Below are 70,790 nucleotides of genomic sequence, written 5' to 3' on the forward strand. Positions count from 1 at the left end.
TGACCAACCTTGTTTGTAATATAACATATCTTGTTTCATCGAGTTTAATCTAATAGGATACGGTCAAGTTCAAAAGGAGAGGAGTAAAATTGGTCTTTTTTACGTTCCAGAAGTCAAAATGACGGGGGAGTTTATTATGGATGCGTCATGTCAGTTATTGCAGCACAACCGCGGATCCCAGGGGTCTAGTCTGATTCATTTTCAAGGGTCATTAAATACCGTCTTATATCTAGCGGTTATTTACACTGCGGACATTCATCAAGATGTCTCTGGAATCGTCTCTCCGTTTGTTCCAAATGCTCGTAAACCAGGTGGTAATTCACTCACATAGAGCGCCTACGACAGATCAGCCTGATATAGAGTATCACTTGCTTCACACAGATGTGTGCCTATGCACAGTTACGTGAGAAAGGGGAAAGTATTCTTTAAAAACTTTACTTTCATGGCAAAACATATAATCTTACAACAACGCTCATTACCACAGCATTGTTTTCAATAGGAATGTTCTTATTGCTAATGTGGTTGCCTGGTATTTAGTTTATAAAAATGACTTATTTCGAATGATAAAGAAAAAAACTTTCTTTATCTACCTTTAAATGCTTCCTTAATAAGGCGTATTACTGTAAAAGAAAATTACTGTTTTGGCACCCCCCTGTGGACATTACTAGTATTCTCGGTAAAAAAAGAAAAAAAAAACTGTTTCATAACCGCTCTCATTAGGGCAGCCTTCTGAAGCTTATTACTATATCATCTTCATAGCTGTCTGTTAATCATGAGCCATCTATACATTGGTATCACATTTGCATTTTTATAATAAATGAGAGCATGGTGGGACCAGACTTATGTTTTTACATCATGTTAGTTTATATTCACTAACATATTTGCTAAAGTTGTTTAAAGTTTAATTGTGATATATGGTTAAGCATTATTTCCTCCTCAATATCGAATCATGTACCATCAGTGAACACCTGTGAATTCGAGTGTGTGTTTGTTTACAGTGCAGTCAACATATTGCATTTTTTCCTATATAGGGTCATTACAGAAATTTTACGTTTTTAGAATCGACACATTTGTGATATTTTAAGGCATAATAAAGGTTTAATACAGCAGAACTGTGACAAGATTGTCAACCTCATCCTTTTGATGCACTGTAGCAAATGCAGTGTCTACTATATTATTTCATAGTTCCATTATTGATGTCCCATAGTTTACCATTCCATAAATCTCCATGACTAAATCTGGCATCAGATTATTCTGTTAGATTTTTATGGCAGTATGCACCCCGTGACCCTCTTGAGTACTGACAGCTTAGCTCACTCCCTTCTCCACAATGGCCTCCTATAACTGTTTCACTTTCTCTGGGTCTTGGTGTAAAGTCTTGCACATAATCATGTGCATGTCTTGGTGGCTATTGCCTTGTCCTGATACAGTTTTTTCGTTGTGTTCCAGTCTGCGTTATTTTCGTATTAGCAGTAAACTGTACACGTCTTTGTTTTCCTCGTTTATTTTCTGCCTTAGTTGCTGAGAGCCTTTCGTTTGCCTTGTTTTCGCTCAGTGTTCCCTGTTCGGTTAGCCTAGTGATTTTTCTTGATATATGGTGTCCTGTTAAGTTTTTGTTCTGCTAATAAACGTCCCCCTGCGACCTTGTGCTCACCCTGCCTGATTAGCAGTTACAGAAGGCTTTGCCAATACAACACGGACACTGCGGGGAATCCACATCTACAGATACAGGGGTGGTCAGTTGGGAACAAGTCTCTTGATCAACCCATGGCAGCAATTTGAACAACAGCAACAGCACTTTGCCGGCACCATGGACCCCAGAATCGACCACATTATGTTCAGCCAAGCCACCAGCATTCCCAAGAGAGTCGAGTTCAACACTTCCTATATTTCCCTTGATTCCAAGATTGCAAAGCCTGGTATGTATGAAGACGACCTCTCCACCTGCAAAAGGTTCCTGTTACGATGCTCATTGTACATTGCACAGAAGTCAAATTGCTTTTGTAGTCTCGGTAGTCACAGGAAGGTGAGGGGTGACAAGGATCATTCTCAATGCATCATTCTCAACACTCTTCTGGGCCATGTTTGAGCACCCTAAGGGAAGGGAGTCAGGAGAGAAATGATTGAAATCCACCCAAGGTTAGAAAGCAAGGCAGCAGATGCATTGCAGTGAGTGAGTGGATGGAATGAGTCCTCTCATCTCTGTGTTCTGCTGTGGACTAGGAGAGGAGATTCAGTGTTAACATGCTGCCCCCCTCCCTATGTTCACCTGCTCATCTCCCCTGCCATACATCCGGATAACCACCTTAAACAACACACACCTCCCATCCAAGTCTGTGGCTGTACGTCCTGTTTGCATCCTGGAGCCCATGGAATAGCCCACATCCATCTGTCACATCCAAACACTGTCATTTACCATAATTGGAAAGACACAAGCCACTCATCTTCCACAGTAACAGAGAGATCGTAGCCATGAAGTTCTATTACCCCCTGCTTCTAGCGCAAGCTGCAGTGGAACAACAGCATGAAGAACCCATTTACACGAAGTCCAACCTGCAGAGTGCCTATAGCCAGAGATGGACATGGGAAGGAGAGAGACTGCCGTCTCTATAACTACATGACAATGAGGACCAGGTTACGCCATATGGTTTGATTATGGTTATGGCCATATTGTTTGATTAATGTCCCATTGGTGATCCAGTCTTTTCTCAATGCTGTGCTACGTGACACATGTTGTGGTCTATATAGACGTTATTCCAATTTATTTTGCACTTTTGAGCGTATAGCTTATGTGAGAACTGTAACAAAGCATGTTGTATGCCAAGCCAGAAAAATGGCAGTTCAACCTAACCGCTGCTTCCTTCCGAGGTTACACGGTCTGCTCAGGCAGAGTGAGGATGGAAAAACTTAAGGTGTGAGCCGTGCTGGAGTGGCCTCAGCCCAGAACCATCACGTAGCTCCAGCAGATTCTGGGGAGTCTTCTCATCTTCTGTATGAGATTCACGAGAAACTTCAACACTGCAGCTGCACCACCCGTTCCATCAACCCACAATTACACAAACCTGTACAGACTGTATTGTGATATGCAATTATATAAACTTATCTATGGGAAAATATGACAGAAACTGTAATATTTCTACAGTGATGTAGAAATCATGTAGTTAACCTACATGATTAACTACCAATGATCAAAGTCAAAAAGTAAAACCACAGCATCACAAAACAAAACATGATAATTACATATGCATACGACACTCCACAGAAGTAACAAAATCATGAATTATCACATTACATAACCTAATACTATCCTTAAATGTAGCTGAATATGAGTTCTTTGTGTCCCAGAAACATTGAATAGCCCATTACCTATTGCACAACACTGTAGGCAATGATGTTGGAACACTGTAATGAGACCTTTCATATTTCATTAGTAATTTATTTGGATTTTAAGACACGTGACCATGAATATCTGCAACATCTACCAGTGCAGCTCTGTGCAACCCTCAGACATCCAGTAGAAACAAGATGTAACTGCATTTTAACAGCAGATTGCTTATTGTTTTTAGAGAAATGTCTACTCATATTTCTCAGCTAGCAAAGCACATTGTGGCACTAATCTGCTTTATGCTGCGTGTCATCTGTGTGTCCTAGACTTTAATTTTGCTTTTATTGTTCACAGTGTATGCGCAGACTGCAGAGAGCTGTGACAGGAAGTCCTGCCTTTTAATTGAGTTTCTGCTACACATTCTTGCTTGACTGTTGGTTGCCTGGAAATGTTAAAGTGTCTTGGGAAATCTTAGTTATTGTTGTTTCCTCCTTAACAATATACAAAACAGCATTTTGCTAATGCATTACTATATCTAGTCTGACTAATGAGCATTTTCAATCATTATGAAACGCTGCACATGGTTATGGAAACTCTAAAATAGAGCAATGGAACTACATGATAAGTCTGCTTGTATGTTGTTGACCATCTGTTCACACATTCAGAAAACATGCTTTTGGAGCAGCAATGGGTAACCACACACACACACACACACACACACACACACACACACACACACACACACACACACACACACACACACACACACACACACACACACACACCTCCTTTGAGAACCTATAGCTATTTATTTGTAGTAATACATACTGTATTTAATAAGTCTATGAGTTATTCGATAAGTGTGTGTGCATGTTTGGGGAGAGCATTATATGAGAGACAGATATGTGAAGTGATATGTTTATGTATAAATTATTAAGAGAAGTCTGAGACTGGGGAGGTAAGTTCATATCTTTGATCTTTTTCGTATGTTCATATGTTTGATTTTTTTTTTCTTTATTTTTGAGCATACCGTTGATTTCCACTTAGTCCTCTTAACGAGATGTACAAGAATTCACCACACTTGAATAAAAAGAAGCGTCATAGCCTGGTAGAGTGTCCGACAGAGTGCCAGTCACTGCTTGTGGATGAATGCAGCATCAGGAATTTTGGAAAACTCTTTGAAATAACAACAAAGACAAGTAAACAGAAGATGACAGATGAATAACAGTAAGCTGAAAAGAAAGAACTGTGATGGAACACGTTAACCACATTTCTGCTAGACACATAGCTAGCTCACTAATTATCCCAGTTTGATCCATTTTTTTTAAAAGGAGCCACAAAGCTAAGATGGTTATGGTTACAGTTACACTCTATGGTGTATTTCTCATTTTACTGTGATGTTGCATTGTACGCTTATCTTGTTTCTGCTATGGCTACTCATTAGTGTTATTTTATTTGGACATTGCTGAAAATACTTTGTGAGGTTCCCAAGCAGTCATAACTTATGTGTGCATATTTTTAGTTGTGCTCTCACAGCTAAATGTTCTCCTAATGTTCTTCCTAATTTGTCACATTCACGCTGATCTCAATATTCAGGGGGAGTACCTAACTCCAGTCCTGGTGATCAGTAATATGTTCCTGCAGAATTTAGTTCTAATGTTCAGGAACAACTGGATCAGTTGTATCAGTTGTGTTAGATTAAGAATCAAACAGTTCAAAACTGGTTCATCTCAAGCTGTGAGTGGGCGTCCTCCTGTAGTTTGATTTTTTTCCAGGTGAAATGAACACCTCGGGTCCTAAGACATACAAACTGATTTTGCTTACTGCGTGAATGCAGTTATGAATCAACGTGAGTTTGCTGCCATCTAGTGGGCAACATCAGAATTTCAACCAGTGCTATTTTGGCAAGCGTCTTCGTGAGGTGGAAAACCCAAATACGCAGTCTGTTCCCCCAAATGTTTACACGCGCTCAGGATGTCCATTACGTGACGAGTTTTCTTTCACTTAAAATAAAATAGATCCTAGCTTAAAGGAATGTACGCTTTTGTTCAGGAATCTACACAAGAATGTTGGTACTTAACATTTTAAAAACACATAAGAGTATTGAACGCCAACCAGCAAAACATCTACGACATGGTCCTAAGTAGGCTGGTACAACGTGACCACACACACCCACACAGGCTACGTGCTGAAAGAGGCACGTGTTTCAGGTTTGAGCTAGAACGGTAGTTAATTGTTCTTGAGAACGTACAAGAATAGGAGGGGATTGAAATAAGTTTAAATGGGCTGCAAAAAAACCCGACAAATAAACAATAAACATTATTGTTTCATTTTAACACAGCACCATACGGACTGACTTGCTGGTTACGCGCATGCGCTATGGCCAGATTCTTCCCTCCGCTCATACCTGATGTCATGTGCCCATCCGGGCACTTTCACAACTAGCCTATCAACGTCGAGACGGCACGAGCGCGACCATAACTTTCCATATGTTGTTAAAATATGTGTATCGGGCGTCCTAAAGTTGTCTGTTCATACTGTACGTTATGTCGCATTTCAATGCACTTTGACGGTTTGGTAGTTCTGGTGGGTGCGCGGACGTTTTAAAGTCAGAATTTATAAAAGCTCAAATAATCACACTACAGGAACGTGACTTGGGATGAATGACGTCAAAGCAGGGACGGGCCAATCAGGACGTCTCTGCTCCATGTGCGTGGTGCCCTGGGTGGAGCCACCACGTCAGGGTGCGGGTGAATTATACTGACCAAAGTGTGCGGGAGTGTCGCCCTAAGAAAGCCGTCTACAACTGGATTTAACGCAAGCTACAGAAAGACACAGAGCAGTCTGTCAAACCCGGTGTTTATTTGATGCGGAACGTGAGTGCCATCTGCTACAGTCTCCGGGAACGTTTAAGCTTTTTTTGCGATTATTAATATTTACATAATCGTGACCGTTCTGGATCCGTGGCACCCACTTCACCCGGCGAGAATTTGAAAAGCTAAATAAACAGCATAACTTCCTGTGATCTGGATTAAGTCTCGGGAGAGACTGTTACGTATTTATTTGCACGTATTGACAATTTTATACTTTTTGTCATTGAAGGGTAAAAAAAAACAAGTTATACAACAGGGAAGTTGAGTTGAGCGCTGGGTCCTAAAGCCCGCTCTGTATCCGAGCGAATACGCGCGTCCTCGAGGCCAAATGGTTCAACTGTGGCAGCGGTTCGTTAAATTCTTTGACATAATGGAAAACGCTTTGTTAGAGCAAGGATAAAAAAATTTCCCAAAAGGAATTTTTACTGTTTTACATATTTAATTACACTTCAGATTATTGGACTGATCAAACATTCCCGTAAAAAGACAGTATTCACTTTGGTTCATTGAACATTTTGAGAGTCTATTCTTCAGCGCTCAGGAGCAGTACATTTCTAAGGGACTAGTCCAGTGAAGTAATGGTCGTAAACACGATCCACTGGTTCAGGAAGGGCTTGCGGCTCCACGACAATCCTTCCCTCAAAGAGTCGCTCCAGGGGGCGGACAGCGTCAGGTGCGTGTACATCCTCGACCCCTGGTTTGCAGGATCGTCCAACGTCGGAATCAACAGGTGGAGGTAAGAAAAGTGCAGTAATGTGTTTTTATTTGACACAAATATATAATTTTTGTCTAAGTGAAAATAATCACTCCAGGGGCAAGTTACGCACAACCTACTATACTGAAATTTGTCAGAAGTCAGAAGAATCACATAAGTACTTTTAAAATACTTTTATCAAACTAGTGGCCATTATAACTCCACTTACTAATAATACTATATACAGAGAATGTATAGAACTTAAAATGCATCATATTGTATTAACATGAGATTTAATAGAGACAATTTAATCCAAAGATATTGTTTCTGATATCAGGAGCGCAGTATTGACATGTTGTCGCCTCTTATCTATGAATTTGCTGCATGCTAAAACTGTGAGCTGTTGAACTTTGTTGAAACTTTCCTTTCATTTAGCAAAGTTTACTCATCTCTTTATGTTGTTAATCTAAACTAGATCAAAGATTTTTGGAAACGTTTCTGGGTGTGCCACTACGCTGGATTATGTCATCGAGACAGTTGTTGATGCAATACTATGCTTTCATTTTATTTTATTATTTTTTTATTTCACCCACTATACAAGTTGACATGTCCTTACAAGCTCCATTCAGCATTTCCACAAAGGTTTTAACCATGGACGTAGTTTTGATTTCATAAGTGGGGGGGACACAACCTGGGGTGGCGAACTGTTGAGCGGGGGGGGGGGGGGGGGGGGGGGGGGGGGGGGGGGGGGGGGGGGGGGGGGGGGTTGAATGAAAATTGTTGAGCGCTGTGAACAAAAGTTGTTGAGCGGGGGGGGGGGGGGGGGGGGGGGGGGGGGGGCTCGGAGCTGCATGATCCTAGTGCTAGATTTGTCGCTATTTGGATATTGTTTTTTTAACCGTTAAAAAGTGGGGGGGGACATGACTTCGTCGCTACTTAAATATTTGGTTTTAACTGTAAAAACTGGGGGGGACCAAAACCGGCTTTTGAAAAAGTGGGGGGGACATGTCCCCCCCGTCCCCCCCCCCCCCCAAAACTACGTCCGTGGTTTTAACATAGAAAGCAAACTTAACATAGCAGAAATACATCCCTGCTGATTTAGGCTGTTGTAAACTCATAAGAGCGAATTTGCAGAAACGCTACTTTCATCTCCGTGTCGCTCTGTTACGCATTCCGATTCCTTTGTCAGTTACATCATGTGTTAGACGGTCGTGACGTGTTTGTTGTTGTTGTTGTTGTTGTTGTTTTTAACCCGTTCTGGCATGACGCGCGCTTGTTTGCATACACACTGGGTGTGGCGCAGCTGGTTGAATAGTGACATTGCAGGCTACAGCCTAATCATGTAACAGTGCAGAAATCATTCACCACTGTACTGTGACTTGAGAATCCGTTTCCTTTATACCCAAGACAGTGTCATTGGAGCACAGTTTTTGAAATTCATCATCTTTAAAAAATCCAAACAGTAATATTGTAATATTTGGTGAAATACGTAGTGTGTGTGTATCTAATGTGCATTTAAGCACAATTCTGAATTAAATATTTACTCTCCCAGTAAACTGATTAAAATGAATTATAATTAGTTAGTACAAAATAAAAATGAATATGATATTTATAAGTAAATTCTAAGTATTGTAAGCCTTTGAATAAGGAAAAACACCAAGCCAAGGAGAGACAGTAGGTCTTCATCATCTTCGCAGACCTTCCTGTCAGTAGGGAGCATGTTAATTGGGCAGACAACTGGGAGACGTCCTCCTGTGCAGCCGTCCCCATGATGAGACAGAGTGAACAGGCAGCGTGTCTAGACAAACCCCAAACCAAGGCCAGATCAGTGGCTGGTTAGCATGGTGGCTTACCTTGTTTGGGTCTATGTGAACTCTGCTATGGCCTAATGCTAAATTCATCTTGTGCAATGCGTATGTGGTAATGGGCAACTAGTTTGATTAGAGTAGTGAAATGTAGTAGTATGTCAGTGGCATGTTGAGAAAAGAGCCGTGTAATGTGTGTCAGTGTAGTATTCGACCAGAATGGCAGTGTCTATCCAAAGCCAGACAATTTAAGACAGTCATTATATGAAGATTAGGAATGCATAGCAATATAATGGAATCATCATGATTAGCATGTAATTGCATTTAATAACTTATCATTTCAATAATTGCTTTTATTTATAGTTGCGTAAATCATGAAAATGTATCCATAAAGCATATGTACATGTAAATGTACAGACAGCATTTGTGATGAGCCATTGGTTTATATTATTGAGTGTTTGTGAACTGATTTGAAGAAAAAAAGACTAGTTAGTCATATTAGTATTCCCTCCTGCCACAGTATTTGACAAGTTCTGGTCATATGTGAATACAGATGTTAGTCTTCAAAGAAGAGAAAGTAAATACTTTGGTATGTTTTTCTAAGGGGGGCAGCATTTAATGAGTTTTTTTTTTATTTCTCTAGTTTAGTCTCACCCACTATGCTCTGTGCCCACTTATAACCAGAGTGATGCAGTCTACCACTGCTTGTTACCTGGCAACAGCAAGAGACACCTGTGACGTTCTAATAAATGTCTGTGGGTACCGTCTCTGTGCAAAGCACTCAAATTGTACAAAATATTCTCAAGTGTCATAATGCTTTTCTCTCTCTCTCTCTCTCTCTTTCTCTCTCTCTCTCTCTCTCTCTCTCTCTCTCTCTCTCTCTCTCTCTCTCTCTCTCTCTCTCTCATGTTCAGAATCACTGGTTTACTGCCATGTCTTGAGGTTTTGTTGTCATAATTATAACGACTGTCCTTCATTATTATGTAATAACTTGCTTCTATCATGAGTTCAAAAAGGATGCAAGTAAAATTGTTACGTTATAGTCGAGGTGTCCACAGGAAGCATACTGAAGCATACCTCAATTAGTTTCAAGCAAAAGTAAAGAAATATTCATATTGTTAATATTATTCATATTGTATCTGTTCTTAGTTGTTTTTAGTTGGCTTATGGATTTACAGCTTCAAGGAAAGTTGTCACATTTCGAGAGCCATAGAAATGAATAACTAAAAACAAGGTTGAGTGTGCTGAAAACTTACAGCCATGGTTCAATGGGCAAAACTGCATGCCTTATATCATTTGATAGTCTGTTTTGATGATAAACACTGCCGGAGGCTGATTAGGTTTTCTAAAGCCTCATAATTGCTTTAGGATAAGTTGCCCAATGGTTGTATGGGGGTTGTTTATAATTTGGGAGGATGGGGGTGGGGTTGTTTAGATTTAGCCAAGAGGTTCATCTCAGGCTGCTGCAGGGCGTGAGATCAGGTTGTCACCTTGCATGATGGTGGAGCTTATGTAATGGAGTGTGGCGTTGAGGAAACCTGTTTCGTGAGCACAGACTCCTTGCCTGCGCTGATCAGGTGGCCATTTTCATTCTGTCTCGCTGCATTTTCGTAAGTATGTTATAAGTGCAGTTTGTAGAATTATTGAGAATTGTTTTCAATGCTGATGCAGTGTAATATGAACAGATTATGTCAAATGAGATATCTTGTGGCAGTGAAATAATTCATATGAGCGCTTAAGCACTGTTAAAAGCTCTTATTGAAGTTAGTCAGTTATCATTGTACAATCCTTAATGTTAAGAAGAAAACATTTAAATCCTAATCTTTGTAGGGCAAATAAATGAAACTTAATGCAGAAGTAGGATTAGGTTATTTCAAACAGCAGATCTTCGATATTCAGTCAGATTTGTTTTGGTGCATCTTGATGGAATTTTGGATGGAACTGAAGGTTTTTCAGTCCTTATGTGTGGCAGCTCACCTCTCTATCACAACCACATCCCCTACTGCAGACTCCAACGTGCTCTAAAGAGATTAGCATACCTATTTTGAAAGAATAAAGTTAAAGGCTTTGGGTTCCCCAATCAGTGGGTGATGGTGGTTTAGGATCTATTTAAGAAGCACCTTTTAATGAGTATAGGACATTAAGAATATTGAGGCATGCATTAAACCTCATAGAACTCAGGGCAGTAATTAGACAGCCTCATCTGTTATCATTTAATAATAATAATAATAATTTAATTCCCCCAAGCAACTAATCTAGGATCTGTTTCTCACTCATAATAAAGCTTTAAACATGAAACATCAAAGCTGGTTTTAAAATCAGTTTAATGCACTGATTGTACATTTCCACTAAACCCTTGGGAAGAGGATCTTGTTCCTGAGAGCAGAGAATTCAGTTTAGAGTGTAAAATGACCTTTTATGTAAGGGATGTCATAATGGTACTGCTGTCTGCAGTAAACACGGGATGTTCTCTTAGCAAAACCTACCTCCAGTTAAACCACCAATACACTTAATGGCAATCATGTACTTTCACTAATAATGTTTTGGTGATTGATGTCTGGCTACACCCATAATCTATTAAATCACTAGGATGACTCACTTTTTTGGGGACCTTGTGTACTTATAACGTCACACTTTCTAGTATACTAGGTTACTTTTACAGAGATTTTGAGCATGGCCTTTTTTAAAAAGCACCATTGAATTGATGCACACTGGCATCCTGTCCCTCAATATGGATTAAGGTTACAGAGCGTTTGTCCAATCCGCAGGTTCCTGCTGCAGTGTCTGGAGGACCTGGACGCCAGCCTCCGCAAACTCAACTCCCGCCTCTTTGTAATACGGGGCCAACCGACCGACGTCTTCCCCAGGCTCTTCAAGGTCCTGCAGCATACAAGCACACCTGTGTTTAACGTGTCGCGCTAATGGAGCAAAATTATGATACATTATATATATATATATATATATATATATATATATATATATATATATATATATATATATATATATATATATATATATATATATATATATATATATAAAATAAATATTTTAAATTACACATATCTGGTATTTGGTATAATACAATTGGACTGAAGTTATTTTAAAAAATGTATCTCCATTCTATACACATGTGTATGTCGGCTGCTTTGCCTCTGTTGATGGTGTCCTGTTGAACTGCAGGAGTGGAGCATCACTCGTCTGTCTTATGAGTACGACTCTGAGCCCTTTGGGAAGGAGCGAGATGCAGCCATTAAGAAGCTGGCGAACGAGGCAGGTGTGGAGGTGACCGTGCGCATCTCCCACACGCTCTATGATCTGGACAAGTGCGTACCCCTCCGTCTGCCGTTCCGTGGCTCTCGGCCGTCAGCCGCACACACCGTTGCAGTGCCTGGAGACTACAGAGTGGTGGTTTTCAGACTTTGGCCTCTTTTAACTCTTTAACTTCTTTTCTGTTTGGCTGTGTGGCAGGATCATAGAGCTCAATGGAGGACAGTCTCCACTCACTTACAAGCGTTTCCAGACCCTCATCAGCAGGATGGATGCGGTGGGGATGCCAGCCGAGACCATCACAGCAGAAGTGATGGGCTCCTGCACCACCCCACTGTCTGATGACCACGACGAGAAGTTCGGGGTCCCCTCCCTGGAGGAGCTTGGTGGGTCTCTTGCATCATGAGATCACTTTCCGTTCAAGTCAGTGGGATCAGGTCCAGGTTGTTAACGTACTTGCCACATTTTCATAAAGAACTGAACAGTGACCTTATCTTTCTCCATTTTGGCTCTGTACAACTAAGAAGGTTTAAGTTCTGGCTGTGGATTTAAATGTACATTCATAATGAAATCATGTAGTTATTACGGCTCTTTTTGACAGTCTGTTATTAAGAAAGTATAAACAGACGCAAAGGGGGAAATGTGGTGAATAAAAAGGTACTGTTCACAATCCAAGACAAACCTCCTTATCTGTGAAACATGCTGTCACTTGCCTCTGTTGACATTCTGGCTGCTAGTGGCTGAATAAATCCTGGAGCACGACAGTGACCTGAAGCAGCTGGGGAATTTTTAGGGCCAGGAAGTGAAATATTCTGGACAAGTCAGACCCTTGCTGGGCCTGCTGTTTCTTTTTTGAGGCCAGAGAAGAAATCGTTCCCCAGATAAGCAGGAACTGAAAAGACAGCAGTTCCGGGCCTGACTGAGCAACACCAATGAATAGCCTGAGCATCTGCTGGGGTGGTAATGAAGTTACCATCTGCAAAACAATTTGCAGTAGCAATCAGCTGCTAGCAATCATGTCGGTAGCAGCTAATGAAGAATTCTTAATCAAGAGCTTGTTTTCCTACTTTTTTCTTTTAGGGCACTTTGAGTTGGAGGTACTTTGAATTTACTTAGAATATGTATTTAAGTAAAATGTTAATGTGATATTCTAATGTTTTCTTCAACAGATTTACAGTTATGGTCTTGTATGGCTTTATATATATTTCGTATTAGTCACTATCACTCCACTCTGTTTGCAGTTCTTGATTTTTGTAATCTATACAGTAATTGCAAATAACAATCACAAGAAAAACAGAATTGCAATGCAAAAACACTTTGAAATGAAGAGTTTGCTTCACTTTCATTTTAGTCCATTCTTAGTTTTAGTTTCAATTTTAATTTCTTGAGCATTTCGACATTGTGTTCAGTTATTCTAGCCAGGCGTCAGTTGTGTTCGTTCTTAGCTTTAAAAGGCTTGGTTCTGTATGTCAATTATTTTCTTGAAAACCATTGTTATGTCATCCATGTCATCATTGCAGGTTTTGACACTGAGGGACTGACTTCAGCGGTCTGGCCCGGGGGAGAGACGGAGGCCCTCACACGCCTCGAGAGGCATCTGGAGAGAAAGGTCCGAATTCAGACTGAACCTCACTTTTTTCTTTTTGTTTTGCACACTGCATGCACATTGATCTGTCCAACACTGGATTGTTTTGTCAGTTATAAATTGACAATGAAGATGTTTGCCAGCTGAGTGTTTGGGGGTAAACAGGCCAGATGGTCCAAATTTCTGCTCCCTCTTAGAACCCAAAATGCCCAAATCAAGTAATCAAGGACATTGAATACCTGGTATCAAGCATACTGGGAGCTGGCTTAAATAATAATAATAAAAAATCTGTACCACCTGGTGGGCTCCCAAGGACTGGGTGGAGAAACATGGTCCTAGACTGTCCCTAACCCAAATCCTCATGTTCCAGGCATGGGTGGCCAACTTTGAGCGTCCCAGAATGAACGCCAATTCCCTGCTGGCCAGTCCCACGGGGCTCAGCCCCTACCTGAGGTTCGGCTGCCTCTCGTCACGCCTCTTCTACTTCAAACTCACCGACCTGTACAGGAAGGTATGGACCTCCGCCTACACGCCACACGCTTCACAGTGATGCACACCTAGCACATCCTCCCAGTGATGTCCAATGGCCACGCCAGTCAGAGATCAGGGCTGTGAAGTGGGAGTGTGAAGCAGAGGGACGGGTTGTTACGGGGGCAGGAGTGACTTTTTAGGAAAACGTATTAACCTGCAGTGAGTGGTGAACACACCTGCTTGTGTAGTTACTAGTTAGTCTAGAGCTTTAGTTGGCCTGACATGTGCAACTTGCATGTGAAAAGTAGCAACATTTTACAACATGAAATCTCAAGCCTCCATTGACGTCACAGCTTCTGCTAAATACAATCAAAAGGAGCTGCCTGACAAACAGGTTGGTCTCGTGAACTTCTCCTCTTAGTAGCAGCTAGAAACACCTTGAATCCTTTCCAACCTACAAGAACCAGCTAAGCGATCTGATAAGATTAGGTAATGACTGAATGATTGTCATTCTTTCAGTGAGGAGTCACCTGTCTCACGCTCTGTTTCCATACCATCTATTTCTTCTTCTCAGGTGAAGAGGAACAGCTCACCCCCTCTCTCGCTCTATGGCCAATTACTGTGGCGTGAGTTCTTCTACACAGCTGCCACCAACAACCCACGCTTTGACAAGATGGAGGGCAACCCCATCTGCGTGCAGATCCCCTGGGACCGCAACGCCGAGGCGCTGGCCAAGTGGGCAGAGGGCAGGACGGGCTTCCCCTGGATCGACGCCATCATGACCCAGCTGAGGCAGGAGGGCTGGATTCACCACCTGGCCCGTCACGCAGTGGCCTGCTTCCTCACCCGCGGAGATCTGTGGATCAGCTGGGAGGAGGGCATGAAGGTACCGCCACCTAAAAGACGAACTGATCGTAAACAAGGATTTAATTTAAATGACCATCATTAGCTTTATTACACAGAAGAGTCGCACCTTAAAAGCAATGGACTTGCTCAGACGTTTTTCGCTTTCATTTAGTCAGAATGAGGTGTGGCTGCATGCCTCGGCCAGACCAAACCTCAGATCACGGACTGTTGACTTACACGCATTGTTCTGCTCAAAGGTGTTTGAGGAGCTGCTCCTGGACGCTGACTGGAGCGTGAACGCCGGCAGCTGGATGTGGCTGTCTTGCAGCTCCTTCTTCCAGCAGTTCTTCCACTGCTACTGCCCCGTGGGCTTTGGCCGCCGCACCGACCCCAACGGGGACTACATACGGTGGGTTCTACTGCCCTCGCGCTGAAATGGAAACACCACCGGTGTTTAGCAATATATTTGTTTCTGCATTTATTTGTGATGACCTCAATTCTCCTGCCAGTTCTGCAGATAACATTTCATTTATTCCTTCAAAATGACGTTAGATTAATGCAGAATTCTGATGTGTCCGCTGTGTGATTCGTTCCTTCGTGCAGGCGGTACTTGCCTGTGCTGAGGGGTTTTCCTGCAAAGTACATCTATGACCCATGGAACGCGCCCGAGAGCGTGCAGAAGCTGGCCAAGTGTGTGCTTGGTGTGCACTACCCCAAACCCATGGTGCACCATGCAGAGGCTAGTCGACTCAACATCGAGCGCATGAAACAGATCTACCAGCAGCTGTCCTGCTACCGCGGCCTGGGTGAGTCACTCCTGCCTGGGATTCGAACACACTGTCCGGACAAAAACTATTTGATATTGTCTGTTTCAATGTCCTTATCTGTTTTGCCTGTGAGTGAACCCTTATGTGTGGATCATCTTCAGATGTTTTCTAAAATGATTTATCTAACATTATAGAATGTATTGCATATTTGATATGGTGTAGAGGATTTAGAAAGGGAGTAATATAATGCAAGATATAATTCAGGGTGTGCAGAAGCATTGTAGTAGGCAAAAAAAAAAAGATCAAAGCAGTGTTGTGTAGGTGGTACTGTGTCCTCACTGAGGCTGGACTCTTTCAGGTCTGCTGGCCACTGTGCCATCTAATGGTAATGGGACCGGGGAGAACCCCACCAGCCTCATGGCTCTCTCGGAGGGCCCCCAGGAGACCACTGCAATCTCAGGTATGTCTGCCAGCCCAGGGATCGATGGAACAGGAACGAGTTCACTCAGAAAACCTGGCTTCCAGTAGCAGTAATCATGCCTTGTTGACCTGACCCTAGGGTACCAGATGCCCATGATCCCACAGGGGGAGTGGCACAGTGGAATGATGATGTATCCACAAGCAGACACACATTCCATCAACGGCACACAACAGCAAGGTACACACACACACACACAAACACACAAAAAACACTTTTAATGAGTGGAGAACTGAATCCTTCTTTTTATAAAGGAGCTCTCTAAATCCACTTTGAATCCTGCTCTTTTTTAAGCATGTGCTTATGGAAGCTCCCTGACCACAGGCGGTTTGGGCAGTGGTGGAGGACTGGTGTGCTACAGACAGGACGCTCAGCAGATATCCGGCCCTGTTCTCCAACAAGGTAAAGGCCTCCACCCAGCAACTGCACCCGAATTTAATAGGCATTTGACAGTAACGGTAATAGTACTGTGTAGAACTCTACTGTATGTAAAGCAGATGAAGATAAGCCATTGTGCAGAAGTCAAACACGAGGTGTTCACGTGTCTTCCCCAGGACGAGGACTCTACTCCAGCGCCGCCCAGACCACTGGGAAGCGCCACAGTGAAGAATCTGGGCCCAGCACAGGATCTAAAGTCCAGAGACAGTGCAGTCCTTAAACAGGTCCATCTTCTTTTACATATGTCTCTGTAGTTTTAGACTTATGGAAACCAGTATGCACGTAATCACGATAATCTGTTGGTCTTTGCCTGCAGTTTCACATGATTATCCAGTAAAGCACAGTTATATCAGTATGTGTCTGTATTTGTGTGTTTCAACACTCTGAACAGGCTGCAGGCTGAAGGCACTCACCTGGAGCTTCTGATAGTCCGTTCATCGGTTATATATACCGTAATCTTGTGGAGGGTGGTGGGGGTTTGCTTACTATTAGAAGAAGCGCATGATCTTCTCAGTAATTGTATTCATTTTTATTGGACTGTAAACGATCTCCTGGACAAGCTGATGGCAGCAATCTCACCAACTATGGAAAAATCCCAATTGTTGTTCATCACAACAATGTTCTCTTAGTGTTGAATGAATGTTAAGACTCCCCTGGAGACAGAAATCTTTCTGTATATAAAATTTTGTTTAAATACTCGCATACAAGTTGTACATATCTGATATTGTATGTGCTTTCTCTATTTCATGTCATCATAGACCCGCTGATATATTTTTGATATAAATAATCATTGTGGATCGACTGTAATCTGTCCTTTTTTGAAAATGTAAACATTAAAGAGCATTTGTAGACTGGTCACACAGTACACGGTGAGAGTTGGTCTGCTTCCTTGTGTGTCGCATGCGCTCTTCTCCAGATCTCTGGATCTCTGCTGCTCCCATAATTCTCAGTTGTCCGTCCCTCTTGTCTGTCCCTGGGACTCTGCTCCCTTTGGAGATCTCCTTACAGTGCTCGTCACCATCAACTACTCCTCATCTAGCTGTCATCACTGTATGCTAAAGACATGTTATGCTAAAGCAGGGTGTTGTACACCACTGTGTGCCTCTTGTCTACACATATTGTGCTTGTTTTAATAAATAAAGTCCAGTAAATGTATCTTGTCCCTGTTTTGAATGCAAGAAAAGTTTCTCATGTAAACCTTGGGTTTATTCCTGTGTATGTCTCAGAATGTCAGCAAACCAGTTATGTATTTACCTGACAGAATAAGTACTTGTTTCCACTTTGTAAACTGAAGTTATTAATTATTTTTATAAGAAGTCCTATTACTAGTATGCTATTACCAGACTACATCCCAGTCATGTTATTGGAGGATGTGTTTTGTCTCAGCCTGCCACCAGAGGGAGTCAGAGATCCACTGCTGGCCACGAGCTCCCCTTGTGTCTCAGGTTGCCTTGAACTGGATGTGAAATATGGACAGGGACTGCACTAATAAAGTCCCTCACAAGAGTGCTCGTGCTAATAACACAGCTGACATTACACTAGTCTTAGACAATACACTAGTCACTAGAGTATATATTCAGTGCTGGATGGTTTCATTATCTTTCATGTAAGAGCCCAGTTTCAGAGATCAATTCAGATATATCTGGGTCAAAGTGCTGATGAACAGCAAATATTTATGTGAGGGTGAAGTCAGTTTACATGTGGTCTTAAAAATTAAAACAATGCAACAAATGGTACGATTTGAATAGATGCATATGAATTAATATAACCTTGATACATTTGTTGACAACTACGATTTTTCTGCACTGAATGCATATGTGCACATGCACAGTCTTACACACATATCATGTCAAACTGGCCATGTATAAGGGAACTTCATTAGAATAGGACAACATTCTGAATTCTGCGCATATATGTAGTATTTTCTGAAGGTTTACAAATTATTTTGTTATATCCATGAATTATTCAGAGACAGGAAAGCTGTCCAATGATTCAGCAGTCTGTGAATGACAGTTGAGGTGTAAATGGTGAGGACTTCCTTACTTTGGAAACAATACAGTAGCTGTCTGAACCTTCACTAGAACGTGCAATAAAATGAGAATGGAACCAGTCTCATTCAGAGACTTTCTAATGGGGTTTCAGAAAATTTGTACAGAATACTAAAATGTATATTAGAATGTCATTTGTAGCCTGTTTATATAACATATATTATATAACCACAAACATTAGACAAAAAGAAACATTAAACAAACACTTAACAGACTCTTAGTAAACATTTTTACATTTACATTTATGGCATTTGGCAGACACCCTTATCCAGAGCGACTTACATTTTATCTCATTTTTATACAAGTGAGCAATTGAGGGTTAAGGGCCTTGCTCAGGGGCACCTCAGTCATAGCCTCAGGTCTGGGAATCGAACCCACGACCCTCTGGTCACAAGACCAGCTCCCTAACCACCAGGCCATGACTGCCCGTTTACGGGCCATGACTGCCCGTAAACATGTCACTGATATAACAGGAGTCAAGCATCTGAAAACATTCAGTATATCGAAACTTTTATCTAACAAAGTAAATAAGATTTGTTTATAATTTGATTAATTCCTTTCATTGTTTTTTTTTACTTTTATTTGGAGTGTCCAAGTTCACATCATAGATGTTACATGTAACAGGTATAACACACACCATATTAGTATACACAACAAACTGTTAGACATGCTGTTAACAACATTTTGAAACTTAGTTTTAACTGGTTTCTGGTTATGGCTATGGTGAGGTTTAGGATTAGGGTTATGTTTTAAGTTGAGATTTAGGTTAGTTGGATTGAGGTCTGATATCTTGTGTCTGACCGTTGAAAAGTTCTACTTATGAGTAAGCCTGTCTGCGACTGTATCCAAACTCCTCCAATTCATTCATGACCTTTCTGTTGATTCTATTTTAGTTAAAACAATTTTTTGATCTAAGTTTATTTATCATCTATTAATGACGACTGAAAGTGTTACACACACAGTTTACTGCACTGTCCTGTGTAATGTGAGGTATTTTTGGTGATGTTAAGGATTATGTATTGTGATGTGGGGGTATAGGAACTGGGGCCTGGTTAAGGTTGACTCATATCTGTGGTTAGGAGCCCTGTGCTCCTATTGATAGATGCAGCTGTCCCTTGTGATTGTCTCCAATCAGAGGCGTGATTTACATAGAAGTACCACCTGTCACTCACAAATTACAAGCTGACATGAGCCTGAGGGAGTTACTTTTGTGAACTACTGTTTGTGTCTTAATATATTAAGACACAAACACAATAATTGAATATATATTCAAAGCTGTAGTGAAGTACACAAGGTTTCCAGAAAAACAGGAGGTCAGAGGTCATTCGTCAGCTTTAGGCAAAGTTAAGAGGGCAGGCTAGGTTAATGTAGATTCCACAGCTTCTTCAACTTTATCTCAGGGAGTGTGTAACTGTTCTCAACCTTTTCACGGCTCATTAAGATTGCTATTGTACATAAAATCAACATTTTCTTTCTGTGCAGTGCTACATAGTGAGAAATTTCTGGTCTGTATTACATGGACAGGAACTAAAATTTGCATATGCTGGTAATACATTTTTCCCATAAATATATAATTATATATTTGATTTTAAACAATATCATAACATTTATTGTTTTATGTCCATTGTTTCACATCAAGGTTGATATTGTGTTTTGGAAAAATCCTGCTGGTGGACTCATCGGAAACGCGTCATGGGAATTTTTAGTACCCAACCAGAACTTGGTCAGCAACCATGTGACACACCTGCCTGCCTTTGTCACCAACTGTCTGTATCACTGTCTGCCATAATAGTATCAAGAATCATCTGCATAGCATCTCAATGGTTAGATATTTATGGTCCTTTGGATTCGTGCAAAGGAAAGTTCAGTCAGTCCTTAAAGGGAATACAGTTATTAGTGCAATTACTAGTCTTATGATCTCTTATGGAGTGTTGCCTCAGAAGGCAGGAATGTTTTAGCTGTACTCTTGTGGTATTATATAATTAATTCTGCTTAATCACTCACACTGCAATGTTTGGTATTACAGGATAATTAAATAAAAGACACAACTGCATAATGTAAATGACGCACTGAGTTAATTCTAACATTTAACACATGTATCTACACATAGGTAGCATGCACAAAATGCCATCAGAAGGGATGGTAATATTGCCAGTAAGAAGCTCAGTATCCTAAAATATGTTCTTGCCTAATTTTAACAGACTTACTGGAGAACCTCTTATTCCCGTGTTGTGCATCTGTTTTGTGCCAGACCAAATTATTCTTGGAATCCCTATAAAAGACTTAAGGGGAGGAGATGTCAGAGGTCAGGGTTTTGATCTGGGACCTAGAGGCACTGAAAAAGATCAAGAGGAAAAAATAGCACCCTGTGCATCTGTCCAAAAACCTCCCTCCACAGTCCAAGGACCGAGAAGTTTCATTCAACAGAGGTCACATGGGCCTACCAGGCCCTATAAAAACACATTCCTTCAGCTCACTCCCTTTAGATGCCTACTCTCCCGCTGGAGTGGAAGTGGTCAAGAGTTCCTCAACCCCCCATTCATTCTCTCAAAGGCAGGGCACAGCACCGGCACAATGTCTGACACTGAGGAGATTGTGGAGTATGAGGAAGAAGAAGAAGAAGAAGAAGGGGTTGAGGAAGAGGAGGATGCAGAGGAGGTCCTTGAAGTGGACGAAGATGAGGAGCAAACGCAAGAGGTGGGTGAGCGAGACCAGGAGGACTTCAAGCCCAAGACCAGGATGTACCTGCCCAACATAGCTCCACCCAAGCTGCCTGATGGCGAGAAGGTGGATTTTGACGACCTCCATCGCAAGCGTGTGGAGAAGGATTACAACGAGCTGCAGAGCCTCATTGAGTCACACTTCAGCACCAGGCAGAAGGAGGAAGAGGAGCTGGTGGCGCTGAAACAACGCATCGAGCGGCGGCGGGCCGACCGGGCCGAGCAGCAACGCGAGCGGACCGAGCGGGAGAGGGAGCGGCAGGCCCGGCTGGCTGAGGAGAAAGCTCGGCGTGAGGAGGAAGCGGCCAAACTGCGCGCTGAGGAGGAAGCCAAGAAGAAGAAGCTCCTGAACAACAAGACTTACGGCGGCTACCTCCAGAAGGTTGACCAGAAGAAGGGCAAGAAGCTGACGGAGCGAGAGAAGAAGACAAAGACCCTCATGGAGCGGCGCAAGCCTCTCAACATCGACCACCTCAACCAGGAGAAGCTGGAGGAGAAGGCCCGTGACCTCTGGCAGTGGCTACGGCAGCTCCAGGGTGAGAAGTTCGACCTGGCCGAGAAGCTCAAGATGCAGAAGTACGAGGTCAATGTGTTGCGCAACCGTGTTAACGATCACCAGAGGTACTCCAAGACAACCAAGACCTCCAGGAAGTCCCGGAAGTAAATGCTCAAGTGGGAGGATAGCACATGTTGAATGTGATGGAATCTGAAGAAGCTGGTCTTCAGTTTTTACTCAGTTAGTTAGAGAACAGCGGCACTGTCCACTTCAGTGCTCGTTACAGCTGATAGTTTGCCTCAATTTCCACAGTCTTCCTGTTTTCACTTGTATCATATGTAAAATGGATTTTATTGGCTGTTATGTTTTGCTCTGTGTGTTTAGATTGTTTTCATTGTTAATGAAGCAGCAGCTGCTAATTGACCTATGGTGGCTGCAAAGTTTTCCACTAAACATTTCATTCACATCTATATGGAGGATTGTGAGGCAGACCTGGGGATCTGTTATATATCATTACTATTTATGCACAAGTTACAAATATGCACAAGTTAGGACCACTTTTTAAATATGTCTTTGCCAACAAATAAATACTAATAAAAGAGTGTATAGATGCATACGTTTGATTGTGTGTCTTGTGTGTTTGAGTATATGACAGGGTCATTTCAAAAGTTCAAAATAATAGGATGGAGTAAGATGGAGTAGCTGTGTAGATTGTTTGTTATCTACTTTGCTACTGTCTCCTCTTATGTACAGGTATTTCTTTTTATAGACTTTTTTAAATTACACTAGCATGCCTTCTGCTGGGGTCATTTACATTCTCTCCCTTAATTTTCATGTCTACATTTAGTTGGTGGAGATGATCGCTCACATGCCATATGTACAGTTACTGACTGATATGTCTGTCAGGCCATATGGGATCTTAGGAGACAATATTTCTGTGTAGCACATGTGGTAAATATTTGGCATACTCAGGAGAGCAAGCGTTTCCCAGTGGAATGCACATATAGGAACTGTGCAGAACAATGCAATACAAATGCTTGCAAACACATAACTTTCATGAATAGTAAGTTACAGGGGGAAACTTGACTATTATTGTGGTAAAATACTGCAGTTATTCTTAATGCTATTAAAACAAGTGTAAAACATACTAGTTCCTAAAGTGTGGGAGATTTACCCATGTAACGAGAGAAGCCAGGAGTGTGTTTAAGGCTCCAGATTGGCTGAGAAACGTTTTCACAAGTTCGCGAGACAAACAACATAGAACTTTTTAACTGCAGCATACATTTATTTTGTCAATATGAAAGAAAGCAATGTTATCATTCTTTCCACTAAAGTAATAGACATGGTGCGACACTGAATAAAATGACATTTTAAAAACTCATTTTATTGGGTATTACTTCAAACTAGCATGACAGTGAACATAAAAAGGTTACTTAATATTTTTCTTGGCATCACTTTACAATACGTCTGCCCTTATAAAGAATTTTAAAATGAAATTATGCATGGTTATAAATGAGGGAATAAATACCTTTAAATCATTAATAAGTAATAGTAATGAAAATAGTGACTGATGAATGAAATGAAAATGTCTGATGATGTCTGATGAATCCTTATTTTCAAATGTCTTATGAGTACAATGCTAGTTGCAGAAGAAAACGTGAACTAACTAACCAATAGGAACTGAGCTTTAAAACAGTAGGCTAGATAAATGTGGACTATTTGACAAACAAAAAGATATTTTATTACATGTTATAAATACTTATTAATGATTTATATGATCTCATTAACAACCTTAATTCACTTAAACCATTTATAACTAAGGGTAGTCCTATTGTGAAGTGGTACCTATTTGCCTGAATAAAAACGTTTCTGCTATTAGGTAAAATTATCGCAAGTACAGACGAGCCCCTAGTGTTAAGCAACTGTGTTTTGGGGAATGAATGAAAAACTTTAGAAAGAGTAAAGAATGATGAGAACTGACCATGTTGAAATCTGCTCTGTGGGCATTGCAATAGAACGCCCAATATCCCCCTCACTAAATATCTACAAGTTGTGTAACCAACAGCTGCCAAACATTGTTAGAATAAGCTAGTCAGGAGCATGTTTTGATAACAAACAAGAAATGCTACCGTAATAAATGTTAATCAGTGACAGTCATGTAAACAATTGATATTTGAGGACCTAAAGTTTCACCTATCCATTTTGACCTATCAGATTTTATGGCTATTAAGAGTAACCTCATTTCCTCCAGGCATTCCTGGGGTTTCGTTTCCTTGACCTGGCTTGGGCATCTAAAGGTCTCTGTTGTTGCTGCTGAGAAGTTTGGGATAGGACGTTCCGATGGAGTGGCCATGTCTGCACACAACAACCTCCAGCATATACTCGTCCACCTTCACCACCGTTTTGGTTACGCGCTCGTTACTCTTGAGGAAGATGATGGTGAAGAGCGCCACCTCAAACTCGGGGCTGACACCAATGAAGGAGCTGCCCAGTGGCTTCACAAGGCCCTTCCAGCTGAACTGCAGGCTCAGGACGTGGTCATTGTCATCCGGCTGACAGGGAGCATTACAGTTATATGTAAGGAAACAATAGGTGCCATTTTCTTCTGGTACAGTTCTAATCTCGCACGCACGCACGCACGCACACACACACACACACACACACACACACACACACACACACACACACACACACACACACACACACACACACACACACACACACACACACACACACACACACACACACACACACACACACACACACACACCTGGTCTTTATCTGTGGCCTTGTAGCCCCTGTAATCCACGACTTTCAGCTTCTCTTGCAGGTAAAATTGAACCCAGTTGTGAAGGCCCATGATTTCTTTATCATGCTTGGTCTCTCCAACAAACACGTGCTCAAAACCACACGAGTCTTGCCTAGATATGGAGATAAAATACTAAAGAGATGATTCTGAGACAAAGCAAACTTAATCTATCACACCAGGTAGGTGATGGAAAGTGTGAACATATTAATAACCAGTTTTAGAATCTAACTTCCAAGTCTTTTCATGTCTATTATTCATAAGAGTTCATAAAAAGACAAAACTGTGAAATAAATCCCCAATTAGGAATCACAACGGTGGTGGTAAATGTAAAGACATTTACTTGAGTACTTAAATAGCACACTTTAAGAATTATTCAGATTAGAGTGAAAGTTACTCTCTGAATTTTTTTTATGTGTCAATATGTCATTGTTTTTCTTGATCATTTTAAGAACATAAGTTGTTTGAATGAAATGCCAGTTTATACTGCATTGCTGAATTGTTTCAAAAAGTCCTGAATGTGGCTTTAAAGCGCCATCTAGAGGACATTTCACACCTCACTCACCATGGCAAACACTGTGTGTCCAGTGGTCTTGTAAACTCACCCTCCACTCCTGTCTCTGTTATAGAGCTGGAACCAGATGTCATAGAGCTGCTTTTTAAACTTGGCTGCGTCAGAGGGAGCTTGACCTTTACTCACTAAATACGTGTGAGCATGCTGCAAGATAAACCACTGGGATCAACTACTTGAACAATAATTATACAAACAAATAGAAAACTCAAATCAGCAAGGAATGCATGCACATAAGACACACTAAGGTTGGGAGAGTACCTTCATGACCTCTGTCTTTAGAATGGCCTCGAGGAAGAGGTCATTCTCCTGAAGCTCTTCGCTCGTCACTTTCTCAGCCACACCCGTGGACATCTCATAGTTGTCCAACAGGTTTATAAAGTCTGAAAAGTGACAATGCCAGAAATACAAAAATGCATATCCTTCAGCAAATCCACAGGGGATTGTACAGTGCTGCATGTAAATGTAGTTTTGAAAGTGATAACAAATGTAGTTTTTGAAGTAAACAGTGTGAGCCTTCATGGCTGGAGAGACGTTGGAGAGAGAGGCCTACGTCTGTAAGTGGCCATGCTTTTCAGCTTGTCCTCGTTGACATAAGAGAAAAGTGGGGTGTTTGCTTTGTCTTGGGCAGAATTACTGCCCGGCGCAACAAAACCAGCCTTCCCCTGTGATAACACAGAACAGGACAGTTTGAACAAACACTTCAGTTGACAACATACTTTAAAACTTATGTAAATATTGTGGGATCTCTGCTAATATTGTTTTACTGGCAATTCATATCAGCTCCTATTACTTTGAATGAAATGTACAGATCTGTGAGGTATGTAGCCATACCCTTGAGAGCAGATGAATGACAGTTTTCATCCAAAAGATTTTTTTGGATGTTTTGTGGCTACATGACCTCTGCAATACGCATGGCTTTACCTGTAGATTAATTCTGTAGTCTTTTCCAGGCTTCAAGCGGTTCACATCCAGCTTCCACAACTGATTCAGGACTGCGGACAGTTCCTGGTCAACAGCAGGACTGCAGTAATATGAACAGGGAACCAGACAACCATTTGAATCCATACATTATCAAAAATGGAAACAAACAAACAAAGACAAGAACATGGAACCTGTTCTTGTTTAGGAGCCCTTTTGCCTTATGTAGCGCCTTTATTAGCAGCTCATTCTAAAAATATGTTCATGTACTGTACAATAATGTTTTATACACTGACTTTGGGGGGTTTATTTATTCTGTGTAAAGCAATATTGAAACATTAATACATTTATACTATATTCTAATTAGTTCTATGCATATGAACATTGTTTTATATAGGTAATTTAACTATTTTTTATAATTAACATATTATTGATGTTATTACTATTATTACTCATTGTTGATTATGATATTCAAAATGATGTGGTTATGATCAGTCATCTGATGTAACAGCTTGTAATACTGTATATATCTCCTTATGCTATGCCTACATTTTTCTAGTCGATAAAGCTTACAGCAGGGGTGTCAAACATACCGGCCCGCCAGGGGGTTCAGTCCAGCCCGTGGAATAAACCTGGATTATTAGAGACTAAACTCCATTTTATTTAAAATATGCAGTTCCTATATGGTCCGCTAGGAGCGTGTTTTAGTCAGTTATATGAAATGAAATGAAATGTGCCATATTTTGTCAATTGTGATTTTTACACCCCAATCGAAATTTGTCCTCCGCTTTTAACCCATCTGTGCAGTCAGAACACACAGACACACTAGTGATTACTAGGGGGCTGTGGATCACACGTGCCCAGAGCGGTGGGCAGCCCTAGCCCGGCGCCCGGGGAGCAGTTGGGGTTAGGTGCCTTGCTCAAGGGCACCTCAGTCATGACCTGTCTGGGAATCGAACCCACGACCCTCCGGTCACAAGACCAGTTCCCTAACCGCCAGGTCTTTGTCAAAAGAGAAAAGTGGGCAAGAAAAATGGAAAGTTCATTTGTTAAGAATTGCTTCCCAGATGTGGAAAATGTAACTGTGATGAGTTTTTATGCATAATGCACTTGAATAAATGTTTAACTGAGTAAAAGTGTTGTTGAAATTGCACATACTTTTCTACATAAAGTAAAACGTGTTCATAATATATTGTCCTTTTACTAAATTCATTTCATATAACGATTTTTATAATTTACTTATTTACACCAATACAAATAAAAAAACTTGACATTGTTAGTTCCATGTAATTTTGGAAATGGTCTGGCCCCCTTGAGATCCGATTAAGTTGTATGCGGAGCCCAGACCAAAATTAGTTTGACACCCCAGTCTTAACAGTATTTTGACAGTCGAACGAAGTTGTACTGAGCAGCATCTGACCACTAGATGTCGCTGTCACGGCAGGTTTCGAATCAATCGTTCAGAAAGCCTAATTAATCCAATGAAACATGGAAAGCGTTCTATGCCTATAAATAAGGAAATTATTTTTAACATAATACATTTAACTACACAAAGCTCATTTTTGTGCACGACAAACCGACCCGGTTACGTGTCCAAAGTATGGGCAAGTTCAGACAAGTCTTCTCAACCATAAAGACTATAGTTCAATCTATAAAAAATTACCTACTCTAGGTGAAGTATGGGAACCAGATGTTTAAGACATATTGTTTAAGATATCGTTTTGTTTGCAAAGACATATTCAACATTTTACTTAAATAACGTTTTAACGTAAATAAAAAAAAACTTTTGGTCTAATGTTTGACACCGTAGCGTATTTTAATTTACAGGTGCAGGAAAAAAAACACACCAAACCACAAACTCAAATCAAACTCCACAAACTGTATTTATAAAATGTTGTCTCAAATACTGTAAACCGAAGTCGCGCTAAATATATTTCTCACCTTTTTGCCATTACTACGAAGTTGTCTTCTTTCGTGAGCAGACTAGAGTTTCTTATTCAACCAATTTATGCAGGAAGTTAAGCACTTAACCTGTTGATCGATTTGAGTAGCAGCAAAATCTGGCCCCATCTAAGCACGTAAAATTGCGTCATTGGCTAAACGTCTCCTTACATAAGTCCAAAATGAAAGGGAAGAAGTGGGCGTGGCTTTCAACGAACCCGGATGTACAAACAGGGTGGAGTACAACAGTAGTTTACTAGTCTGCAAAGTTTACTGCTCGTAGTCTTTGGTAGACTTCGCTAGCCGTCAAAAAAGAACATCGAATTGTGCAACCGTCGTCTTTCACAACGTTTTTTTATACGGCAAACAGGATGCTGTCTTACATTATTGGTGTATGTAGTTCTTATTTTTACCACGCACGGCTAATGAAAGTGAATTGTTTGACTGCTAAACGTTAACTAAGTCGTTAGCTCGCTGTTGTTTGTAGCCAGCTGGCCTACCTAACGACAAGTTTATGGAAACGTGTTGGCTTGTGTAACCACCTGTTATTGACCGGGCACAATGAACGTGTAGTGTTGGCATATATCGGTCATAACACCGGTGCTGCAGTGGTTTACTAGTTACTAGTGGTTTACTAGTTACTAGTAAACTAGTGTTAGTGTACCCATCGCTATTGACCTAGAGGCACTGTGCTAGGAACGATACTGGGAGTTCACTGGTCCTGTGCTGCAGTTTTACAGTGTTACCAGCACAAACTTTTAAAGTCATTCTTCAAAAAACTACGAAGAATGTAGTTTTAAACAGTTTAAACTGTTTTTACGATTCATAACCTTTTCTGTGAATGTGGAAATTGATGGGGAGGCCCTGTTGCTGCCACACAGTATCAAACTAACTGTCATGTCTGCAGTTAATTCGTGGTGGGTTTGAAGGTATCTTTGGCTTGATCATGAGGATCTTGGGTGTTAAAAGAAGGCCCGCCATAACCCTTGAAGATCCCAATGTCAAGTATGCTTTGCGGCTTGTGGATAAAGAGGTAAGGCTTGTGTTCTGATTTAAGCAGAATTGGTTAATAATATGTAGAAATTGCTGACCTTTGATACTTGATTTTGTTTCTAACTAACATGCTGTGTAACACGCTCTGTTTTTAGGTTATTAGTCATGACACTAGGAAGTTTCGATTTGCCCTGAAGTCTCCAGAACATGTCCTGGGGCTCCCAGTCGGTAAGTTTAGTGTAGGTTATGACTGCAGTGGAAGTTGAAATGATGCCATTCAGCCACTAGTGTATGTCAATCAATCAATCAAATTTTATTTATATAGCGCTTTTTACAACAGTTGTTGTCACAAAGCAGCTTTACAAGTGCCGAGTCCTAGCCCCCAGTGAGCAAGCCAAAGGCGACAGTGGCAAGGAAAAACTCCCTAGTTTTTTTGCATGAGGAAGAAACCTTGAGAGGAACCAAGACTCAGGGGGGGAACCCATCCTCCTCTGGCCGACACCGGTCACCATGACAACAACAATAATATAGACAGAATGTAGACAGAATGTAAAAGATGCAATAATGTCCATTTAGACCGAAAAATATGTAATAATGTCCATCATGGTGTAGGCATCCGGTTAGGCAGGAGGTGGCCGGCCAGGATGGATCGCTTGTCTCTCCTCATCTCATTATTCCTCAAGCAGGCGGGCAGCCATGTGGAGAAATGAAACAGGGAAAATTAGCTCTGTATGAGGACATATACAGGACAGGTAAAATTATAAACATTTCTGGAGTGTGGCAGCAACTCCGGCACTAAGTTAAATTATTACAGCCTAGCTAAAAAAAGGCAGAACCAGAAGGTAACATAGGCTTGGGGGCATTCTGAGACAATGGCATCCGTCCACTGCACTGTCAACAAACTTGAGTGACCACGAGCAGTGACAGGATGACAGCACCAGCACCCCAGTCTACCATAAAACCCTTCGTCTATGAACCCCTGGATCTGTACCTTTATCTAAGGGGGATATTAATTATCAAACGCTAGACTAAATAAGTGGGTTTTCAACCTAGATTTAAAGATTGTGACTGTGTCAGAGTCCCGGACACATTTAGGAAGATTATTCCAAAGCTGGGGGGCCTTATAAGAAAAGGCTCTTCCCCCTGCTGTTACCTTGTTAATTTGTGGAACTAATAACAGACCAGCACCCTGTGATCTTAGTTGACGTGGGGGTTCATAATAGGAAATAAGTTCCTGGAGGTATTCAGGAGCAAGCCCGTGTAGTGCTTTATATGCTAATAATAGAATTTTAAAATCAATACGAAATTTAACTGGGAGCCAATGCAGGGCTGATAGGACTGGTCTAATATGCTGAAATTTTCTAGTTCTGGTCAGAACTCTAGCTGCGGCATTTTGAACTACTTGAAGTTTATTTAGATTCCTATTTGAACATCCTGACAGTAGTGAATTGCAGTAGTCTAGTCTAGAGCTAACAAAGGCGTGCACCAATTTTTCTGCATCATCCTGTGATAATGCATTTCTTAATTTGGCAATGTTGCGGAGATGTAGAAAAGCTATCCTAGTAGTATGATCTATATATTTATCAAATGATAGGTCGGAGTCGAGTATGACGCCTAGGTTTTTGGCTACTGTGCCAGGTGTAATGGGATAGTCTGCAAGATTAAGCATTAAGTTTGGAATTTTCTGTCTTGCGGCCTTAGGGCCCACAAGGAGAACTTCTGTTTTGTCCTCATTTAATTGTAGGAAGTTTAGAGACATCCAGCATTTAATATCTCTTACACAGGCCTCAATTTTTCCTAAACTGAGTATGTGCCTCCATCTGTATTGTTATGCCTACAGGTCAGCACATATTCCTCTCTGCAAGAATCGATGGTAATCTTGTGGTGAGGCCCTACACTCCTGTATCCAGTGATGATGATAAGGGGTTTGTGGACTTGGTTGTTAAGGTAGGTTTTCTTTGAAAAGGTATAGGGTCTTGGTGTCATCTTGCTGGACGTTGCTAAGACGGTGCTACTTGCAACCCAGGGATTAGTGTTATTCATACCTGGACAACGTTAGAATTTGTAATGTAATTATGTAATTATTACAGCATTAATGCTGTCTTTATTTGTAGATATACTACAAAAACACTCATCCAAAGTTCCCTGAAGGAGGCAAGATGTCTCAATACTTGGAGAGTCTTCGGATCGGGGACACAATTGACTTCAGGGGGCCAAGTGGACTGCTAGTTTACAAAGGCAAAGGTGAATTTGAAAGAACTGTTTGGTTTGTGTTGCATTGGTGAGATTAAAATGTAAATTAATTACATTTTCAAAACATCTTATGTATGTGTGTATTCCTTATGTTCAGTATATTGTCTTGGAGAAAAATAAAAAGTCTTGGTTTTTGTCTTAATTCTTTACTGTCACCTCTCAGGGGTATTTGAAGTCCGGGCTGATAAGAAGTCACCTCCAGTTATTAAGAATGCAAAACATGTCGGTATGATCGCTGGAGGGACAGGTAATTCAGTCACTACACTGATTTGTCATTTTATGTTCTTTGATCTTGCATAGAAGAAGCTGATGCTTCTTGCAGTTCTGCAAGACGTGTGTATGTTGACTGTGTGAAATTGTGGTTTTCTGTGAATTTGTCTGCTGTTGCAGATACAGTCTAAGGATTATGGGTGTTTCTTGATTGCTTTACCTGTGCCGCAGGTGTCACTCCCATGCTGCAGATAATCCGTGCAATAATGAAAGATCCACAGGACCGTACAATTTGTTACTTGCTATTTGCTAACCAGGTAAGCTGTTTCTGCAAGCTTTGCAAGAACAGTGGAGGGGAACTTTATGCACACAGGGTTGGCATGTTGCGGTGTTTAATTCCAACCTGGCAGGAGTACGCACACCTCATACCATCAATTGTTGGGAGGTTGAGTCTGATTGATTAAACAAGTGGAGTACGGGTGCTGCTGCTTAGTTAGAACAAAGACCAGTGGCTCAAACCCTTTACAGATAACACTTTTCCTAACAGAATAGAGATAGAATGGTGCTGGAACTAGGACTGGTTTATGCCCTCTGGTGGCCACTTTGTGAACATTGCCCGAATGTGTTTTTAATTCTAGAATTTTATATAATGCATACTTGTTCCTATTCTTTCAAACAGTCGGAGAAAGATATTCTTCTACGTCCAGAACTGGAGGAACTTCAGACCAATAACCAAGATCGGTTCAAACTTTGGTACACCCTTGACAAGGTTCCTGATGGTATGCATAGCTTTTTAACATATTGATATTGTTGTACATATCAAGAAAATATTAATTTGGTATTATATGGCCTCTGACCCATCCAGCACAGCTTGGCTATGAAGTAAAGTCAGATGTGCCTGCTGTTCTAGCTGTGAACCAGATGCTGGCTACAGTTCAAAGAAATCATTTCACAGAGTTCATAATTGCTTTTCTGGTTGGTGTGCATATGACAGACTGGGAGTACAGCCAGGGTTTCATCAGTGAGCAAATGGTGAGGGACCACCTTCCACCCCCCGGCGACGACACGCTCATCCTGATGTGCGGCCCTCCGCCCATGATCCAGTTCGCCTGCAGCCCCAACCTGGACAAAGTGGCCCATTCCCAGAGCAGGCGCTTTGTCTTCTAGGCAGTAGCCTGGTACCGGGACCCACCGACCTGGCTTTGGCGCGCAGAGATCCGGACGCTCCCGCCTTTGTGACAGCTGGAATATGCAGTGAAGGATTCTGTTAGAAGTTTTTTGCAGTGGAGAGGTTAATGTCGGGCAGGACATGCAGGTGGGGGTAGTGTGTGTGTGTGTGGGGGGGGGGGGGCGCTAAAGGGTCTCACATATGCAAAAATCAGTTAAAATTGCTTGGTTGGTTGTGTAATGCAGATTTAATTGTTTTTTTTTTATTGCAATAGAACATTGGTATGTGATTTGTAGATAATCAGTCAGTCATGCAATGATGTATGTACAATGTTCTGCCATTCATTTTACAGGTATATAAAGTTTCCTGCTATTTAATATGACGGTTATTGAGCAAGATACTCAGTCTTTTTGTAAAGCCTTTGCACTTTCGTGTATACATAATTGCAGTATATTTGCTTTAATGCTTCCAAAGTGAGAAAAAAACAAAAAACCAAAAAGGTTTGTGCTCACGTTAAAGGATATTCATGTGCTCCATACACAACACCCTCAGTGGCTGGCTTTCATTGCACACTAGTAGTGTTTCATTTAAGAGATTTGTTTCTTTAAGCTGATGTAACCCAGTTTACTCTTTTTACTATGTATAAAATGAAGCTCTTTGAAGATGTCACTTGCCAAATATGGGTGCTGTTGTGTTGCACGGCTTTGAGTGTTGCAAATAAATGTATATGCACTGTTGAGGCACTGCATGAAATGTAGGTTCCCAACTGTGATATTTTGTCTTTTCATCCATTTAATTATTGCACTTGCAGAGTCCTTATCCATGCAGGCTAAAATGTACAAAACCTGGTTCCATTTAACAGTGACCTTCATTTTAATAAGTAAGTAATGTTTGCAAAAATAGATTCGATCACCAGAGAAATATGACCAGTGCAGTGTTAGCATATTTTGATATTTGATGCTTACATTTACAGCATTTGACATGTGCCCTAGTCTCAAATACATATCCATATTAATATATAGTGTTAATACTAACAAACTAAAGTTAGTAACAACTGAGAAGTCCATGTCTGCCAGAAAGAGGTCTCTGAAATCCAGACATTGTTAGGGAGACTAGGCTCATCTGTGTAGCTCAGCTTCAAGCTTAGTTAAGAAGAAGCAACAATGTCTTCTGCTGGATTTTCTTATTTTCTGTTCAGTCATATATTTTTCTTTCCATTTTGTCTCTTTTAAAAATATTTTCACTCCAAATCACTTTGTAAACCTTTTTTGAATAAAGTACTCTATACATGAAGCTTATGTTGTCTCAAACCCAAAACACCTTAAATTATTAGCTTCAGTGTTTGTATTAAAAAAAAATGTATGAGGAAGATACCTGCAAAATAATATGTCTAAGGACCAAATGGTTATTGGCAAAAAAAGCTCAGGACATAATGGGGACCTGATAATGGGGAGAGGAGGTGCCGTGCTGTGTAACTCCACATGTGATAAGGACCTGATAGGGGCTGTTTGCCATAGGGTGTCATGAGTAAAAACACATGTGCAGATAAACAGAATTTAGAACATTAGGGACACAAGTGCTATGGAGATACCATCAAGTAGCATACCAAACACAGCAGCCTGATGGATACATGTCAGTGTGCACTTCCTGGCAGAGGTGAAAGTGTTTGAAACATTTCTCCTGATGCTTTGAAGGGAGTAGACAAGACTACCAGACTGACACAGATTAAGAATATTACCTTTATTGACTTAATTCATAAAACAGCACAAATAACGGGGACACTGATATGGTTGTAGCATAACCTGAATGGTTACCATATCCCCCCTCCCAATGCACCTCCCAAGTATTAAGGTGATTATATTATCACATGCAACAATACGCAGGAGACGTGTGGGCTAAAGTATGGAGAATAAGAAAGGGCAAAGATCCCAAACTACCGTACGAATAAAAAAATAACAAGAATGTTTTCTGATCAGTCATTTGTGGTCTTTGGTTTTTGTTTGGCACAATTTCTTATAAATACTGAAACACTGTATATACTGCAGATGCAATAAATAATACACTGAAGGTATTCCACCACATGCTTTATAGATCTGTGATGCTCTCCACAGGTGGTGCTGTGTACACATCTTCAGTGGTAGAGGTCACAGTACTGTGTGGAGCAGATTGGGAAGGTCTTGGTGCATGTCGACGACCTTTTGACGATGGTTCGGTTTTTCATGCGCTGGACTCGTCTGCGGCGCTCATGTCGGGAGAGTGAGAAGTTATCTCCGTGAAGAGCTCGTCCTCCGTCAGCATGTTCTAGTTACGTCATAGGCAAGACAGCAGGAGTCAAGAAGAATGTACACCCAACATAGTGCAGTCCAAAACACACCAACAGGCCATTGACTTATGTTAAAGGAAGCATTTAATGGCCAAATTCTGCCCTCCCCTTTTTTACACAATAACATTGCCCTCAAGCAATGATATCGTAACATGTAAAACAATGATTTGCTAAGATTTGGTGGGTTATGGTGTGCGTTAAATAGCATCTTACAGTCAGGTTGTTGATCCCTTCCGAGAAGGCTCCTATCTGCCTCACTGTGCCCTCAGAATCCTCCATCTACAGCACAGAGATGGTCTCAGGAATAATAACTATACAGCAATTTTGTCGGTTCACAAGAAAACAGCAACTGTTCCGTGCAATCCAAACACCAGGAAACTAGACACCCAAGTATGACCACGGGCCCAACTGGTACTGCTGCAGGGGCATGTTTGCCTGAACCGAAGTGTGGGCACCTGCTCCAGCTGGTCCAGCTGGTTCCTGTAGATGTGCAGTCGCGTGTTGAAGCTGCTGCCCTTGGGCATCTGCATGTCCATGGGGCACACGTACTCGTCGCTCTCCTCCTGACGCCTCCGTCGCAGCGTCCCGAACCCCCCGAATGACAGGCGCCTCGGCTGCAGCGACAGGGGGGCAATGGTGGTGTTAGGGAGAGGGCAGCATCACTTCTAGCTCTGCACTTGATGGGTTTTGCACTGGTTAGCCGACTCAAACCCTGAAACCCCACCGTAACACTCCGAGACATCAACATGTGCTGCTGCTGTGATCTGTCCAAGTGAGCAATGTTAAGAAATGCCAAGGCTCAGGAACAGGAAAAGCCATGTGTACCTTAACTCTGGCTGTGGCGGTGAGGGGCGTATAGTCGGGGTTCTCCAGACACTCCTGCTTGAGTCTCTGCTCCTCGGCACCGATGAGGAGGTGGAAGTGGGTGGCCAGGTGGCGCCTCAGTAGCGTTTTGCTAGGTGGGATGTTCAGGAGGAGAGCCATGGTCTCCACGTTGAACCGTGGCTCCAGAACCTAACCAGAGGAACAAAACATGGGACCTGAACTGTGAGAATCTACCCCATTCCAAAAAAACATCCCATCTGCTGCCCCCGACTCTTTCATTCCTCTGTACCGAAGCACCACTCCACCTCCTCCCACACCTCCCCTCTATCCTCTCTCCTCACCATCAGGCCTCCATGGACACCGCTCCCTCTGAGGTTGGGCGCGTACTCCGCCAGGTCCACGGAGCGCAACCACTCCATCACTCTATGATTGGTCCACTGGCACACCTCCGCTGGCGTGACGTTACTCTGCGCGCACAGGAGCAGGCACGGGCTTGGCTCTCGGCAAGCACAAAGAGCAGAAATGCATCGGCCCACGAGCAACATGGCGTGTGAGTGGCGGGGGTGATCACCTCGTCGGAAGGCCTGCGCCGGAGGCAGCTGGGATCGTAGCTGTTGATCCGCAGGACCTGGATGGCCCTCTTGATGCTGAGATGGTGAAGAACACTGCCCACCTTCATAGCCAACAGGTTGTCCTGCCCAGAGAGTGTTAAACATTACCGCTGGTTTACATATGGTGGCACAAAACGAGATTATGGGACACGAAAAACATAACCTACTACAGTCATGTAGTGAAGCATGCGTCCATCCACCCGACCCTCTTCAAACTGGGACTTGTACTGGGGCAGGCCAATATCGTCAAGCCACCCTAGAGAGAGAGGAGAGAGGAGAGAGAGAGAGAGAGAGAGAGAGACACAGAGAGACACAGACACTTATTTATAAGGCCTCCTGATCCCGTATCCTCTCAACCTTGTGCCATATTCGCCTGGTGCGCGTTACTGAAATCAGCGACGCAACATTACACAACCGCACGTGTGGTGCAATGGTTACTCACGAGTGACCCAGTTGAAATCCAGCTTGCCCATGGAGTCGTCCTCCTCCGAGCCCAGCGTCTGAAGAGCCAGCTGCAGCTTCTTTCTGTGGAGAGGGTGCCGAATGCCCAGCTCCTATAGTGCACGCAGAAGCAGGCATAATGGAATCGTTACCACCTGCAGATGCGCCCTCACTCCAGCAGGGGGCGGATGGCAAAACGAGGATTATTTGACCTTTTCGAGGTAGTGCGGCGAGGCGTTTAGGAGCGTGCTCCCCGAGCTGATGCACTGCTGGACCTGGCTCACGTACAGGCCCAGTCCCTGCTCCTGAAGCCATGCGCACACCTGCTCTTTAGACCAGCGCGTGAACGGCAAGTCCCGCTCACTGCAAAATACGGGCAAGTGAATAAAAACAGGGCGCAAGAAAACTCAACAGGAACCCCCCGGGAATGTGTTCTTTAAATAGCACAAGATGCACGAGCCCCATTTACTTTTGGTTGCTGCATTCTTTTTGTTGCCCTAGGTCACGTGACCAGCCCAGCCTGGGCCCGGCTGTAGCTCTGACTCCGCCCCTCCTGAACTCTGACTCAGGAACATCGTCCAGGTTAAAGGAGGTGGACTGGCTCTTTCTCATCCTGGGGGGAGAGAAGCAAATGTATTCTTTCACTTCAAAGTGTTTTTAAAATAATTAAGTGCAAAATGAGTGCTTGCCAGTGGAGAAAATTTTATATTCGTTTAGCCCCAGAAGAGTTTCCACTACATGTATAACTCAAAGCATTACGGTACTTTGGTAAATTTTGCTCCCTACAACAGAGCGGCAGACTAGGAAAATTCCTCAGGCATGACAATGGAAATATGAACAAATGTTTTTATAGTGTGCGAAAGATAGAACTGCTGACAGAAACAGAGCGAGACTCACATTCCTAAAAACTTTCGAATCCCCTTTGCCTTCTTCTTGCTCTCAGGTGAGCATGTCTCCTCCTCTTTGGGTTTGGGGGATGGAGCTCCTGCCAGATCTAGGTGTTCATTCCTCTTCTGCTCAGCCTCAGCTGCTGAAAATTACCCAGAATGCCCTGCATGTTTGTACCAAGGCCTCTCTTCCCATGAGATGTCAATTTGACGACTACCGCTCCTATAAAAGTTCATGCAAAGCAAATAAAGCTGAGCCTGCAAGTTGCTGGTTGCTGCCTGTTCTATCTGGACCCAGAAGCTTAAGGAACAGAAACACGGGGGGGGGGGGGGGCTGGGGCACTTATGGCCTGGACTAGGACTTTACTATCTCATAACCTTTTGCTTTCTCTAATCGTTTAATCGAAAGACAAAGGCATGTACAATCTGTGAAGCCATACAGGAAACCCCTGCCAAAAAAAAGGATCACTTACAACAGCCCATGGCCTCTGTACTACTACAGCGCACAGGCCGCACATGCAGATAACGCAGTTTCATCACTTCATCTCGGCTCTTCAAGATAGAAGTGGGAGTTAAATGCAGCTGCCAACTCAGGGGGCTCTACGGCATCGTTGCAGATGCAGTCAGCATTGGGCAGGGGCAGAAGACAGCTGTTTAAGCTCTTTGAGGTCAACTGTGAGGATGTGACGAGGTGACGCAGTTCAAAGTTCACTTCTGACCCAGGTCTCGTCCCAGTTTGAGACCCTTCTTAAAGCATGCAGTAGGCCCACTATTAACGGAAGGAGCTAAATCTCTGCTGAACGTTTTGCAGGCACCGTGTCCCATCCTCTTACATAAACAACTGTCTCATCCCTGCTGCCAACTGGCGGCCAATTTATTGTTGATCCAAGATCCGATTCAGCCACAAGCTTCCACTCTTACCCATGTGGAAGCAAATCAGGCAAACGAGATCATGAGTCAGCAATCAATGGCCACGTTAATATCCGAGCCGCCATCCGGCAGGCCAGACATGTACTGTACCTAACATGGGTGCACTCGCGCTCCGCTCACGGTCTTCCAATCACATCAGAGGACAGACGAGACACATAGAATGAACAGAGGAACAAGACAGACGCAGACAAACATTCCAGAATTCATCTGCTTACTCCTGACACAAGGACTGAACCGCACACAGGCCAAACACCCACACAAACAGTTTATATAAACACTCGAGACATAACACAGAAACAGACAGCTGGATGGCACATGGACGGAGGTCATATACATGCACTTCTTCATACGTGACCTTTTCTGGCCAGCTAATCAGTGGGTAGATGCAGACCCAGGGCATGGCGGCTCACCCAGGTTTGGAGTGCTGGATGTGCTCTTCCCGGCCCGGGACCTGAAGAAGCCCCGGCCAAAAGAGGAGCGGCTTTTCTTGGTGCCGAAGCGCTCGGCCTCCCCTGGGTGCGGAGGAGAGGGCGAGGGTTCTGGGAAACTGTCGTCCTTCCCAGACTGAAGCTGAGAAGGGAGTAGATAAATGGTGGATTACTGACCAGAGTTACAAAACCACCACCACCAAGACACTCAGCAGTGTCTGATATTAGGATCACTTTTGCACAATTTACAACTAGAATGGTTTAGACCGTATGTGTTTAAACTAATTCACAACAGAGTTGATGTATTACTAGCTCCTTATAATTCAGATATGCTCAACAAGAGAGATATAGTTAATGGATCAACTGGTATGACTGAATAGAATGCCAGCAATACAAGATAGAGTCAGAACAAAAGGTTTTATCTTGTAGAACCATTTACAAACAGCAGAGGGCACTAAAGGCCTTAAATTCTTTCAGTGTTAGAAAAACCTTAGACTCAGAATTGAAACCTTTTTTTGTAAGAAAGGTATATTTAGAGTCAATACCTCCTCCCTGTTGACAGGAGAGGCTGAACCTTCCAACCCAAGCACCTCAGAGGAACTGCAATCACAAAAAGTCCAAAAATAACTATTATTATACACATGCCATATAATTAGAATATTTTTGTGAATTCAAAACCCTGCAGCTGGGTTTTAGTGAAGATTCTGCTTTGGCATTTGAACCCAGACATGTGATGTGTTCTGGAGAGCTGGCAGACCTGTGTGGTCCCTGCTCTCCCTCCGGTTGGGTAGAGGGTGCAAACTCTGGGACAAGTTCGGTGCACGGAATCACTTGAGGCTGAGAGAGATGCGCACACACACACACACACATGGAGAGGGAGTCAGGGTATCTGTAGGTGACAATAACCTTGGGTGTACTTCAGATAATCCCAAATAAAAAAATCCAAGAACAAGAATCTCAGTTAACATGCAAACAAACACCTTTTCAAAACACCCAAGTCCAAAAGTCCAATTATAATCCCATGTCAGTTCAAAACAATGTGAAATACTCGTAAGGCTCGAAGACAAAGGAGTTGGACAGTCATGTTCTAAAGGAAGTCAGGAGAACATCCTGTGCATACAGCAGTGTGTGCGCACGTGTTTGAGATGGTGGGGGCCAGACCTCATCAGTCTCTGGTGCGTCTCCTGGGGAGGAGGTTTCCGTCAGGACGGCAGCTGCAGATGACCCTCCACACAGTCCTACCTCAGCATCCTCCTCTACGGCCCTGTCTGACAGTGGAGCAGACACGCTAGCAGGACAGGGCAAGTGGCACACCACAAATCACACTAAGGCATGATTAAAACATTTAAAAAAATAAAAAATAACTATGCCTGGGATCTTAAAAGTGAGGTATGAACATTTGAACTTAACTGTGTAAAGTAAAAACAAGGCCTCAGAGGATACGCGGTCATAGAAAGTTTTTTTTTTCTTTTTTGTTTTATGCCCCAGTGTAAAACATTTCATGACCAGGAATTATGTCCTGCTAGATCTGCAGTCAAGCTGAGGTCCTGTATGGTAGAAACAGCCCTAAGCAAACTCTGACCTGTCTGTCCCGGTTCTGAGCCAACAATGTCCTGCAGTATCCCCAAGTTCATCAGGGACTGCTGCAGCTCTTCAATCTTACGATCCTGATGGGAAGAAAACAAACATTTTTATAAATATATATGTAATGCAGCTGACATTTAGGCACAGAACTGTTCCAGTAAACTAGGAACCATGGGCAGTACAAGAAAAAGATCAATCGGTTGATAATGATTCACAACCAATGCCTCGCGAGCGGAGCAGACGTCTGCACACCAACTCAAGCCTAATTGACCGGACTCATTTAAATGGTGCTAGGGATAATGAGAGTTCAGTTTATGTTGGAAGCTTACCTTCACCACATTAACTGCCATTAAAGACTCGACTGTCTGCTTCATCCTCTGCACCTCTGTGTCTGAAGATACACAGCACATTCCGTACAGAACAGGCAGAACACAAAATAAGAATTTAGCAAATGCGTATGGTTTGTTGTTCTTGAGGATGCAAAAATATATAGAACTATATGATGAGTTAAGCAAAACCACTGAGGCTCTATGCCAAATTATAATCTGGAATTTGCCAGTTATGGACATGCTATCTACAGTTTAAGCCTCTTTTCATTAGTTGTGTTGTACATATCAGTAACAGTTATTGTGGATGGCTGACTGTAATAAATAAGAAGAGATTATGTGCATGGTGCAAGAATGTTGCCAGTTTCAGAATGTCATGTCTGGACATGCAAGATATGAAGGTATTGTGGAGAATGCACACGTACACATCTACTGAAGTCCTCTTTCTGCACGAGGCACTAAAGCAACGAGAAGGCTGACCTGAGATCAGGACCATGCTAATTACAATAAATATATACGCTACCTTTATCTCTGATCTGGGCTGTGTTTGAGATCATGACCTCAGGTACTGTCCGGTCCTTCAGTCTCCTTAGCTCTCGGTCCCTCTCCTCCAGCAGGTTCTGGAAGGTCATCAGCTCATCCTGGTCAAAAAGTAGACTCCTTAAAAGTTCGATATCTAACTGTACCGCGCACAAAGCTGCTGGCAATCACATGCATGTAATCTGATTTTGCACTGACTTCGGTTGGAAGCCCCATAAATGTTGAACTTTGTGAAAGAAAGGAACATTTACATAAATGAATAATCAAAAATCTCAGAGTGGACTGTAGCAGAGGAGTATTTAGAGATAGGAAGTATCCCTATGAAATCAGAAAGCAAAGAGATGGATAGAAGGATAAGAATCAGAGAACAGTGATGGCCAGAAACATCCAAACTACCAGTCTGCAGTTCATTACTCCAGAGAGTGCACCTGAATTGCCTGTACTGATGCACAGGGAATCTCGGGTATTTACAGCAATCGGGAGAGAAAAGAGGAGAGATGTGCAGGACAGATATGGCAGTCTCTGAAAGCGTTAGGGTAAAGGAGCATTAGGTAAAGGTCCTGAGATGATCCATGAGTGGTCTACAGCATGCAGACTGGAGAGTGTTATTCTCTTGTCTGCATCACAGGTCTCCAGTGCTGCTACGAGTGTGAATTAGTGCCAGAACACAAAGCACTCTTACTTTGGTCACGATCAGGCTCCGTTCCTGCTGCGCTTTCTCAGCCTCCAGAGCAGCGACCCTGAGGTGCATGTTGCTGAGCTCCTGATAGAGACCCTGGAGCCACAGACAGAGCACACGAAAATAAGGAGGATGCAAATGCACTGGTATTGGCTAAAGCCCCGTCATGATCTAGAAACATCCTTCAAAATAGTTTTCGAGGTTTGCTGGAGGTTTGACTCATCAATGGATGAGCGTTGCGTAAACGCAGGTGCGTCGGCGAAAGCAAGCCACAAATGTAAAGAACTACTGGAGCAATTCGTAAGTGCAGTTCACAACTGTGAATATTATGGGATTACATTCACAATAAAACACAGAAAGCATCTTTCAGGTCATCCGTCACTTAGAAGTCTAGCCCATCCCTTCAGGCCATGGCTGCTTTGTGGTTTTGGAGACTACCCTCTTGGAGTAAAGATCCCCACGTCCTCCTAATACGAGGTGGCAGTGAAAGGGCGGTGGTGGTGTAGCCTCAGTTGGAGTGAAGTGAATGGGCTTTATGGCAGGAAATGGCTCAAGATCTCAACACCTTGCTCATACTTTTGCTTGGACAGAGTCAAGGGTTTTAAGTAGCTGCACATGTCACTAGTAAGAAGATAATGGTCAGCCCCAGTGTTTGGTTTTAATGTTTTATTGCAATGTGAGTTATGTTTAAGGGTATAAAGTGAATTATTATCGCTTCCCATGCTGCTATGTGACTTCTTGGCAAATAGCAAATCCTTGCAAATATTTGCTATTTAATGGTCTGAAAGAAAACTGGAGCTGCAATTGGTTGTGTGAGAATTTAATAAGAAATGTGAAATAAATAAATGAAAATGTGCAATTCTGAATGCCAAATACAGCTTTGAACAGAATCAAGTCAGATGACTGACTGGCATTTGTGTAAATGAATAGCGCTGAATGAGTGAAAAAAATGTTATGATTTTTCATTGCTAAATCAAATCAAATCAAATCTATAGTGACTCCATTTAAACATTTTAATGGTGTGACTGTACCTCACTCTCCCCCGTTGTCTCAGTTGCCAGCTTCAGTTTCAGACTGGATACCTCAGTCAACAACTCCAGTTTCTGGGTCTCCAGTGAACTTCTGCTGAGGAGTTCCTGTGAAGCACAGTGAGGAGTGGATCACTGCAGTTTAATCATCATGTATGCGAACAATCAAAAGATTGAAATAAAAAAATATTAGTATATTCTAAAAATCAGTTTCCCCCATATATACTTATAATAACAAACTACCATATAAAACATTTACATGGATGCATACCTGCTGTAGTAATTCTTCAGTGGCAGTAAGTTTCATCTGGTGTTCCTCAAGACACATCTCTAGGTCCTTTATTTTTTCTCCCTGGACCTCCACCTGGTCTGTAAGAACGCTCACCTAAGGCCAGAGGGTACAACATGAACAATACACTGTGCAGTAGGACCCTGCACGGCAGGAGCAGCAGGACTTAAACGAAGACACATGGCATCATCAACACAAAGCCCCAAAGCTATGTCCGTAGTAGTAGAATTTTATTTTCACTCTAAACATGACTTAAAAGCCAGGTCCATGAGGTGCTCCTCATCTGTAACGACTGGAGCACATTACATGTGGTAGTAGGCTGTAGGAGTGGGAGACTCACAAAGCAATACAGTGTGCAGAAAGATTACCAAACAAATCTGTCGAAGGCCATATACACAAGTGTCTTGTCTACTCACCTGAAGCACCAGACATTCCTTGTCACTCTCTAGACGGGAGAGTTGATCCTGATAGAGCCTGTCCCCTACTGCAGATCCATGACCATTCATCTACAAACACATGAAACAAACGCAGTTTTAAACCAAACTAAACAGACATAGCAATGGAGCTTTTGGAAAGTTCAGATAAACACAAGCAAAAGGGATTCTGATGTAGTAATGGACCATCACGGTAAGGTGATTTATGTTGTATGTCAAACTGAAGCCAGGAGACATTAAATAGAAAGAAAGGAAAGCCTCTTCAAAGAGCATGTGGGTTTAATTGCATATTCTACTGCTGCTGAGAAATGTTAGTCACAGGCCAATTCCCAAATGACTCGTCTTATCTTCAAGTGATGTATTAATATAAGAATCATACCTCTGATGCTATTGAACAGTGTGCCAAGAGATTTGATGATTGAGTTATTGGTCATATACAGAGTCTGCATACCTCATTAACTATCCTAACCTTTGAAATTTTCAAAAGGCCACCAGCACACAGCAAGATGACCTAGCAAGGATTAAATGACCATACAGAGGCAAATATCGAACTGGCCTTACAAAGAAATCACATGCTATAGACCACAGTCACAAGAGAGTCCAAGAGTTTAACATGAATGAGATGCAGGTCTTTCAACTCTCATACAAAATGGCTTTAGGAAGGCAAGCAGACAGACAGTCACACCTACTACGACGAGATGTTAAGGACCTAATTAGATACGTCTGAACTAAGACTAAACTGCACTAAACCACATGAAAGATTGAAGAGAGCAGTGAAATAGTTAACAGACACATCATTGGTTTGGCTGCCTGTACTGCTGGAAGGTCACGTTTGGGTCAGACTGCATGAGACTATTCCTTATGCAGAACACTATTTCAAGCCAAAAGTGTGAAGGTGAACAGCCAGTATCCATGTTTCTTAACAACAGTATAAATGCTCTTCAGCATGAATCACGAAACAAATATGTGAGATACTGTAATTCAAAGCAAATGGTGTTTCCATAAAACAGTAACTATGTTTAAAACAAACAAATACACATTAAATCCAAGAACCTTGTTAAAGAATAATGAATAGTGGTGACTAAAATGCAACCTAGCAGCTAGGAAAGATTTTGACCAATCATAGATCTCTGGGTCTGGGTCTGTCTCTTTATGGGAGTTAAATCTACTTTAAATTTAATGTGTATATTTTTCCTATGCAGAAATCCAAAGTCAACACAGTTGCCTACATTTCAATACCTTCATTCAATGGTGCAAAATAATAAATAAAAAAAATACTTATGCTACTGTAATGGAGTATTGATTTTATAATAGTAATAGTATATGAATATGAACCTCATCCATACTTTGCTCTGCTAGGCTAGTCTCTATTTGGCATACCTTTTCTTGTAGGGGCGTTTTTAAATATAAAGTGTAGGTGTAGTGTAATGTTAAATAGAAAAAGGGTATACTTGCTATTTAGCCAAAAACCCATTTGTGAGAAGAAATGTGACAGTTTTTGCAGCATCATGCACAGAATCACATACATTTGTGAGATTTTGATTCTGGATATGATAACCTAATTATATATGATTTCTGTTGATAACTTAAACAGTAAATGCTTTTTACAGAAGTTACACAACACAAATCATACACATGTTCAGTGTTTTGGGCCCTGAGAATCAAGGATGGCATTACTCTATCCCTCCAATCACAGTGACACTGGCAGGTGTGGATATACGTGTGGTCATGCTTGCAGACCAGGCTGGTTAGGGGCTTCCTTCAAGGGTGTTCAGCTGCCCTGTGTAACAGCGTGGGCAGCAGTTAAAAAAAAAGTGATATGTTAGAGGAAGCACGTGATTGTCTATACTTGGTTGGTAACTGTCCCATGACTGGGGAAAGCTAGCTAGCGGATGGATGGAAATTGGTATAACAGCTTAAATTGAATTATGGAAGAAAGAATTTATATAAATATAAAAAGGACATAACCATAAGGAAAGTCTAAACCCAAAGCTAAAAACTAACATCCTGGAAAATCCTAACCAACTGTCTAAAATATTGCTCTGACATTTCCAGTTTGCCAAGTCATGATGTTAAATACTTCACTACATCCATCCAGTCAACTTCCTTCCCACTCACCAGTCTGCCCTGTAGCCACTCGACCAGGCACTCTGCTGTGGTGGTAGGCACCTGGCCCCGAAGGCTCTCCCTCTCCTCCACATCCATCAGGTCTAGCGCCCCCCGCAGGTCCTCCAGCAGGTGCAGGGCTCGCAGGCTGCCCAGAAATGGTGACGTGGGCGACTGACAGTCAAACAGGCCATTGGAATAGTCCATGGCCTTTGAGCCTAGAGTGGACCAAGGATATATGGTTACTGGACTGAACTTTAGGGTATTATATATATTGGCCCAAAACCAATAGCTTAGAAAAAGCAAAAGAATGAGAAAAAAAATACAGCAAACAAAATGGAGGAGATACACCAGGTCTACGGTCACTATGGGTTGTTAAGATCAGATGATTTAAACATTGGCATGTGCAGCTCTGCAATTACAGGAGTCAGTGGAAAAGCACAAGTCCTGCAAAGCTCCAATTCATGCAGCAAATATTTTAATTCTTTCTGCTGCTTCGCTAACATTCCCAGGGAAGGAGAGTATTGTGTAGGCAGACTGGATAAGCATTAGATTTCTTCAGTGCTGAGCCAGTGGAAAATCTACATAATGTCTCTGAGTAAACCTTTAATGCCTGGGCAGGAGGCATCAACACACAATCATGCAGAAAGCGGCCGTTTCACCCCGTTTGCCACCGAGGTGGTAAGTGATTTGAAAGGCATATTCCTTTGGCCTCTTATGCATTAGGCTGTGATGTGAAGTGCTTTCATAGGGAAATTTTTGCCCACTACAGAAGTGCTAACATTGAAGGGTACACATGCGGTACACACCAATCTATTTCTGGTATTAGAATCTCACACAGTAATCCAGCTGGTGGATTATTAATCAGATGAATGCGTGCATAAATCATACTCCATAATGCTGAGCTCACACTTTAATAATTTATCTGTCCAAGCACATGTAAGTATGTAATTGTATTCATGAATATATCGTTCCAGCAGTGCTGTAGCTTACCAGCAATGATGCCATCCATCTGCTCCAAGGCTGCTGCCAACATCTCACTGGCATCTGAGATCATTTTGCAGACCTACAAATACATCAGTAGTGAGAATTGAAAAGAAAAAAAGTTTTTAAATGTAAAAGATTGCTCTTCTGCAACATTAAATACTCCCCAAGAAACTACCAGCACCTGTAGATCCCCTTAAAAATGGACAAACATTCAAATCAAGAAAATATCCACTTCTCCAAGCTGTCATCCATGAAACCAAATCGTGCTACTAAAAAAAAAAAACACTCCCCACAAAATGAAACAGAAGTGCTTTGCAGAATAAAGGACTCTCCTCCCAGGACCAGTCCGCTCTGTTTGCTGGTGGCTGGAATGATTGGAATTCCAGACTCCCAGAGGTGGTATTCCCAGGCACCCAACCCCACAGGCTTTCTAGCTCACGGAGGCCCTTTTTTGCTTCTAAGCCCAGTCTAAGGGGTCAGATGACGGATACAAACATCCTGTTATTATAATTGAAAATCTGTGGGGGTAGGACAGACACTGCATACCAAACACACACCCAAAACAAAGGCACAAACAAGATGCCTGATCTAAAATGTTTTCCTAATTGAGGACCATGGATGCATGAAATAGACACGCCCCATTTTTAATTCTCATTTTTAATTCTTTGAATTATTTTAATATAAAGTGTAAACAAGTGGATGCAGAGAAAGAATCTGATGCTGTTTAAATAGCCATCATGCAAAGAATGTGTGGAATGAATAATTTTAGTATCAGAATGAAATTCAGAGATAGAGATAGAGGATAGATGTTCAGGACGAGGCATAACTGGACAAACAGTGGGGACTGCAGTCAATCTACATGGAAGCTCTTAAATTGACCCATTTAAGCGCAGACCTCCAGACCCGTGTGCATCAATGGTCACTTTTGACTGAGCACCTTACAATTTAAAATTCAGCTCTGATGTTGAAGATTTGTGGGGGAGTCAATCATGAAATGAGTCTAAAAAGCCTGCAGTGTATGCCTAGAATTAGGATAAAGGCCCTGAATTAAACCATTTAAGAGGCAGAGAGAAGCCGAAGAAAATCTCTCCATCTAACACAGAACACTTTGTGTGTCCCATTACCCAACAACCCCCAAGGGCACACACTGGGACATGCTTCATTTTCTCTCCAAAGAACAGTCTCTCTGGCTTGCAGTTCCACCAGTCACCAAACATCTAGGAGCTGGAAGTGGATGCAACAACCATTGTGGTGTGTTTAAGCATCGACCTGGACACCTCACATCTCAAATGGAGAAATCAACAGGATCTTTGCATAACACTATGAAGTGATACAAATTGACATGATAAGAATTGATGATTTGCTCATGATAAAAGCTAAATATATCCAGTAACCAAGGTAAAGACTTCTTGTTGAAATTGTAGCTAGGGTGAATGTTTGCCCCACCCTGGCACCATGGCTTTCTTTCATTTCTCAGGTTGTATTGGCAAAAGTTCTATTTCTCCAGGGCCAAAGCTCTATTTGGGCAGCTGCTGGCATCACATCCTTAAGGAAAGCCCTGAACCTAGCATTTTTCCCTGCCAACTAGCACAGCCCATTTTTGAAACTGAATAGCTTTGGTCTGTTTTGACAATGTCAAGTAAAATAAAGAGAGTATAGAAGCAGCCACAAGGAGAATAGAGTAGAACCACTCTGCCCTTTCCTGAAGCCTCTCCTTCTCATCTCGTCATTGAAGAGGAGTACTTGTGCACAAAGACTAAAGTGTGAACGACTACTGCGGAGTATGTTAGGAGCAATGTGACACCACCAGAGGCACTGGCCTGTCCAAGAAACCTTTGGACTACCTAAGAAAAGCTGCAATGGAAAATTTTGAATAAAAGAAAACAAAGTCCTGAAAACATTTTCCTGTAACGAATTCAAGGGACATCAATACACACATAAGCGTATCTTTCCAACGAGCGAATACAACACTGCAGGGCCTTTTGGAACCCATTTTTGATGGTGCAGCATGAATCTCTTTGACAGGTCGGTACCACCACGCACCAACTCCATGACCCATATGACCTGCTCTGCTAACGGTAACAGCCCCACCACCACCCGGAGATTCCTGAAAACCTCCTCCAGATGTGCTCCAGCTCACATACCTCGCAATCACACACACTCCACCAGCAGGCCCTTCAACTTCATATAAACATAGATAGCACACAAAGCTTCCTCCTACATGCACCCCCATCTTCTCTCTCTCTCTCGCTCTCTCCCCGTTTTTAACTCAGCAGAAGTACAATAATAGCATATAGCATGTCCTCTCAAATGATTTCTTACCAAATTCCTTCAGGAGGGGCTGTCCCATTTGGCAGAGTGCCAATGGTGCCAAACAGTACAAAAGGTAGAAGTAATTTCTGCTTATTTACATAGTTTGACATTGGCCAGATGTGGAGATAGGGGGAGGGTGGTTTGAAAGAAAAACAATCCCATGCCTCTGCCATTACCCAAACTGTTGCTCATCACACACACACACACACACACACACACACACACACACACACACACACACACACACACACACACACACACACACACACACACAGAGCAAATGTTCCTTCTGTATTCCTTATAGCAAACTACAGATGTGGCACACCTTCAGCAGAGAACAGTTCATAGTTTTTGAACCTCCATCTCAGCTCCTCAGGTAATAAGCATCTCAGCACACAGAGGTTCCAAGTCTCACTTGCTGCTGCGTTCCCACTGTAATGTCTGAATCCAGCAAAGTTTCACAGCACAATTTCTGTGAGAATTCTCAATGAACGATGTGCATCTAAAAAGAAAAAAGATAACTGTAATAGGTGTTCTGTCCAAAGGTGTTAATGTATATATACAAGAGAGCTGAAAGAACAATGCTTGTCTGAAAGAGTCCTAACCACAGTCCTCAAACGGAGTCAAACCCAAGACACAAACCCAAGCACAAACACCCTTTGTTCCCCAGTCACATGTAGACAGAGAGATCTACACACATCCTTTTCCAGAAGATAAACAACAAAGATCTTGGAAAACAGAGGATCTCTAACAGAACCAGAAGTCAAGCAGGATGAGCTGGGCCAAGCAATGTATTCATCATAGTCCACATGTCTGCATTTCCTATTATGGTTGTGCTACACAGTCACACTCCTATAGGCTCAGAATGCAGCACTTGGTGACAAGTCAACAGCCTTTTGAGAACACTCAATGTCCTGCAAGCAAAGTAGACCAACTGACAAGATGAGCAGTTGCACTGATCTGATTCGTTCACACAAGTTAGAAATCTGGAGAAGAGACAGGAAATAGCTGACCCTTGGTTCATGTGACCCCAAGCCATTGGGGACCCTGCACCACTGGAATCAAAAGAAACAGTCCATGCCACATGATCTTGCAACTAGATAGACACGAGAGAAAGAAAGAATTGTGCAAAAATGATTACCTCCAAAGATCTTCAGGATTAAGTGTGAGTGGGGCCTGTTTTTAAAGATCAGGTGACATTTGGTACAGAGTACACCATCAACCTCAGCTTTTTCTTACAGCAAATTACAAAGAGAACGGGATGGGTAAATCTGGTACACATAAACTGGAGTTAGGAGTGGTTTAGTCTACTGAAATTGTAAAACAAACATTGTTTCCATATTGAAATAACTGTCGTCTAGAGACAGTTATTGTCTGTGTACAAGGACGTCGAGGGAAACTCGAAGTCAGCCGGTTTCCTTCCTGTTAAATCTGCGTGAATGAATGCAGCTCTGCTCAATTAACAATGCAGTGATACACAACCAACATGTGAAGTCAATACTCTATTTTAAGATCAGCGCTTGAATTACCTATAGACTACCAGACCCGGAACAGCTGTTTACGATTATTGATAAACTGAATATGACTGTTTATCAAAGCTGACCCCTCAGTTAACAAACACTCGTTTATATTTACTCACCCGCTTTTACTTAGGCTAATTTAAAAATAGTTTTAGTTTTATAGTAAACCTAATCTTATCTGTCTGTATCTAAACAAATAACTACTTACGGAATTACTCAACGGTTTACAATCCCCCCAAAAGAATTTTAACACTTAGGGATGAAATCCGCAAGTGGCGCTTACAGAAGCACAAAACGCAAACGATAATTTAGTAATCACATAAGTTAAATCTTCACGCGTGTCTTTTCATAGCAAACGACTCACCCTTTTGCCTCTTGGTTACTGTAAATTTAGGTTATTCAAACACTTTTGTTTTATTAGACTTATCCGGCGTGTCCTCTCAAGCCCACTCCAGTATCCCCTATATCCTTCATATCCATTTAAAGTTTCTTGGCAGTTGGGAGAGCAGCCCGCTGTAGACGCCGCGCTCCTCCGGACATTTGAAAGTTTCTGGACGTTCTGCGTCTGTTCGGCCGTCTGACTGAAACTCCTTCCAATTGGTAATTGGCAACTGAGCATGCGCGGTTCCCAACACAGATTTACCCTTAGACTTCAGGCTTATTTAGAATGAAGCTCTGTTGTAGGTCTCCAATTTAAACTGGAGAGTTTCGAACTGGGTCGGCTACAAACTTTGTTTACAATAAGCATAGCCCAGTAACCGGTTTAACAAACTTTAATCGTAAAGTTGAACTCTCACTTGACCGACCTTCATGTGGCATACAGAATGTCATCGTTAGAATTAGAGTTTGAGTTAGAATTTTGTCTATCGAGGTCAATAAAGTCAGATTAGCGCTCTCCTTACTGTAAGAGCTGTCATGAGGTCAAAGCTGATCATAAAATAAATGATACAGAGTTGAGCTTTTGTCTTTATTCATTTTTTATTCAACACAATTCAAAACAGCCTTGGTTGGCAAATACAATGTGAAAGTATTAAAGTATAATAACATTTTAAAACGGTAAGTCATATTTTGCTAATGGTTACTTATCATTGTAGTCGGGCTGTAAACCAGCGCATGTAGTTAATTGAGTTTTTTCATCACAGAGGATTAATGGATGGTGGGGTCTAAAAATGTGGTGGACACCAAATGCGACCTTTCACAGAAGCAAAAGACCTTTTCTGAACAGTGAACACCATATAACCAGTAGTAGCCAGGAAGTATTCAGGATTTAACCTTGCATTCTCGTGTTACGAGGGCCATTTAAATGGGCATGCTGCATTCTTTGGATTTAGCACGCAGATTAGTAAAGGAAGTCTATGTTGCACCCATTACACTACCACGTGCGGAGTCACAAACACGAGCATAAATGAGAGTTGTCACATTCTTTATTAACGCTGATCCGTTTGACAGTGTTTAAGCTGAGATGCTGGTTAAGACTTTTGTCATGAGGCTGTCATTACAGGAATAGAGCCCTCAGCCACAATCAGAACTCAATGCACTTCTAGGTGATCGTATTTTCCACAGAATTTGCCTAATGGTTTCGAGTATGAAGATAAGGAGACAATGACAGTTGAAAGAGTGAGGGTTCAATAAGGCCTGTGTTTTGAATACTAAATCTAACACTTGTTTTTAATTTGGTCTCACATTAAACTTGTTTGACACTGGCCTCTAACAATATAAAAGGCTATTTCCATATAAAGAGCCAATTCACTATCAAAACTAAACCTGGAACAGTTCGAAATTAGTTCGTTTTGACCTAATTAGGCTGAAGTAAAGAATCATGTCTTTATTTGAAACTTGATTGCGGTGGGTGGTGCCAGTTTTAAGTAGTTAATGTTGAGTTGTTATTAACTTATTATCGGCAATTTTAACAATTTTAAATCAGTGGTTCCCTCTTGTGGTCACATCATGTACATGTGGTGATTTACATATACATTTAAATGCATACACATACCTTATTTCCCCCCTGTTATAGTTTTACTTGTTTTTTGCAGCATGCATATCTATGTGCAGTGGGTCAAATTATTGTTATTGAATATCTGTGTGGAGACAACATTGCTACGTAGAGGCTTAATTATCCCAGTGATGGGTTGCAAGTTGGGTTGTTTTTAATCCATCATTTTTTGTGTGGTCTGTTGCCTGGTTAGTTGTTGAACACTAATCCATTGCTAAAACTGTATGCATAGTTTAGAAGGTAAAACAAGACTAGATCAAAATATGTAGCATTTAGTAATGAGAAAAACATAAATAAATGTGCATGTGTGTTTCAAGTCAAGATGAGTCACACAATGCTATTATTTAATTTATTACACAAATTCACAAAACTTGGTGCCCAAATCTTGGTTTTCATCTTTTGTATCCTGCAATACTGTAATTAATTAATTAATTTTCTTGGTGTCTTTGTTGGTTACATATATGAATGCTGTGTTGAAAGTGGCCAGATACACAGGAACTATATAAAGCATTAGGATAAAATAGCTAAGCCCTCTGGGTTACAGAGTCAATGCTGGGTCATTCGTTCAAGTCAGATATTGAGTTCTTTTGTAAGACATCGGCTTAAAAAATATTCATATATTTGATTTAGCTTAAAATCAAGTGCTATGTTGTTTTGCATATAAATCATATACATATGTATACATACATATACATACATTTTCACACAATGTTTAGTAGTATCATGAAAATATGGTTGGAAGGTACAATATCACAAGAGAGAGCAAGAGAGAATACAATGCAGGCAGTATCTAAAATGCTTCTCTGTCAATATAAAATCATGACCAGTTACAGGCTCTGTGAACATTTTTGGATTTTTGGATTTGGTCAACTCAGTGATGTGGGTCCATGATTGTGCTCAGACGCATAGACTGTAATTTTACATTAGTGGACATAAACACCCAAACGATTGCAGGAGTCAAGGAATCTAACATATGAAGTGCACTGAAAAGTCCATTAATGCATAAAACATGCATGCAATATACCATGATGTTGAGGCAAAGGTTCTAAAGATTTTGAGCTTTGATAAAACATTTGACATAAATTCTCTAATCCCATACCCAGAGTTGCCCAGGGCTCAACACTCGGTTTAAAACAAATAGTTTTATTCAGGATTTAGTCTCACACTCTCATGTCACAATGATCAGTACAGTGGGCCTACTGCAATCTGTGCAAACAAACAAAGCTGGAGCTTGGAGTTTGCTAAACAGAAATTGCACTGGAACTCCGTTGTTTACAACAAATTCCCATGTTGGGTTTGATGTAAATCTGGTCTTGCAGAACAGAACCTAGTCCCCGTGGCGAATTAGGGTTGTATTGTGATGTGAATTATTGATGCTATGTGTCTGTTTTCCCTGCAGAGGACCTAGGACATTTGTCAGGCTGGCATGTGGATGTTCTTAAAGAACCATTAGAATTTAAATAGAGATTTTGCTTCTTTTGCCAGGAAGCTAAAATTGGATCTTAGCTGGATCTTCCAACTGGACATTCCACATTACGCGGTTCTGTGATCACAGACTCAAGTTCTGCCACAGCCGTCCCAGTTCACCTGCGGGCTGCAGCATCCTATGGGACTCGACGCATGACTCTGGTGAGGTGCTGTATGGAATAGTGATCTCAGACTCCATGTTCTGTGTTCTCCCGTTAGAAGATAAGCCCTGTTAATCTGGGAACAGAAGAGTGCACAGAGCATGAAATGTAGTGGTGTCACTCAATGTGACACTTTTTTTTTAGAATAATAAAAAATAAAGGTATTTAACATAGACTAACGTTGACTAGAACCTTTTAGTTTGTTTACATTTTGCCGCAGGGTAGACAGTGGCTGCCATATTCTGCATTGTTACATATGATCTCTTCTTTGTGCTAGCACAACTGTACACTAGATGGCACACAAATACAATAATTTTATTTAAAACTAAAAACTTTTTATTTAGTAAATGTGCATTTTATCTGTTTAGTGAATAATAATTAAATAGTTAAATGCATTACTTTAGTGTATTTCTCCAGTTAGGTGGATGCCATAAAACTGCTGATGTATTTGAAAAACTCTCTCACTGAAACAATAAAAAGGACAAAGATTTCCATGGAAAATGTAATCTTTATTCCCCATTAGGAGTGTCTGGAATGTTCAGAGCTACATGCTTTGGTATAACCTTATAAGCAATGTTTTTGTTATTTCTCTTGGAAAAAACTAAACAAAACAAAACAAAAACTTATTTTGTAATATAGGTTTTATGCTAATAGAATTTTTAAATAATAAAACCACAAGTAATTGATAGAAATTTGATTGTGTCTGTGGTCTATCAGCTTAGACTCTGAAAATATTTTTGTGACCATGGAAACCTGGCTTGCCAATTGCCATTTTGTGTGCATGTTCCACTTGAAGGGCAAATAAACCCGTTTGAAGTGCAGCAGCAGATTGTTATCTGTCTGGGTCACGGGGCCAGACAGCAACAGGGAGGTGTGGACATACTCAGGCCACATGCAGGAAAGCAGTTTGATTTGGAAAGTGGTCAGAAATATTAGACACTTAACAACTTTGAACACCCTTCAGTGGTCCTTCAGACTGAAGAACAAGTCGAAATTTGAAATTTGAAACCAGACGAGGAGTAGAAAAGGTAATGTGTGGAGAAACTGTTTCTTTATAAATAGATAAGCCTCAGTAATGAACTAAAACCATGTAGGCGGTACAAGATGCAGTGGAGGATAATGGAGGTTGAGAGAAAAGAGTGACACAGAGCATATGGTTGTTTGGAAAAATATATGAAAGTAGATGTAAATAAACAGGGAAGGAAGAGTGACAAAATGAGGGGGTGATGTCCGTCCACTACTGTAACGGCTGGCCACACTTTGACAGCTCTGAACATGAAAGTGAGAGCTGTCAAAAGTCAAGAGTGATGGAAGTAAATCATATAAAGGTGAAAAAACCCAAACAACACACAGATGAAAAAATATGCTAGTGGGTGTCAGGCGAAGGAAGAAATAAAAAAGAAAGTAATAAATAAAGAGAGAAAATGGAAAGAGAAAGAGACAAGAAAGACCAACATACATTTCAATGAATGCTGGGTGATAGGTATTAAAAAGTATATCAAAACTGTAAAATACTGTGCATTTAAGTCAGAGAAAATATAATGGGTTACAGGACGAATATAAAAATTCAAAAAGCAAGAAAGGATGGATGATAGAATGTGCACAGGTGGAATGGATGGGAGTGTTATAGATTATGACATGACAGAGGAAGCAGTGATCAGGTCTAAGCTACACGTTTGTCTTTGCCAATGTAACTGCTGCAGAAGTCAGAATATCCATTAAAAAGTTTAATTTGAAAGCTTAAACTGGATAGAATAATAAAATGTGATACATATTTGTTTGGAAAAATATCTGAAAGTTGATGTTAGAGTGTGAGAGAGAGAGAGAGAGAGAGAGAGAGATGTGAGTATATGAGTATATATACAGTGTATTACTATTGTATAATGAAAGTTCTGAGAGCCATTATGAATTAGAAGTGTTGGGCGTAAATGAGGAAAAGGGAATGGATGAATGAAAGCATTATAGTGGGAACATGAAATAATCTGGAGGGATAGGTGATAGCATTAGTGTTAGTTATTAAAGAAAGCAGAGATGGAACAGCTCAGTCTGTTCCTATTCTAGCTCCCTGGAGCCTTGAAACCTATGTGTGTGGTAGTCTGTACCATCACAATGTGGGGAGAAAGAGTGAGGGAGAAAGAGGGAGAGAGAATGAGAGAGAGAGAGAGAGAGAGAGGAACAGAAAGAGAGAGAGATCTCCAAGATGCTTTTCAGTGAGATATAGTGGCATCATGCGAAGTATGATAGATGTTGCCTATAAATAAATAACTGAGCATTTGGTGATGGAATTAAATGGAATGAAATATGATGAAAAAGGGGTTGTGGGAGTATTAGGTGGCATAGTGATAAGTAGTGTAAGAGATACTGTGGCATTTGGTTTTAGATGAAAACTAAAAGTTTAAAAATGTCACGTTGAGGACCTCGGCCCCTCCCTTTTGGGCGTGTGTTAACGTTGTCCACGTGCTTCGTCTGCATCGGTGGATCTTCGTGGTTGTGGTTACATCTTGTGATAATCCGTCTCACCTGTGGCCCGTCTCGTAATCACGTGGGGATTATGTGGTTTGTCTATTTAATGTGCGCTCGCGCAGTGTCCTGTGCTTGTCGTTGTCTAAAGTTTTCACGTTGCTGTGATTGTTTCATGTTCTCCGTGCGGTTTAAGCGCTATATGTTACGTAAAATAAAAGTGACGTCAGTCTTAAGGAGGATTCTGTGTCTCGTCCTTCGTTGACCCACGAACGTCACAGAACGACGAGCCGTTTCGAGACACCAAGACCATGCCAGGCTGTGTAACCCGGCATGGAACCCGGAAAAAGGCAAAGTGCCTCAGCAAGCGGCATCACCGCACTTCCTCCTCCCCCCGCACCGCGAAGCCCCACCAACTCTGGCGCAGCCTAAACAAGACCCGGAGTGCGCCTGTCTGCTGTGCGCGGCTCGGGAAACCGCTATTCCCGAGTTGGCTGAAGAATACCGCCGGACAGCTGTGCGGGTGTGGCAGGAGAGGCACCCCTCTCCTTCCTGGGAGCTTTCGCCCCGCGGGTGGGCGTCCACGAGCTCGAGGAAGAGCCTCCTTATCCTGAGGAAGGAGGAGAGGAAGAGGACTCCTCCCTGCGCCACAAAGCCACACCGATGGTCGAGGAGCTGGAGAAGGACCCGGTGTGTGCTTACCAGCTGGCGACAGCTTGGGAGTGCGAGAGCCGCAACCCCGAGCTGGCGGAGATCCTCTGCGTCATCGGTGCCACCAAGTCCACCCCAGAGAGCGAGTTCGGGGAGGAGGACTCTGAGGAGGAGGAGCAGGATGACGACGAGGAAGACTACCCTCCGTCGGTATGCGACGCCTCCACCGTCGACTACGGTGGGGAGGAGGAGGAGGACTACCCTCCGTCGGTGAGCAACGCTTCCATCGTCGACTACGGTGAGGAGGAAGAGTAGGAGTCGGAGGAAGAAGATTACCTCCCTCCGCCCGTAGGTCCCTCTCCCACCGTAGAGGAAGGTGGGGAAGAGGAGGAGGAGGAGGACTACCCTCCGTCGGGGGTCCTCCACGCCCACCGCTGAATACGGTGAGGAGGAGGAGGACTCCTACACGGAGGAAGAGGAAGACAGTCTGCCCCCCTCGGAGAGATCTGCCGGGACTGTTAAAGGGAGTCCGGAGAGGAGTCCACCCTCCGATCGCTCCGGCGAGAGCGCAATGGACTACTCCCGGGGTGGCAGCCCAGAGCAGTCCATGGAGTGGCGCCGGAGGAAAGAGGAGGAGATGGAGATTGACGGGGAACTCCCATGCGGCCCGCTCGGGGCGTCTGCCAGCCGCGCTGCACCAGGGGCGTACGCCAGTCGCGCTGCACCAGGCAGGTCCGCCAGCCGCGCTGCTCCCAGTGGAGGCTTCGCAGCAAAGGCTGGAGGAGGACCGTCCACCGCAGTGCCTGCAGCTCCCGACCTCTCTCCCCTTATCACTCTCCTCCTGGCGCGTAGCTTGGCGCCTGTTTCGTGTGTATGTGTACCAGTGTTCGTAAGTCTTCCCGTGTGTGTGCCAAACCCCTTTTTCCCTTTTGTTCCTCTATGTGTGAATGTACCAGTCTGTGTGTTTGTGAACGTCCCGTTTAATGTGTCTAATGTCTTCTCCCCGATCTTCCCAGGGAGGGTGTTCTAGGCGGTTCGTGGCGGACGCTTCGCCGAAGGCAGTCACCTCCCAGACGCAGGACTGAACGCATCGGATCCGCCCATCGACGTGGTTTCGGGGCACTCGGTCCTGTTGGCACCCCGGGATGGGTAGTGCCCTTGGAGGGGGCATCTGTCCCGTTGAGAACCCCGGCCCCTCCCTTTTGGGCGTGTGTTTACGTTGTCCACGTGCTTCGTCTGCGTCGGTGGATCTTCGTAGTTGTGGTTACGTCTTGTGATAATCCGTCTCACCTGTGGCCCATCTCGTAATCACGTGGGGATTATGTGGTTTGTCTATTTAATGTGCGCTCGCGCAGTGTCCTGTGCTTGTCGTTGTTTAAAGTATTCACGTTGCTGTGATTGTTTCATGTTCTCCGTGCGCTTTAAGCGCTATATGTTATGTAAAATAAAAGTGACATCAGTCTTAAGGAGGATTCTGTGTCTCGTCCTTCTTCGACCCACGAATGTCACAGTAACTGAATTAAATTGGAAGAAAAGATCAAAGAAACATACCAGTATGAGGGCCTTCGTTGCCTTATGCTGAGCTAAGAGATGTAGTCTTAAATCTGTTGTCAATGTTAGGATGAAAACAATGATAAGACTAACATTAACTCCATTAATAATGGAGTTGGTAGGTTAAGCAGTATGAAGTATAGAGGCTATTGGCTAAAATGTTAAATAAATTTTAATGCAATAATAAAATTAAGAATAAATATTAAAGAGAATATCTTAAGCCAACTTTAATAGCATGGAAAATAACATGGTAGTATGTGAGTAGGATCTCAAATTATAAGTTCAGTAGCCATAGTCATTTTCTTCTTGCAGTCGGGGATTATTTATTACAAACCAGAAAATAAATGCTAAATAATTCAGCATTTGTAGACATGGATGGGCATGGACACAAAAAAACTGGAAGGTACTGATGCGATTTAACATATTTGAATAATGAAACTCAGTACTGAGTGATTTAAAGAAGAACTCACTGTATCTAGTTTAGAGGAGACACTGAACACTGCTTAGAGCATACTCTTTGGGCTTTACACCCTAGACCTTTAATTTGATCATTTTCCGTCTGGTGCCTCTGCCACAGAGTGCCGGCGTTCCCAGCGTCTGTTGCCTAATAAAACTGACAGCAGGTTAATTAAAAGCCATCCAGTCATCATGCTTTAAACCAGGCTTGGTTGTGGTGGGACTCAAAACCTATAGTGCTGCTGAATGATAACCAGGGTGCCATTTACATCTCTACAGGAAAAAATGGGAATTTTTACTTACTAGTTTGTTGTAGTCCCAGAGAATTCTTAAAGTAATATGTTTTATGAATAAAACAATAGTGTTCTATTGTTTAATTTTATTCTGCATAAACAAAAGAGTACTCTCACTTTGCCCTTCAGGTTGTTACATGTGAAAGTGAAATGTTGCTAGAAATACATTTATTGTAATTTCACTTATTGAATTGTTGCTTGGCCCTAACCACAGACAGGCAGACTCATTAATGTTACTTAGTGAATAAGCATCACACACATTGCAGTTCATCTTGGATATGGCCAGCTGCCTAATGTCCCTCTAAGAAAACAAACTAATTTGACATTCTCGGAACCATGCTTAATGCTTCTGGAAAGGAGCGGCTTTAAAAGCCTGCTGACAAAAGAAGGCCCCACACATAAAGCCATGGCTTGGACGGCCATCTGACATCTAACAATTATCACTGCTGGCCGGGAGCCTGTAACAAGGTGGCCATAGAACAGTGGGGAAGCTGGACAGACATCGAGAGGCACCGAGCACACAGACACAGAGCCATGCTTGGGTTCTTCGAGAAGCACTTATCCGTCAAGCTTGGTTAGGCTTTGAGAGAAATTCGGACATGTTTTTGGTCATTGTATAAATATCTTCTGGCTTTTTTATGACATGCACTAAAGTTGCATTACTCTTTCATGCAGCTTCGAGTGGATGTGTTCAAGCTCTTGGATATAGTCAAGATGCATAGTATACAAGCCCAGATTAGAGAAGAACACTGTAATCATGCTGACGCATAGTTATGACGTGTACGCATTGCGTCATTGCCTGCCACGTGGCCGTAGGAGTAATTACAGACCAAACCACTAAAAGTGACCAGTGAGGGCCAGTGAGGATAGAGCCAGACACAATGCAACTTTGGTGACTCAAGCAGTGACTCATGTCGTTTCATTTGACCAGGATGCCAGTGGCTACGTACGGGCCTCATTATCCTCCTCCTTTCTGTTTAGATCTCTCGCCTTGGGATGTAGCATAGCACGTAATTCCCTGAGTTCCTTAAAGTAAAGTTATTTTGTTCAGAATACTTGCTTTCTGAGTAACTGCAGTTCATTTGATACACGTGTAATTTATAATCAAAAAAATTTCTAGTTAAACTACATAAACTACTTAAATTACAATCCATCCATAAGCCACTCCAGAAGCTTGAGATATAAGGCACACATTTAAAGAAGTTTAATGATTTATAGGATTTGATTGTTAAAACCTTGAAAATAATTACAAAGATTGTATACCCGTGAGATGTAATAAGACAATGAGTTGACCACATTGGATGGGTCACTTCTGTTTCCTGTGATGTCCAGAATTTGTTAAGTGGTTTGACACCTAGCAAGGAGTGTGCAAGTGAAGACAGAAAACACATGGTATTAATGGTATGGCTCCTTTCCAATCCTCACTCCTTGTTGTAAGTAATCAGATGTAGACAGACAAGCTACACATGCAGCCTTAATCATAAGAACATCACTGTCTGTTTCTTAGGTGTGCCTTGCAACAGATTTTTCCAGAAACTGTTTGTGTCTGTTCATTACACACAAACAGGCATGCATGCACACACACTTAGCTGGTCTGTATGTGTCTGGTCCTTGTTTTATTACTGAGAATCTAGTGATCTAATGTACTGCATTCAGTGACAACAATAACCAATGACAACAATAACCTTTTGCTGTTTTTGATGTTGTTGTTGTTGTTGTTTACTGCAGATTACGGCTAATATTTAGTAACTATAAGAAAATGAAAGTGTTATGTAGCTGGGGGTAATAAGCAGGTGCAGAGGTTAGTGGGCTTCCCAAACAGGGCTGCAAGAATGTCTCAAAGATTCTTCTCTAGTGCTCAAAGGTACTTTTACTGTATTTGCAAATGATCCAACATGTGAACTTTAGTTATGATGGCTGTTTGTATGGAGATCATCAAACTGTCCATATGGGAGTTTTAAAGATAATATTAAGATAATCAATATGTGTTGTGGTGCTTTGAAACTTTGCACTGACAAAACAGGGTCAACACAAAGTCAAACAGTAACAGATACAGCTTCCATCAAATTTTCTTCAGAATAATTTCTTCTGATGTCCCTGCATATATTTTATAATGATATGATTTTCCAATATGCTTTGAATCTTAAATAGTTAAAGATAACTTAATTTGAACAAGCAGGTAAAAGAATATCTGAACAGGTGGTCTACTCTGCATTCCAATATAAACATAATTAGATTCATCATGCAGTTACATAAGCTTGCACAATTCCTGCTAGATGGTAATATAACCTATAACTCATTTTGGCCAGTGCAGACTGAATTAAATGGAAATTTCTTTCTCTAATACTGCCCTTAAAATGCCCAGTAAGTAATGAGGTCCCGTAAAAATACTCACCACTCAATGATACAGTGTGTGGTCATTTTTTTAAGGAACAGATGTAAATCTAATTTTGCATGACACTTTCCATTTATTTCAAATAACTGAAATTACTGAGGTGTGGCATTACAAGCTCTAAGGGAACAGATACCTTTCACGAGTTCTTTTCATTGGGGAGCTGGATGTGTTTCAGTAATGTAATTACTGTTGAAATTTAAGATAAACCAAACTGTAAGTCATTGAGTTCTGTAATCATTCACTGAAATGAACAAAACAGGTATCATAAAATCTAATACCGCCAGATATTTGGGGAAAATTAGTTCTTACTACAAACCAAAATAAGGCAACCAATATATTCAAAGAATGAATGAATCTTCAACTTATATAGCGCCTTTTTATATACCCAAGGTTGCTTTTTTTTTTTACAATTTTAACACAGGTACAACCAATCACACTCCGGCGAGAAGTGGCAGCCAATTGCGCACAGCGTACTCTCTACTGGGATCCACAGCCCCCTGGGGAACTGAATGGGGTGCAGGAAGGGGAGAGAGGACAGACCCTAGTGGCATAACACCATCCACCACTGAGCATTCAAGCACACACTCAGACAACTGCTTTTTTATTGGACATGAAGGGACAAAGACACACACTCAGGGAGAATTTGTCAGGGAATCAGGGACTGCCAATTTACCTAACCTCCATATCTTTCGACTGTGGGAGGAAACTGGAGACCTTGGAAACCCACGCAAACACGGGGAGAACATGGAAACTCCACTCAGATAGAGACTTGAACCCAAGACCCCAGTGCTGAGAGGCAAACGTGCTAACCACCAAGCCACCGTGATGCCCACAGTATATCCAAGAACACAAATTTTGATTATTTGAACACAAATACCGCCACCACCCCACTCCCATGGCGCACACACACACACACACACACACACACACACACACACACACACACACACACACACACACACACACACACACACACACACACACACACACACACACACTTTCTTCTCTAACTGCTATTGCAAAACAATTTTGAATGTACTAAAGACATTCTTGACCAGCAATTTGCTAACACTATCACTGGCAACAGATTTATTTAGCAGGCATCATTTTTTGATCATTGTGGGCTGTGTAATGATGTAATTGTTAAGCTCTAGGGAATGTTGCCAAATATTTACACCTTCTATTTGACAATTGTATTATATTTTGCCCTAATAAAATCTGTGATACCTTGTATTCACAGAATGGTTATCTACTATCTATTGCTTTCCCAACCAAACATGTAGGCCTCTACTTGCATTGTTTTTAATATGTTTCTGAGCTCACCCCATCACCAAACCCTCAGTTACAAGCACAAAGTGAAGAAAGTACTTACCAGATGAAGAGACCCTGGGAGGAGGGTGCTGCCCTACATAGGTGCTCTGTGTAGGTGGTCTTCCTAAGCACCTTATATAGGCACCATACATAGGCACCCTACGTAGGTGCCCTAACCAACTGGCTTCCAGACAATTGGCTCCTTTATACCCCTCTCTAAATGATGGCAGCGCTGTTTCATGCAGCAGAGCACAGCTCTGCAGTCAAAAATCCTCATTTCTCCTGAACACTTAATTTTCATTGGTTAGTTAATGTATTCGAAGCACTGCTGCTGTAAGCAACTGCTGTGCACTATGTTCTGTTAGACTGTTAAGCAGAAGCTTGTAACTAATAAAATCGAAATCATTAATTAGCATGAATGTATTAATGTCTTTGGCAAGTAATGTAATAAGTGGAACGCTTTCTCCTTGAAACCTTAGGCTTAGCATCTACTTTCTGCTCACACTGCTGATATCATGTGTAATGATATCATGTGTGGTGTGGGCAGTGCTTACTCAATGGACAGCACCAGCAGTGCCACTGCACATAAAAAACACTGCACATACATGTAAGCTGTAATCCTAGATGACCCACTGGTCAGACATTATCTTACACACAAATCTTACCTAAGCAAAGTATCATAAATGGCAGACATACTGTATCTTGGGCCTTAGCAACCTTGGTTTGCACTTTTTAGTTTCTTGCAGCATGCAACTCAATTGTGTGATCACGAGGACATTTTTTAATCAAAGACATAGAAATAGAATCTCACAGTTCAGTAGCATGCTTTCACTTCAGCTTTTAGTTAGTCAGGAACTCGAGTCTCTTTTAACCTCATGGGCAATTTGACAATGTCTACAAGAAAATAGCTTTTTTAAACAATGGTGTAGTTGTAGTTGTTTTTTTGTTGTTGATGTCATGGCATAGTGATATGACATGTTACTGTCTGAAATATTGCTGAGTACCTGATGCTGGTGATTTAGCACTGGAAGTACTCTTGAACCCTGAACACAGATGCAGAATGACAGTTTTTTTGGTTACTGTTCATAACCAAAGGCCTAATTATGTGATTCTCTTGGCCACAGTACAGTCTTTCAAAATTCTACTCTAAAAGCAGAACTGGGAAACAGGTTTAAGGTAGTAGCTGCTTTGATCGAGTGATCTTAAAGTTTGTGTAAGTCTTGCCTATAAGGTTTTTTTTACGATGCCTGATTTTTAGTTAAAAGAGAAACTTTCCCCTAACTGCTAAGATTGTCTCTTATAATTCTCTAGATGTATCCATCAGCCTCTGTCCACTCACTTATTTTGTAAAGATGCCAGTCCACTGAGGACAGCCTCATCCAGTATATGGAGACAGGGGTAACATTTTAAAGGATATTTTAACTCAGTCACCTCTATTTTCCACGCACTGTACAGAGAAAGCCCAAAGAAATACTGTGACTTTAATCTTCTGGTAAGAGTGAAATCCAATCCTGAATTGCTCCTGGTGAAATGAAGCCCATGAGAGGGGGATGATTCATTACCTGTGGTTTATAAACGTTATTTTTGGGCAAGCTGTGACTTTTTAGAATTTAGTTCTCCAGCACCCATACTCTTATGCAACCAAGAACATCAGGTTATATAAGAGACTCCTCTTTTGTACGATCACTGAATGAGAGGAGTTAAAGAACGCCTCGAGCACAGACAGGATTTCTCTAAACGAGGTCATTGTTCTGCTCATTTGGCAAGACTACAGCATCACTCTGCACATGCTTAAGTAGAGTGTGCGCGATTGTCTCCTTGTCACTACGTGGAGACAATAATGTCAGCAGATGACTGGTGCTTGGTAAGAATCCACAATCAAACCATTTTCAAGTCTAATTCACCTGACAACTTCTTGCATAAAAAGTTTTTCCCTGAGAGAGGTTGAATAGTGTCTTATAAGACTTACGGTGCCCTTCCCTTCATACTTTGGCACTAATCAACTCCATGTTTTTCAGCATGTCTTGTTTTGTATAAAGTATAGGATTTTGTCTAAATCATTTCACAGTCCAGTTTGACAGTCAAAATTCATGTTAAAAGCATATATTCAAATTGAACATCTTTTCAGCATCTGTGAGTAATGTCTGGGAAAACTGACTGAATGAATAAAAAACTGGATACTTTTAAGTTATTTCAAACCATCATCATCATTAATAAAATCATTAAGTGACAAAATCACTTAAAAAATACAAAGGAAAAGACACACACACACGCACGCACACACACACACACACACACACACACACACACACACACACACACACACACACACACACACACACACACACACACACACACACACACACACACACACAGTGAGACACATGGGGCCAGCCAAAGTTTACAATGCTGCTTTTTGTTATTACGTTTGCTGTCCATATGATGGTATCTCTGGGTACATGTGCTCTGTGGCCACAATATCCCCAGACAGCAGCACATGATCCTACTGTAGCTCTGTCTATCTGCTCCGTCCCTATTGACTGGACCTGTCAGTATTATCTGATTAACTTCCACCTGCTGTATTGGAACGAATAGCAAGTTACACTGGAGGGTATGGTGTGTTAGAAAAGACGATTTGGCAGTTTGGTGGATCCTTACTTAATTTTTTTTTTGCTTGATTTTATCAGCACAGCTTTTTGCAATAAGATGGTTTCCAAAGCAATCAGCAGATGAGGGAGACAGAAACGATCACTTATCCTAGATCCTCAGTTCACTTTATACTTTATAACCAATTTAGTGTTAAATATATCAAAAATTCTTATGTAGCTTTCATGTTGATACAAAGCTGAAAGAATATGAATATGTAAGCAAAATACAAATGAATCCACCAGAAATCTGATATTTCACTGCGTACCCTCAAGTAAAGGCAAACAGACTATCGGTACGTTACTCTCTGAGGCACATCCACGTCGAGCTGCAAGCCTGTGGCAGCGGGAGATAAAGGAAACAGGTTCTTCACAGATGGGATCAAGGACACAAAAAAACCCGTCAGGGACAAGACACAGTCTCCTCCAGCTCCTGTACTTCCCATCGTCATTCATGGGGCAGCAGGCCATAAGAGTGCCACCCCTGCCCCACGTGCAGCACATTGTCAGGTGAGATGGTGCACTCTGAACACAAAAAAGAACCACACCTCGTGGGAGCCTGGCAGACGCAAGAGGAAAATTATATGCGCATTCAAGATGCAGTCGGGAAAATTAGATGGTTTCTTTCTCAAGCTTTGTTGACAAGCTATACTGAATGTGGTTCAGTTGTGAATTTGCCAGTATATTCTAGTTATTATTATAAAATGAAAAAGAATTACCACTGCACTCAGTGTTGTTGAGTTCTTTTCACAACACCTTACTTTACACACAATGAATGCAATCAATTATCTTCTTTGTATAGATACCCACACTATGCTTAGAGGATGGTTTAGGGACAGTGAATGCACCAGTTAAGACTTACAAAATAACAAGAACCCAGCTAAAAATTGCCCCGCTGTTCTAACGTATTCGTGGAACAGGGAAAATGTTCTTGTTCCATTCACTTAAGTTTCTGTAGGTTGAGTGTAAGAACAGATAATGTTTCATAACTTCATTGTGCAGGTAAAGAGAAAATGCAATGGCCACAGTGGTTTAGCAAAGCTTTAGTTTGAAGTTATCGTGCATGGCCCTGGGTTCTACGGTTATGAAGTGATTTAACTGGAGTCAAAGTGGACCAGTCAAGTGCCTTTCCCCTTCTACTGTAGTCTTTCAACAGATACAGAACACTGATTAATAACCATCTGGGAATAATAATTAATTACTCATTATATTGATGAGTGAAACTAGCTCTTGTTGTACATTTCATTTGGAATACTGTATTACTGTACAAAATAATGGATTAGAATCAGATTCAAACATGAATTGAGTAGACTTTTGTTGAGCCAAAATTAATCATGGCTATTATTCACTTTGAATTCCCTCCTCTTTCCTCCTCTGGGATTTATGAATCACTGTAGTTGATACTGCAGTAGTGCTATCTGGTCATAGGACATGTTTGAAATGGCACATATTATGAGTCATGCCAGCCTGTATGGTGTTCTGAGTCAGTGTATTATAATAAGGCGACCCTTATGGAGCCTGCCTGTGTTTCTGAGCATATCATGCCTGTAAGTATTCACATTAATATTTATATGAGAGTTAAAATGCCAGAGATAACATGCAGGATCATATTCAAAAATATTTCAAGTCCTTCACTGGGATGACTAAATTAAATTTCGGTCTCTAACCATCTTTATCTGTCTCTCACATCTCTCTTTTTCTCTTTCTCTCTCTCTCTCTCTTTCTCTCTTACTCCATCTAAATAAATGAATGTAGTATTTTCATGAGGACCATGGTTTTGTGCTCTGTATTTCATAACAATATTTTTATATAATATTGTGTTTTTTGTGCTGAATTACTCATTTAGTAATAGGAAAAGCACATTCCTAAAGAAAAACTGGCTTATGTTGAGCACATCTCTAAAGTTCTGTGCCACTGGGATACCTGAGTTATCAGTTACATTAGCCATGAATTCTGCCAGTGTGTCCAGAGGAATGAAGCCATTACGTTCCCCATCAATCTGTGAAACACATTAGCTGTCGGCCTGTGATGTGTTACTAATGCTTACCTGTAGTTCTTTATATTCTCCCCTCTTTATATATCCGTCTCAGTCCAGAGGGGTGTGAACCTAGGAACTGCCTAAATACTGCAATGCAGTAGACTGGTTGTGAGGGAAAATATATATACAGGAAATTAAAACATAGGGCAATTATAAAAATGTAATTGGTATTTAATGAGTATTGTGCAATTATCGTCTGTGCCACCTTATGCTACAAATCTATGACTAATCCATGTCTGTTTAACCCAGTGCAAAAGATTTATGTGTCAGCTGTGCATATGCAAAGTTGGACACACAGCAGGATGAGAGGTACTGACAGAGCCTGTGCTGAATAACTCATTGGTGTTCTCTCTTTTCATAACATAACCTTTATACACTATCCTTCACCAGGCAGCCTTTGCTGAGTGTCTTTTCATCTGATGTGCTGTTCCCACAGACAACTAAAACAATGAACAAACAGCAATGAATAAACCAACACAATGAAGCCAAACAGAAAATAGCTATTATGTAAAGTAACAGGTCATTTAACTACTGACTTTTGTAAATGTTGGCTTTCTATATAAATGTGGCCAGATTTCACTATCCAAAGGTTCCAACAAACATCAACAGCTGAGACAAACTTTTCTCCTAAATTATTGTAGAGTTGTCCACATAATTGGTGACATTAGGTTTATATTGTCACCATTATCTCTCAAATACACGCTGGAAAGCACAAACATGAAAGTGTGGATGTGAATACCCTAACCTAACCTTTTCATTCAGCCATGTTTCCTGATGTCACCCATATCACCCAAGTTAAAGGTTAATTAATTTCCAGACTTACTCGTGGAACATACTGGAACACTGACATGAATAATGGAAGGGGGGCTGCAGATAGTTAGGTCACATGCTGAGGTATGCTCTCTGGGCAGTCTTACTGTGCCCGATTTATTAAAAAAAAATCTTCAGACATAATGTGATGTTAACAGCAATTAGAGAAAGGGTAACATGCTGTCTCTTTTATATATGTGAGCTGCCTACATATTTTACCATTTGTCTAATGTATGGTTTTACTGTATTTTGTACCAAATGTATGTAACATCAGCAATTCACAAAATTACACTATGCAAAAAAAAAAAAACCACCTGAGCCTGTCCAATAGTAAATTCCCCAGTAAGAAGTCAATGTGGATTAAATGCTATTTTCTCTGACTATGTTTAGCCACACATGCAAATAATTAAATGCTGAATACACAAAGAGAAAAGTGACTTGGTGGAGTTCATTATCACCACAATATCACCACCAGCTGCATGGCATAGGAGTTACCATCAAGGTTCATGAATCTGGGCCAATGTGTTTGTTTAAAACAAACTCCATTAGCCCAATAAATTCAGACTGTTGTGATGGATACACTACTGTTTACTGATTTTGGTCAGCTTTACCTCAGCAGATACAGTGTTAGTGTAGATAAAGCAGATAGGGTTTTAGATCATCATCTTACAACACAAAAAGTGAGACTTTGACCACAAGACCTCTCAAGGCAGAAAACCATGGAAGCAAAAGGGCGAGGTAATGCTAAACTTAGCTTTACACACTAGTGACCCAAATCATGGAGGAGACTGCATATAATAAAAGATGAAAATCTTGCCCTTCCGGACACAATCCAAAGGTCAGAACAGGCAGTTCTACTCCTCTGCAAAGTAAATGTCACAAACAACACTCTCAGAGAGTGAACTCGAACATGGTGTCATGTTTCTGAGTGTGTGCTCTTCTCACCTGCTTTGAGCTCGGTGCCTGAGTCTGTGGCACCAACCTGTGGGCAGTCCAGTCAGATCGATTTGCTTGCTTGTTTGTTTGTTTTTCCCAAAATTTGGCCACTACTCTCTTACTGAATTTCTATTACACTGTGGGCACCCAGGAAAACGTGTCAACAATGTTTTCTTGTTTGTTTACAGCAAATAGCATACGTTTAAGGTTATGTGTTAAACATTGATAATCTGTGTACAAGTAGCACTGATAAAAAATATGAGAAGAAACTTGAACGAAATTAACATATATAATAACAGACGGGTGTGAGACCCCAAGCAGCAGTGTCTGGGAGAGGTGGCGGAGTGAGGAGGCACACAAAGCAAACTAACAACACTAACAGCTGTGGCATGATGATGGAGCGAGGGCTGCGTTGACCGCTGGTCGTCCAGCACGGCGTGAGCTGACATGACCTCCAACACAGGCAAGGCTGACAGGGGCAGGGGCTGGGAAGTGCCTTGCTGGAAGCCAGAGGGAAATGTTACATCTAAATTGACCTGTGAGGAGACCTTTCCACTTTCCAATATGTGCCTTTCGTGAAAGACCTTGAAGCAGAACAATGGGTAATAAACAATAGAAAACCTCAAAGTATGGTAAAAGGCAAAAGCTGTGTTTCTTAATGATGTTTTATTTCATGAAGTGGATGCAATCACACGA

At 41.8% G+C, this 70,790-nt stretch overlaps 5 protein-coding genes and 1 long non-coding RNA gene across 10 annotated transcripts; 3 read left to right on the forward strand and 3 right to left on the reverse strand.

Moving 5' to 3' along the window:
- Positions 1–6,053: 6,053 nt before the first annotated feature.
- cry1a (cryptochrome circadian regulator 1a) lies at positions 6,054–17,704 on the forward strand. 2 transcript variants are annotated; one of them, XM_077005091.1, is made up of 14 exons: positions 6,054–6,934; positions 11,466–11,574; positions 11,878–12,020; positions 12,166–12,350; positions 13,485–13,573; positions 13,920–14,060; positions 14,595–14,906; positions 15,124–15,275; positions 15,470–15,672; positions 15,992–16,093; positions 16,193–16,291; positions 16,436–16,513; positions 16,666–16,773; positions 16,941–17,704. In XM_077005091.1, the coding sequence occupies exons 1-13, from the start codon at positions 6,777–6,779 to the stop codon at positions 16,767–16,769; spliced, it is 1,875 nt and encodes a 624-aa protein (XP_076861206.1). In that variant the 5' UTR covers positions 6,054–6,776; the 3' UTR covers positions 16,770–16,773; positions 16,941–17,704. The 2 variants fall into 2 exon arrangements, with proteins under 2 accessions (XP_076861206.1, XP_076861205.1); XM_077005090.1 differs by having other exon boundaries at positions 6,056–6,934; positions 16,406–16,513.
- On the reverse strand, positions 12,832–15,231 carry LOC143514194 (uncharacterized). The gene is made up of 2 exons (XR_013130782.1): positions 15,104–15,231; positions 12,832–14,928 (listed from the first exon to the last, which is right to left on the reverse strand). It is a non-coding gene; the product is annotated as an uncharacterized LOC143514194 (long non-coding RNA).
- Positions 17,705–21,096: 3,392 nt separating the features above from the next.
- tnnt2c (troponin T2c, cardiac) lies at positions 21,097–22,427 on the forward strand. Its single transcript, XM_077004515.1, has one exon. The coding sequence runs from the start codon at positions 21,172–21,174 to the stop codon at positions 21,979–21,981; it is 810 nt and encodes a 269-aa protein (XP_076860630.1). The 5' UTR covers positions 21,097–21,171; the 3' UTR covers positions 21,982–22,427.
- A 679-nt stretch (positions 22,428–23,106) lies between these two features.
- Positions 23,107–28,205, reverse strand: LOC143514196 (uridylate-specific endoribonuclease C). Its single transcript, XM_077005093.1, has 7 exons — positions 28,053–28,205; positions 26,115–26,214; positions 25,744–25,855; positions 25,452–25,573; positions 25,225–25,337; positions 24,584–24,734; positions 23,107–24,365 (listed from the first exon to the last, which is right to left on the reverse strand). Exons 1-7 carry the CDS (start codon positions 28,061–28,063, stop codon positions 24,105–24,107), a joined length of 870 nt encoding a protein of 289 aa, XP_076861208.1. The 5' UTR covers positions 28,064–28,205; the 3' UTR covers positions 23,107–24,104.
- A 60-nt stretch (positions 28,206–28,265) lies between these two features.
- cyb5r3 (cytochrome b5 reductase 3) lies at positions 28,266–33,974 on the forward strand. The gene is made up of 9 exons (XM_077005092.1): positions 28,266–28,444; positions 28,960–29,085; positions 29,201–29,273; positions 30,886–30,992; positions 31,160–31,289; positions 31,462–31,545; positions 31,740–31,825; positions 32,188–32,287; positions 32,503–33,974. The coding sequence occupies exons 1-9, from the start codon at positions 28,424–28,426 to the stop codon at positions 32,673–32,675; spliced, it is 900 nt and encodes a 299-aa protein (XP_076861207.1). The 5' UTR covers positions 28,266–28,423; the 3' UTR covers positions 32,676–33,974.
- Positions 33,975–34,392: 418 nt separating this feature from the next.
- ppfibp1a (PPFIA binding protein 1a) lies at positions 34,393–51,529 on the reverse strand. 4 transcript variants are annotated; one of them, XM_077005094.1, is made up of 26 exons: positions 51,292–51,529; positions 47,101–47,173; positions 46,120–46,325; positions 43,984–44,073; positions 43,550–43,663; positions 43,282–43,386; positions 42,254–42,346; positions 41,555–41,672; positions 41,035–41,096; positions 40,704–40,788; positions 40,283–40,389; positions 39,879–39,958; positions 39,667–39,721; positions 39,104–39,263; positions 38,784–38,816; positions 37,774–37,903; positions 37,346–37,489; positions 37,089–37,239; positions 36,878–36,989; positions 36,603–36,691; positions 36,396–36,518; positions 36,166–36,291; positions 35,825–36,013; positions 35,455–35,613; positions 35,213–35,278; positions 34,393–34,977 (listed from the first exon to the last, which is right to left on the reverse strand). In XM_077005094.1, the coding sequence occupies exons 2-26, from the start codon at positions 47,162–47,164 to the stop codon at positions 34,894–34,896; spliced, it is 2,745 nt and encodes a 914-aa protein (XP_076861209.1). In that variant the 5' UTR covers positions 47,165–47,173; positions 51,292–51,529; the 3' UTR covers positions 34,393–34,893. The 4 variants fall into 4 exon arrangements, with proteins under 4 accessions (XP_076861209.1, XP_076861210.1, XP_076861212.1 ...); XM_077005095.1 differs by lacking the exon at positions 51,292–51,529 and adding an exon at positions 50,549–50,837; XM_077005097.1 differs by lacking the exon at positions 38,784–38,816 and having other exon boundaries at positions 51,292–51,528.
- Positions 51,530–70,790: the final 19,261 nt, after the last annotated feature.

The sequence above is a fragment of the Brachyhypopomus gauderio genome, chromosome 5 (genome assembly GCF_052324685.1).
Source record: "Brachyhypopomus gauderio isolate BG-103 chromosome 5, BGAUD_0.2, whole genome shotgun sequence".
NCBI classification, from domain to species: domain Eukaryota; kingdom Metazoa; phylum Chordata; class Actinopteri; order Gymnotiformes; family Hypopomidae; genus Brachyhypopomus; species Brachyhypopomus gauderio.

Coding starts and splice junctions, on each gene's coding strand:
- cry1a (XM_077005090.1), top strand. CDS start 6,777: ATGGTCGTAAACACGATCCACTGGTTCAGGAAGGGCTTGCGGCTCCAC. Junction 6,935..11,465: donor GTCGGAATCAACAGGTGGAG/GTAAGAAAAGTG, acceptor TCCAATCCGCAG/GTTCCTGCTGCAGTGTCTGG. Junction 11,575..11,877: donor TCTTCCCCAGGCTCTTCAAG/GTCCTGCAGCAT, acceptor GTTGAACTGCAG/GAGTGGAGCATCACTCGTCT.
- LOC143514196 (XM_077005093.1), bottom strand. Junction 25,856..26,114: donor ACTACAGAATTAATCTACAG/GTAAAGCCATGC, acceptor GTGTTATCACAG/GGGAAGGCTGGTTTTGTTGC. Junction 24,735..25,224: donor AACAGAGACAGGAGTGGAGG/GTGAGTTTACAA, acceptor CTCCATATCTAG/GCAAGACTCGTGTGGTTTTG.
- cyb5r3 (XM_077005092.1), top strand. CDS start 28,424: ATGCTGTCTTACATTATTGGT. Junction 31,290..31,461: donor GCTAGTTTACAAAGGCAAAG/GTGAATTTGAAA, acceptor GTCACCTCTCAG/GGGTATTTGAAGTCCGGGCT. Junction 32,288..32,502: donor CCTTGACAAGGTTCCTGATG/GTATGCATAGCT, acceptor TGCATATGACAG/ACTGGGAGTACAGCCAGGGT.
- ppfibp1a (XM_077005094.1), bottom strand. CDS start 47,164: ATGATCTCAGATGCCAGTGAGATGTTGGCAGCAGCCTTGGAGCAGATG. Junction 36,692..36,877: donor GGATTTCAACTGGGTCACTC/GTGAGTAACCAT, acceptor CTCTCTCTCTAG/GGTGGCTTGACGATATTGGC. Junction 35,279..35,454: donor AGCTGGACCAGCTGGAGCAG/GTGCCCACACTT, acceptor TCTGTGCTGTAG/ATGGAGGATTCTGAGGGCAC.
- tnnt2c (XM_077004515.1), top strand. CDS start 21,172: ATGTCTGACACTGAGGAGATTGTGGAGTATGAGGAAGAAGAAGAAGAA.